This window comes from Sturnira hondurensis, unplaced genomic scaffold (assembly GCF_014824575.4).
Source record: "Sturnira hondurensis isolate 20B ecotype Veracruz unplaced genomic scaffold, ASM1482457v3 Scaffold0010128, whole genome shotgun sequence".
Taxonomy (NCBI): Eukaryota; Metazoa; Chordata; class Mammalia; order Chiroptera; family Phyllostomidae; genus Sturnira; species Sturnira hondurensis.
In genome coordinates, this window is record NW_028082759.1 from 28,642,959 (window position 1) to 28,715,047 (window position 72,089).

At 43.0% G+C, this 72,089-nt stretch overlaps 2 non-coding genes and 2 pseudogenes across 2 annotated transcripts; 3 read left to right on the plus strand and 1 right to left on the minus strand.

Moving 5' to 3' along the window:
• Positions 1–2,520: 2,520 nt before the first annotated feature.
• On the plus strand, positions 2,521–2,650 carry LOC118995650 (small nucleolar RNA SNORA31). The gene has a single exon (XR_005068344.1). It is a non-coding gene; the product is annotated as a small nucleolar RNA SNORA31 (small nucleolar RNA).
• Positions 2,651–22,382: 19,732 nt separating this feature from the next.
• On the plus strand, positions 22,383–28,721 carry LOC118995578 (nucleolar protein 10-like; annotated as a pseudogene).
• An 879-nt stretch (positions 28,722–29,600) lies between these two features.
• Positions 29,601–30,077, plus strand: LOC118995282 (ADP-ribosylation factor-like protein 6-interacting protein 1; annotated as a pseudogene).
• A 6,652-nt stretch (positions 30,078–36,729) lies between these two features.
• On the minus strand, positions 36,730–36,892 carry LOC118995613 (U1 spliceosomal RNA). The gene has a single exon (XR_005068323.1). It is a non-coding gene; the product is annotated as a U1 spliceosomal RNA (small nuclear RNA).
• Between the last annotated feature and the right edge of the window lie 35,197 nt (positions 36,893–72,089).

Here is a 72,089-nt window from a genome sequence, read left to right on the forward strand (position 1 = left end):
GCACTTCATTGTCTGTTAGAACCCATCATTTCAATAATGGTATAAATAAATAAACGCAGCTCCCTGGACTGGCTGGCAGGGCCTCATCATTTGCGGCAAACTTGATGCAAGGTCTCCACCTAGTGGATGTTTTGAAAAACATGCAATGAAATAAAAATGGCACATGCAGGTGTGTGGTACAGAGACGCAGAGAGAAAAGACGCAATATTTTGTATGTTAATCAGTGACATATCGGATGTTCATTTTTCTCATTTTCTATTTTTCCTCTCGCTTTTGCATCTCTTCCTGTCCTGGGCCAGATATGTATTTGCATGTAGGACGTTAAATGGGGAGTGTTCTCAGTAAAGACCCTCGGAGGGAGTGAAGGAGGCAGCATTGGGCACGGGGCCCTGGGATGGGGAGATGGGCGGGCAGTTGAACTGTGACACAAGTGCCCCCCCCCCCCCCGTGTACTGTGCTTCACCTGCCCCCGGCGGGGGGGGGGGCGGTGGGAGAGGCGGTGCCATACAGGGCTCAGCACTGGTCTCGGTTGGACACTTGCAGTACAGCAGCCTTGGTGAGTGGGAGCCCTGCTGACGGGCTCACACACTGCCACCATTCCTGCCACGGGGGCTACTCCATCCACAGACCATGTGGCCAGGACTGGGTGGTCACCAATGAGCTTGGTTGGCTTCCGGTGAGTGAGCCCTTCCATACTTGTCTCTAGAGTGCCTCATGCATGGTGGATGCTACCTGGGAGGCTCTCACAGAAGAAACAGGCCCTTTGCACTTGGTGCCCATCCACCTGCTTCTTCCGAATACCTGCGTCTCCCACCTTTCTCCTTGCAGTCCTCTGACTGCACCTGCCACGGCTCATGAACCCATGTGCCTCAGGCCATTCTCCTTACTCCCGAATTAGGTGATTAGATGCACCCAACTCATTAACCCTTAGATTTCCCCTCACCTCTGTCTTTCAGCAGTCCAGACTTAGCTTGTACCCTGTTCCAAGCTGACTGGTCCACAAATTACACTTGGACTTTCTTCCCCACCTCAGGCGGTCATAAGGGACCCTGATCCCACCATTCAGCCCTGGGTCTGAGCAAGGGGAGGGACTAGTACATCTGTGATGGATGAAGTGGGGGTCTGAAACCACAAACTGCTTCTAGCACAATCACCCCAGTGTAAGCCGATGAAATGAGGAAGACAGTGAGAACAGGAAGACCAGGAGAGTAACAAGGAATGATTAAAAGGGAGAAACAGCTACATCAAAGGATGCATCTGAGGAGATGGAAGAACAAGCAGAGAATAAAACACTTTCTTTACTTGCCTTCCACACCTCACACTGTCTGACTCTCCACCTGCCTCTTCTCCTCAGACGCTGTTGGTTCCTCATTTCCTGGACCTCTAAGCATTGGAGCCCAGGCCCTGGACCAACTCTTTCCGCCCTACATTTGGCCTTCCACTCAGACTCATGGCTGAAGATCTTCTCTATGCTCCACGTCCAAACTTAAATCCCCAGCCCCAGCCTCCCCTGTCTGCCAGTCTGGTGTATCCCGCTGCCGGCCTGCCTGACTCTGGGTGGCTAGAAGCCACCTCCACACCTGGGGCTCCATAGCGCAGCTGTCCACATCTAAGCTCCTGACACTCCATCTTCCTCATGTCAGCAAACGTCAACTTCACTTTTCCCGGTGGCTCAGGCCAAAAACTTGGAGTCATCCTGGAGTCCTTTTCCCCCTCTAACCCTCATCTGATTCCGGAGCAAATCCCATCTGTGATATCAAACCATATTCAGAATCCAACCCCTTTTGCAGCAACCACTGTGGGTCAAGCAACCATCGTTCCCACCTCACTGTCATGCTCGAACAGAACTTGTCTCTGCCTACACCCCTTCCATCTGTTCTCCCTGGCCTGTCCATTCCTTGAGCCGCATGGGCAAGGCCTTCACGCTTACCCTGCCCACTGGAATGTGCTGCCCTAGAAATCTGCGCACTTCCCTCCTTTGCCTCGGTTAGGTGTTTGTTCAAATGTTGCCATTTCAGACAGGTCTTCTGTATAAGAAAAATACAATTGAATAGCAGCTAAAAAAAAAAAAGACAGACATGCTTCCATCTCTGGAATCTGTAATTATGCCCTTGTTTGGAAGAGGGTCCTTGCAGATGTAACTAAATCATGGATCTTGCGATGAGGTCGTTTGGGTTAGCTGGTGGGCCCTCAACCCAATAACGAGCGTCCATGTAAGAGACAAAAGAGAAGACCTGGGGAAGGCCATGTGGAGATATATCACTACTCAGTATCAAATTTACTTATCATAGTTATTGACTCTACCCAACTGATCTATAATCTACAAGAAGGCAGAGATTTTTTAATTTCAGTTGTGTTCACTGTTGTATTCCCAGAACGGTGCCTAGTTTCAGTGCCTAGTTTGTGTTCAATGAATACCTGTTGATTAGAAAAACAAACAGACGAATGAATGAATGAGCGATGGGTCTCCTAATGTTCTACTTGTGCGACTAGCAGGATGATGAGGAAAAACAGGGAATGTTACATCCACTGATAGATCTTGAACCATCTAATGCTGTTCTTTGGCTTTGCATTAGGATGTGAAAGAAAAACATCCCTGTGCTTTCTGTCTGTCTTTGTGGCAGTCCACATTGAACAGGGGACTACGTCTGCAGCCTGGAGAAAGAAAAAGAAAAAAGAAAAACAGGGAGGAAAGGAAAGAAATCATTAGAATTGAGATGGGGTAGCTGGAGAAGTTTGATTCAGGGCTTGGTTCAGTCTGACGTGACACAACTGTAAGCAGAAGTGTGCACCTTCTCACTCATTCAGGGTTTACTCATCCAGCCAGCTCTAAAAGGACTTCAGCAAATGTACGCTATTACTTTAACAAGATAATCACTAAGACATAATAGGACAAAAACATTGTGACATTGAAGATGCAGAACAGATGTTTGGGTGAAGTGTGTGTTGAAAACGCATGGATTGGTGACTAAATTTCAAATATAACACCTTCAGAATCCTATCGTAGAGGCAGCCTCTCTTGCACCAGATGTGTTATTATATGAAACCGAGACGGATGTATTGGTTGACTGAGGAGTTGACTTCTCCTCCAGCATTTTTCCCCTTCTATGCACTGAGGCAATAGCAGGGATCAGGAAAGCAGCCTAGACTCACATGGCATAAAGAATAAGGGGAAAGCAATAGCTGTAGACGACTTTGGAGATCCAGGGCAGAAGCTGGAATCACTGAGCTCCTACCTGCACTGGCCTCAGAGCACATGTCCTCCCGAAAGGGCTGGCCACTGCCTGAGCCTCGCTGAGGAGGCCGCTGAGGAGGCCCACTGATGGGCAGGGCACCCCTCGAAGACACGGGCTGGTGTGGGGAAGGGGTGTGCACCCAGCTGGGCTGCCCTGCTTCCCTCATTTGGTCCCTTCCCCATTTAATGGGGAGCACTTTCCACTGGTGATATTTTCCAAAATAATTCTTTGCTGTGCTCTTCTTGTTTGTTGGAAGGAAGGAAGGGGGGAGGGAGGGATGGAAGGAGGGAGGGAGAGGAAGGAAGGAGGGAGGGAGAGGAAGGAAGGAAGGAATACTTCATAGATATTAAAAGTGGAATAGCTCTCACCTCACTTCCCAACATACCCAGTTGAAATTTTTATAGCACCTTTCAAATGATAAAACATAGGTGAGAAAGGTCTAGATCAAAGTCAGCTTTCTTCATTTTGCCAGACTGGCAGGGCCTCGGTGACATCCTTGCAGAGGCTGTAGGGCCCGAGCGGTTAAGCATTTTGTCAGGCCCTGGCCAGTGTGGCTCAGTTGGTTGGCATGTCTTCCAGCAAACCGATCCACATTCCTCTCTCACGATGATGTTTCTTTCCCTCTCTCTCCCCGACCCCTTCCCGTCTCTCTAAAATTAAAATTAAAATTAAAAAAGAAGAACACTTTGCCAGCATCCTGCCCGCTGTGTGGCCCCACGGGGTGCTCAGACCAACCTCATCCCAGACGGGCCAGGCACTTTCCTCACTAGGCGTCATCAGTGTTTTTGGAAACATCAAATTTGAAAAGTCCTCATAAAATCTGGAAAAATATCAGCTTCATAGATGAAATCTGTACTGGGTATTGATTTTTAATGGGCACTGAGTGATGAGATGAAGCATATTTTCCTGTAATATCTGATATTTACTTTATCTCAGTACCCTGACACACGTAATAAAGCACTTTTTCTTTTTCTTTCTTTCTTTTTTGCTGCTGAGAGCATTTTAATTCCAAACTTAAAACAAACTGAAAAACTCGAGTTATTCTAAAATATCGCATTTTTCATCATGAGTATGAGATTGCACTTGCGTGTGTCACATGGCTTCAGGCTACCTCGTTGTTATTCACACCACCTTTATGACAAAGATGCCTTGATTATGGAAGGGCCGACTGTGGAAGAGAGGTGACTTTGACTTTCGACACCATGAAACATTTGTGTTAACAGTCGTTGCTGTAGACAGCTTCCATGCCTGTACCCCACTGAAAAGAGAGGAAGAGCTACTTGGTAATACAATTAGCCACAGACCAGATGAGAAATAAGGTCCCCTTAGGGTTGTATTGTAAGGATAAGTTTTCTACTAAAAGCGAATAGATAGATATACATGTAGATAGAGATATATAGATATAGAGCTATACAGAAATATATAACTGTTTACATGGAAAATAATACAATAATTAATAAATAATAATATACAATTAACTCTTTGTTTTGACTCATAATTATAAACCTACTTTTGTACCATCCTATATATGAGGTCTGTCCAGAAAAAGTCCAGCCATTGTTAATATAATGAGAATAGTTTGTGTGACATCATGTAACCTGGCAGCCAAGGAGAATGGACTGGAATGTGCATGTGTGAACAATGATGACTTCACTGTACTGGTCAATAGGGGTGGTAGATGCTAGTTGAGTGAGCACGTGTACTGTGTGGCCGTCATATCCAAATGACTGAGCAAGAATAGCAATGAATATGGATCAAAATTTGTGTTAAGCTTGAACATTCCTAAGTGGAAACTATTCAGATGATTCAGAAGGTTCTAGGGGACAACTCAATGAGTGCAGTACCAATAAAAGTGTGGCACAAACACTTCAAAGATGGTCAAGAATCTGTTGAAAGCCATCCACATTCTGGAAGGCCTGCAACAAGCAGAGCACCTGAGAATGTTGAATGTGTACAGGCTGCAATCGACAAAGATCAGAGACAGACGGTGCAGGAAGTAGTAACTGATCTGGGGATTCCAAAAACTACTGTGTCCGAGATTTTAATGCAGGAGATTCTGGAAAATACAATGAGGCAGCTGGTGGTGATTCCAACAGAGAATTTTGCAGTGATTTGAACAGTGGAAGAGATGTTAGGAGAACTATGTAAGGTCCCGACGTGTCTGCTTTGAAGGGGACTAAGGTATCATTGTCCTATGTACAATGTTTCTTGTATCTTCCTCAATAAATGTGTCTATTTTTCATATGACATGACTAGAGACTTTCCAGGCAGAGAGGGTCTATTAGTTATCTCCTTTTGTGAATATGTATATATAAGTATTTAATATATACTTACACACACACACACACACACACACACATATATATGTCTCTATATATAAATATACATGTCTGACTCCACAGACCATATTTAAAAAATAAATTGTAATTTTACAGTATATATCTCCTCCATATACACAGGTCTGAATTTTGAGAATTTTTTCTCATAGACATTGTGCTTCCAGCCCACTGGAAAGCGAGACGGTGTGTGGCCAAGCCAACACCTCTCTGCTGAGCAGGGGCTACACGCAAGCACTGAGACAGTCGTGCTCAAAGCTCCCCAGTGCTGCTCTCCGGGCGCCCACCTTGGGGTTGGTCTGGACTCGTGGACCTTGAGCTGCTTCCTTCAGGGCATTTGCTGGATTACACTGATCCACACAACAGCATTAATGGGCAACAATTAATGTATTCTCTCTGCAGGGAATTTGTACTGTTTACAATGAATGGATCTCTAATTGGTAGGAAAACAGGACTCTTGCAGCTATCTGGTCTACCTACAGGTGATCTCATGGGCCAGGACACCCCTCGTCTTAGCTGGAGGTTTTCCTCCCTGATTTCAACACTGAGTCTGACAAGAGGGTCAGTCCTGGCCGCCCTGAGAGCCATAGATCACGAGCTAATTGGAGAAGACATCAACCACACAGTGTCTACATTTCATTCTGGTTAAGTTGCAGATTTAGAGCGTGGAATTATTAGCCTGATCTGGAATCAATTTTTAGGTGACCACCACTTCCTAAATCTTCAATCTGTGCCACTATACAAGTGTTTAACTTCTCTAAGTCCTCATTTCTTCATTTGTAAATAGAGATCATATTGGCAAGGGTTTTGTTAAAATTCAGAATAATGATGTTAAGATCTCAGCACAGAGTCCAGAACACAGAAAGTGTTCAGTAAATGATAGTTATCATCATTTCATTTTATGAGTAGGAACTAATTAATTCCGGGGTCATAACCTCTCAGACTGGAGGGAACTTCCGGCTCCCCAAGTCCCACCACAACTCACCAGCACCCCGTCAAGCAGTTGTCTTTGCAGGGTGTCTTCCACGGTCTTCAACATCCGACGTGAAACCCTTTGTGAGGACTATGTCCAATAAAGGGGAGGAGACGGGAAGGTTGTATGAGGGCAACTTGCTAAACTGAGTTGTAAGAAAATAGAAACTGATTTTTCTTGAAAGCCTGGTTTTCTGAGCACAGAATCTTGCAAGACAGTCTATGGAACAGAGTGGAAACTCCAATCTCGGGTGGTGACACTTCCTGAAAGGCACTTTGAAAACAACCTCCCTCCCAGATCTCTTAGAAGCCACAGCTGTGAAAATCCAGAGGTACCCAGTCAGGTATCAGAGATTTCTTTCCAACACCACTAATGAATGAGAGGCTGCCATGCACACCTCGGCAGGCATCGCTTAAGCCTTGGAGTTGCACTGTGACATTCAGCTGGTTCCTGGCGCCGACGGAGATGATCACTGAAGCACTGAAGGTTACGCCAGGAAATCACAATCTTGCCACCTGCATTCTGGCTGGGAATGACAAGCCTGCCAGGAAAAGTCGGCACAGGCTTTTTGAGTCCTTCCCCAGTGCCAGAGGCTGGAAGACAGAATCAGAGATCAGCCCCACCTCCCACCTGCACTTGACCTTGGTCGTTAGTCATTGTTCCCCTGGAGCCTTGGTGTTTCCCCTGCCAAGTAGTGGCGATTGTGATCACCTGCCTGCCTCACCTGATTTTTCAGGGCTTTAATGAACTTCATTTTCATAAAGTGTGATCATAACCTTGGTAGGACATGGCTACCCAGCATAAGGGAAAAGCCATTATCATTATTGACCTCAGAGCTAAAAGATACTTTTTCAGGCTTGCTTGCTAATAAAGTGGAAGAATATGTATATAATGCTTTTCAGCACACACACTTAAAAGTTCACAATTTTGAAATGTGAATTTCTTGTTGCCGTTGCTTTCTCTGCAAGGCCGTGTGCTTCGGTGCAGCAGTCACAGGAAAGTGCTTCTGCAAAGATCCTCGGTGCAGGTGGCCAGGGCCAGCCTCTGGTTTCCACTTGGTCAAACAGTGTCCCTCTGACAAACAGGCCTCTCATTGTAAGCAGCCCGGGGTTGCAGCTGATGTCAAAAGCCCCATTTTATGCCGGGCGAATTGTTCTCCTAAAGCATGCCCACACGCATTCTGTAGCAGATAGGGATTAGCTTTGCAGATGCCACTACCACCGCCTCTGCCACTTTCCCCCGTCACACGATTTTGGGTATCTTTCCAGACTTGCACAAAGCTCAATTCAGAGTCTGCTCTGACCAGTGCACCCTTGGCCTGCAGATGGACGGAGAGGAGGAGAAGGCTCCGCAGTGTTTCTGCACACTGGCCTGGGAGAGCCTGGGAATTCCTGCCTTCGTTAGCAGCTTCCACTCAGGCTAGAGAACAATCAGCGTCGCCAATGGTTTCATTCACTCCGCCAAAGTGGGTTAATGAGAGTCTGTGAGCGAAACCATCAACGCACAAAAGTCAGGAAATCCAAGACCGCCATTCCCACAGCCCTCGGAGCCTTGTGCACACAGGTGACTCTGTGGCCCTGCCTCAGCCCTGACCCGTGTCCTCCCCGGGAAGCAGAGCCACGGTGGGAGCTGGGAGGCCGCCCACCCCCGGGGCTCCGGGCACAGGGAAGACAGTCTCCACATTCACTACATTACAGTTTCAACTCGAAACGTACTCATTTGTTTTTAAGTCAACTATTTAGGAAGATATCATGTATTGGCTAAAAAGTGTACATGGTAAATGAGCAGCACAATGGATTTTTACAACATAGACACACCTATGTAATCAGCATTTGGTCAAGAAATTGAGCGTTGCCAGCGTCCCAGAAGCTCTCGACGCACCTCCTCCCAGCCTCTAACTTGACGATAAATCTGATTATTAAAAAATCAGCAAAGGAATATGGTATAAACTCTCAGACTCTAAAGCAGATTAGAAAATCTTATTTGTCCTGAAATGGAGCCGGCCTCCTGGGAACACCGGCTGACCTTCCCCTCACCAGAGTTCACATACACAGCAGGCGTGGTCACTGCGAAACAGTCCCCAGGTCCTGTCATCAGAGAGGGTGTGCAGCACCCAGGGTCCTCTCCCCCTTTAGGCAGAGGCAGACTCCTCGTAGAGGAAACACACAGAACAGTCCTGACCAGTGTGGTTCAGCTGGTTGAGCATTGTCCTGTAAAGGGAAAGGCCACCAGTCCGATTCCCAGTCAGGGTGCATATCTGGGTTGTGGGTTTGGTCCCCAGTAGGGTCGTGTGTGGGAGGCAACTGATAAACGTTTCTCTCTCACATCAGTATTTGTCTTCCTCTCTTTCTCCTTCCCTGCCCCCCTCTAGAAATAAATAACTAAATAAATAATAAAAAGACTCTATCAATCTTTTATTGAAAACTTACTAATAAATACATTTTTAAAAAAGGAAAAAGAAAGAAATACACAAAACAGATGCTCTTAAACAAGGACACACCCGGGAAACCCTGTGGAGAGAGATGAGTCCTGGGCCCACCCCAGGTTGCTGAGCTCCCGGGGCTTCTGGTCATCAGCTCTGACCAGGTCAATCTCAGAAACATCCCGTGGAGATTGTGAGGGGCAGCCTGGGTGAGAACAACCCTCTCAAACTGTTATTTGTTTTCCTCTTAAATTACACAAATACCCTCTGAGCCCCTTCCCTCGGACGATACAAGGAAGAAGCCCAAGAAGACACAGGAAGGGACACCGAGGGGGCTTAGGGGGCTCCACTTTCTGATTTTACTGAGCTGGTTCTGCCCAGTCAGATGTGGGTGGCTGCAAATACCCACGGTGCCAGTCACACACCCAGGCTCTGCCTCCCTGGGCCTCACAAGGTCACTTCTCATATGTAGCTCTGGGCCTTGGCACGTATCTGAAATGCTCTCTTGCCTCTCATCCACAGCGTAGCAAACTCCTACACATTCTGCAACATCCAGGCTAAATGTTCCCAATCCTCATGCGTGTCCTGACTCGGTCCATCTTCTGTGCCCCCGACATCCTGTGCATGGCAGTCACACTGTGCGATGCCTGCCCCACTGAATGGGCTGAGAGTTTCCTCTTTCCACCCCTGCCCTCTGAGGGCTGGGAATGGAAGCTGCGCCTTGCTGAATAAATAAGTAATGGAGGGAAGGGCGGATGGATGGATGGATGGATGGATACTTGAAAATGCTTTGTACAGAGCAAACTGTTCTAGCTCCACTGGTCCCATAACTCTCAGGTGGAAGTGGCTTCCTGGAACTGAATCCTCCCCTTTTACCTAGGCCCCCATCCTCCTCACTCTCCAAGAGGATAGTCAACTCCTTGCCATTTCAACAGCAACTAGAAACTTTGCACGCTCACTGTGTAATTGTTGGCAAAATGTCATCCTTTTTTAGCATCATTATTCTCTCATACTTGCAAACTCAAACATTCTAATGGGCCTTCTGCCTCTCTGTCTTTTTAACCCCACAAAACAAACATGGAGCAAACAGAGCCCCTTGGAAATAACAACTAGAAAGTGTGCCTGGGGACTGCCACCCAGGGAACAATGGCATTGAGACCAACTCCTTGTCTACATGGCCATCCAGCAGGGGGTTCGGTTCCTGCCGGTGTATGTACACAGCAATGAGTTTCTTGGGAAGAATAAGCTACAACCACCCAGGGCAGCCACGGGAAGCAGTGTTCTGGCACAATGTCGTTCCCCAGGAGCTGAGTTGCCTCTACGGGGGAAATATTCTGGAATCACGGTCCTAGCATAGGAGGCATTTCCCAAGTTCCAACAGCAGCCACATGGCAGAAGCACAGTCAAAACAGGCAAGGGAGAATGTGAAGCAGGCGGAATAAAAATTGTAAAGGTCAGAGGAAGAGAGAATTGAACAGTTGTTGAGAGCAGGTGAGGAAGCCAGTCTGGGAACTCTTACACAAAGAAAGCATGGAAACGGTGTCACCAACAGCGCATCAGAATTCCATGCTAGCGCATCAGAATTCCATGCTACTGTCGAAGAGTCCAGAACTGGACAGAACGTGAAAGACCGTGCACAGCGAGCCCACAGTCTTACACAGGAGACAACTGACTCACCGAGACTGACAGTGAACAACTTTCCTGCGACATTCACCCGCACAGCTCAAGTTAAGTGTTTTCAGAAGACCCATCAGTCTCAAAATATTCCCACCTGGTGTTTGTTATGATGTCTCACCTATCTCCACCTTTTTTTTCATTCTTTTATGTAAAGTTACTGTGTCCCCAGACAAGGCGCAATAAGAACAAATCTGTTTTCAGACTGAGAGAAAATCTACAGCTAAAGCCTGTACTGGAGAAGTGTCGCAGTCAGGAGAGACAACAACAGCAACAACAACGAAAGGCTGAGGGGTGTTCCAGATGAAAGAGACTAAAGAGACCTGACAACTAAGCGAACCCTGGGTTGGACCCTGGACCAGGAAGAATTTTCTCTTCCTGTAAATCACGTTAGTGAAACAGCTGGCAGAATCTGAGTAAGGTCTACAGATCAGATGGTGGTATATTCATGTTGATTTCCTAATTTTGATCCTTGAACTCTGGTTCTGTAAGAGGCTGTCCTTGTTTGTAAAAAACACACACTGAGGTGTTTAGGGGTAAAGAAGCGTGTGTCACACATACAGAAATCATCCTCACGAGACTCAGCAGGAATAGGGTTACCAGTACCTGCAAAGGATAGTATGACCCAACAGGAGGCGCTGGGGAGCCTGGGGGATGCCGTGGCGGGGTGCGCCCGCCTGGATTCCCCTTTCACAGTGGTATCCGAGGTATTGAGAAAACTGCTTACCATCTCCACTGACCTTCGTTTCTTCATTTGAAGGTGCTAAGGAAAATACTAGCAGTCTGCTCTTACCGAAGCCTTGATCTGGGCCAGGCACTACTTCAAGCACTTTAGGTGTGTTGACGACCTATTGCAAATGGGAAGACTGAGTCACAGAGAGAAGTTTGCTCAAGATCTCACAGCCGCATGAGAACGCCGGCCAAATTTGAACTGCGGCCTTGTTGCCGTTGCCTTATCCGCTAGTGTTTCTGTGAAACCTAAGTAAAACGTGCCATGCACCAATTTAGCGTCTGTGCCGAGGGAGAGGCTCCGGAAAGGTTGGCTAATCACCCGCATCAGCCCCATCACCACCACTGAGGATTCCCTGCAATTCAGCACACCTTGCATTTGCTGGCTTCCAAGTCTTTCGTCTTTAGGTTCCTTTTTTACTAAATCTTTTGTACCGTTTCATCAAATATAAGAATGCCAAAGAACCTATAAGCCAAACACCAGATACTTCAGAAGAGCTAAGAAAAAAGTAAAGGTAACAAAAGCTAATATTTTTTTCTTGTAACAATTGATAATTTTGTGTCTTGGTTCCAAAAATATTGGATCTAAGATTTATTTAGACTCGAGGACATTTTTCGCACTACTTGGATTCCTTCCGTAGAATACCACAGAGCCAAAGAGAATAAAAGATTTATATTCAATAATAGCTGTGGTGTACATATTTTAGGCATGCATTTGGGGTTTTCTCCAGAAATTATGTCAATATATCTTTTCTAGCACGTGATACTGAATGTCATTCGAACCAGATGCTACTTCACAAGTTACTTTTCTGGTTGTATTTGCAAGATGTTTTAGTTTCTTACAGAATGGCTTCTCCTGGTGTTCACAGGTAGGTGTCAATACTGAGTGGAGGGGCCATCCGGTGATATTCTCTAAATTCAAAAGGAACTTTCTAAAATTGATACTAGAGAAAGGGAGAGGGACATCAATTTGTTGTCCCACTTACTGATGCACTCCTTGGTTGGTTCTTGTTTGTGCTCTGACTGGGGATCAAACCTGCAACCTTGTCCTGTTGGGATGACGCTCTAACCTACTGAGCTGCCTGGCCAGGGCACAAGGAGACTGTTTTAGACTGCTGCAGCTGCCATAACAAAGAACCACAGGCTGGGCGGCTTCAACAACATAAATTGACTTCCCCACAGGTGTGGACACGGGAAGTCTGAGATCAAGGCATCAGCAGGGTTGGTTTCTTCTGAGGTCTCTCTCCTGGGCTTGCCAAGGGCAGCTTCTTGCTCTGTTCACACAGGGTCTTCCCTCCCCGTCCTAATCTCCTCTTCTTACAAAAACACCAGTCGCACTGGACGAAGCACTGCCCTAGTGACCTCACTTTAACCTAATTACCTCTTTAAAGGCTTTATATCCAAATAATTTAAAATAAAAAATAAAGGCCCTATATCCAAAGAAAGTCATCTTTTCAGGTACAGGCAGGGTAGGACTTCACCATATGGATGGGAGGGGCGCAGAGAAATGCAGCCCTAACAGGGGCTTCGAGAGCAGGGGAGAGAGCCTCCATATGACGGCCCCTTCAGTTTAAGGCACAAGTACTGCTTGAAGCCCACTGTGGGCGAAACGCTGGGGGTCTAGCTTCAGATGCCGCCTGTCTCTGCAGCATTCGCCTCTCTGGGAACTGATCCAGTGGGGCTTCCATCCCGGCAAATGCCAGACCCTGCTCTGGCATCTCCATCAACTCCTTTTTGAGAGCCCACTCGGCAGACTCGGTGCCTTCTTCAGTGTGATTCTCCATGCCCGGGAATCTGAAACTCTGGTGTACGGCAGGCTGGCACCAGTGCTGAATTCAACACTCAGCCAATATGGCTGTGTGACTTGGAAATAATCCATTCTCTTAATAGCTGATTTAATTTTAGTACTTTATTTACTGCAAACATTGAATTTTGCCTTCAGGCCTGACAACTTCCAGAAACATATTTGAAATGCCTAACACAGAGCACACAGCTGAGCAGAAACACTCCTAGTGTGCTGTGACGGGAATGAGAAAAACGTAGAGGGTGCAAAGCCACTAATCCTAGATTAAAGCTCTCCAGGTCGCCCCCAGATCTCCCTGCCCCACACCTGACTTCTAATTTATGACCCAGTGTCCTGAGTTTGCTGCTGACTGTGCAGGGACTGTTGACCTCGCTCCTGGATTCCTTGTCAAGTAAAATGGAAATGAAAAATACATCGTCCTCTTCCCCTCGAACTATTGCAAAAGGTAAGAAAATGAGATGGAACTCCAAAAAAGCTTTGGAAAAGTTCAAAATGAATTCAACAAATATAATTTTAATTCCTAACTCTCAAAACGCATTTAAATCCATTAAATGTGTTATTTTTCTTTTGGCGTAGTTTATACTTATTACAAGATAAAGAATAAATGGCTCCCACAGTAAAACTTCTGTCCTCAATCCCATAAGAAAAGTTCTATCTACGCTTTTACTGCCCTAATCTACCTTTTTTTCCCCCCTACTCTACCTTTGATACTGCAAAGCTTGAGGCGTCCATATTGTACAACAGAAGAAACTAGAGTGTCATTTTACACTCTGGGAGCTGGCTGTAGTACAACAAAGGACCACGAGGGGGAAGCATACACCAGATGCTGCTTGGACTTCACTAGGCTTTTGCAGTGGTGGTTCCAGATAACAGGTGTGGGTAAAGATAGCAGGCACAGGGATCAATATACAATATAAAGGCCCCAGAACTGCCCAAATTTATGTTGGCACTGAATTCAGTTTCCCAGGCTCTGCTCTTTCTAAAGCATCAGGAAGCAGAAGCCGCAGGGACTGGCTTTGGGATGGGGAAAGGGAAGCAGAAACACCTGGAGCAGCTGCAGGGGAAAAAACAAAACAAAACCCGGTCAGGAGAGAACAGGAAGTCAAATAGGACTTAAGAAAGGTTATTGGTAAGGAGCCAACAAGGATTTCATATTTACATTACCTTGTATTTTCAAAGTGTTTTATCCTCATTCATTATAAGCTAATAATTCTGGAGTATTTGTCATATTATAGTTGAAAGGCTGAAACACGAAAAATCAGCACTTTACAGCACGCATAAAAGGTCCTCTCTGTACCCTATTTGTTGTTAAGTGTCCATAGCACATGACCTCCAGTGGTACAAACCCCCGACCTGGAACCGAAACACAGGTGGAACTACACAGGAAGGCAATGTAACAACAGAAACAGACTCTGCGTGCCTTCCCACTGGTGGGGCATTGGACCCCCTCTGAATTGGTGTGGTAACCAGCACAACCTGTTCTCCCAACCCAAGATGGGGCCAGGCCACGGGGAGCTCGGGGAACTAAGGAGGCGTCCCACAGACAGATATGTGGTGGCTAGGTCAGAGGGGCCACAGCGTGTTCCCACACACGGACTTTCTATTCATCCCTGCAACGGATGCTCCTGAGCCCGCCTGGAAATTCTGTCCGTGAGCTAATTATGGGCATGACCTGTGGCCGGCCGCTGGGTAGCAGTGGGTAAGCGGATCGGATCGGTAGGTGAGAGCTGGCTATTCACAGGGAGGCAGGCTTTGATGCGAGTGGAGCAGAAAGTTTGGCCGAAACTCAACACCTCTTAGAAGTACAGATTAGCTAAGAGGAAGAAAGGAGAAGGCATTGTGGAAGTTTTCAAGAAGGAAACAAAGATGCCTGTGTTTTGTGTTGCTCAGCTGCCTCAAGAAAATGTCCATTTGTTTTCTTTACACTCCTTTTACATTTTAAGTGGAATCTAGTGAATGTGTCTTTTTAGTGTTCCCAATTTCACCATTTCACCACACCTCATGTTGCCATTTTAATGAAGCATCATTTTTCCAGAGGGTGTGGGAACAAAACCTATTTAATGACCTCTCAGAGCAAACACTGAGGTCTTCAAATATTTTCCTGAATTAAACTCCTTGCCCCACAATTCACTTCCTTTTTAACGTGCCAGTTTGCCAACTACTGCAAAGCAATAAACAGGGCTTTCCTTTACTCTCAAGCCACAGGGTTCCCGTTGAGTCTCACAGGCCGGGGAGTCCATGAGAAAGCTGGGACTCCTAGCCCTCGTGGAACCCCGGGGGGGCTCATTCGCACAGCAGTGGTCCCCTTGGGGTCGTGACTCTATATGCCTGCTCTCCTGCAGCACACAGGTTTAGGAGACTCAGCAGAGACCTGGAATGACCTTGGAGATTATCTAGTTCAAACTCTTGCTTTACAAATAGGGAAACTGAGACCAGTGAGAGAGGCACAAGAGGACACACAGGTGTCACAGGTAGAAGGAGATAAGCACGGCTGGCCTCATGTGGCTCACCACCTCAGCATCACTTAGGACAGTTGTGCAAAGTGGGTATTCCTGGGCCCCTTCCAAAACCTACTGTAATGGTTTTACTGAGGGCGGGGCCTGGAAATGATATTTCACCCCACCACCAAGGCTGTGCTGCGCACTGACTTTTGGGAAGCATGAGGAATAGTAGAAGGAAAGGGCTTGGAGGCAGAGAGACCAGGGTTCGAATCCCCTCTCTGCTACTCAGTAGCTCTGCACATTTAGCACATTTCTGAACTCCATTTCCTCACCAGTAACTGAGAAGAGTGCTACATGGGATGGTGCACAGAGGCACAAACAGGCACCAAGGCCTGGCCCTGTCAGTGTCCCTTGTCACCTGGATGTTGTTGGATTTGAGTCCCAAAATCCCTGTACAGGGAACAGGGACGGTATCAGCTTGGGCACGTCACTTGCCTGCACTGAGCCTCAATATCCTTCTCTGTAAATGTTTACAAGCTCCTCCCAGGGACGTCGGGAAGGTTCAATATCGCAGTGGAGCGGCGTAGTCTGGTCGTGAAACAAAGCCACTCCAGGTCTTTCAGGGCAGGGATTTGATTCCACAGGAGATGGAAAAGCTGAGGAGCCAAACAGAATAAAGAGGCCGTGTGGATACTGGCTGCTGAAAGGACAGAGGAAGGAGGTGGCTGTAAAGAAGTCAGGGTGGCTAACGGCAGCCAGGACCCTCCACGGGCGGCAGGAGAGCTATCGCCACAGAGAAAGATTAGCTGCTGCTGGATTCAGAGACACCACAAAAGAGAGACGGGGAATGGGGAGAAGGCCTCCCCACCCCCTGCAGGCCCCCCTCCTGCCAGGGCCTCTCTGACCAGAAGAGGTAGGAGTGAGCAGACAGGATAACCTGGGAAGTATGTAGTCAGCCCCCTGTATCCACAGGTTTTGCATCTATGAATTCAACCAACGGCAGAGCAACAATATTTGGGGAAAAAATTCCAGGAAATGTCTAAAAGCAAAACTTGAATTTGCCACACGCCAAGCACTACACCAAATCCGTGTGAATGAAGTGATGTGTTGCCATGCCCTGCTGCAGTCTGCATGCAGAGGTAGGTCGCATGCAAATGCTATGCCATCCGATGTGAAGGACTTGAGCATCTGCAAATTTTGGTGTCCCGGGGGTGGGGTGGAGGGGTCTCTAGAATCAATGCCCTGCGAATATCAAGGGATGACTATAGTTCCTGGAGCCAAGAATAGCCAAGAAAATGGGTGGACGTGGGGCCTGAGAGTGAATCAGCAAATGTCTAGCATCAACACAACATGCTCTACCTCCTGGGAGCACACCCATGCCTGTCTTCCGCCACAGGGGTGCACCTCCTAAACCCTAAGGGTTCCCACAGGACTTGCAACCAGGGGAGCAGTGAGCAGTGGTTAACAGGTCCCGAGCTAACCCCCGGAACCTGCCTCCAAGACCCCCTTTCTCTGGCTTTCTGGTGAGCCGAAGCAGCCCCGCCTACGCTCTCCTGCCGCTGCTTCTGCTCTGAGCACTTCCTTGTTTCGCTGTCCCCAGCTGCAATAAATGTACTCTCAAAATTAATTAATTAATGAAAACACATGCACAGCCTCAGACTTAGAGGAGGCATTCTCTTAGTACCTGTTGTTGTCATTGTTAACAACAAAATATAGCAGCCCAACAATGCAAAGCTCTTGGCAGAGCGCTCTTGTATGTGAGCGTTCATGGGAAGCCTGCCTTTCATTAGTCACATACACACATCATTTCTGCAGGGCTGGTCACCATGTGGAGGAAGAGTCCTGAAACTGGAGTTTCAGATGTGCCACTTATAAAATAAGCCTCAATTTCTTTTTTTAAAATCCTCACCCTAGCATATGTTTTTATTATTTTTTTAGAGAGGAAGGGAGAGAAAGCAAAAGAGAGGAAGGGAGAGAGAGAAAGAGAAACATTGATGTGAGAGAGAAACGTCAATCAGGTGCGGCCCATATGCACCCCAACTGGGGACTGAACCCGTAGCCTTTCAGTGTACGGGACAGAGCTCCAACCAACAGACACCCGGCCACGGCAACCTCCATTTCCTGTGTATGAAAACGTGAATAAGCCCTGGCTGGTGTAGCTCAGTGGATTGAGCACGGGCCTGCAAACCACACGATCGCGGTTCGATTCCCAGTCAGGGCACGTGCCTGGGTTGCAGGCCAGTTCCCAGCAGGGGACTCATGAGAGGCAACCATACATTGATACTTCTGTCCTTCTCTCCTTCCCTTCCCCTCTAAAAATAAATAAATAAAATCCAAAAAAAAAGAAAATGTGAATAATGCACCATTTCATAGTGTATCATAGAATGTAATAAGCTCATGGACATGAAAATACTTTACACACTTAAAAGTCATACACGAATACAGGATATGTTTGCATTCTCAAAAGGAGGACATTTTCAAAAAACAGCTATCAGCTTCACTCTGACCTAAATTCAACACAATTACTTTTTTCCCACTAATTTTTCAAGTTTGTTGTCTTTTCAGGAGTTGAGATAGAACACTACTTGGGTGAATACTCTCAAATACATAGTTCAGGACTATCAAAGTGATGTTCCAGGCCAAAGCTCACAGCAGAACATCTTAGCAAGTGTGATGACGACCTTACAGAACGTTCTTACAGATCTTCACAGACCTTAACTATCCAGCTTTTGCTGTCTCTCTCCACTGATTAGGTTAATCAAACAGTGCTATATAATAATACAATAAAACATGCATGTAATAAAAGTTATTATTTGATCTCTTTGTGCACTTTACATGCATTGTTACCATTTAATTTATCCCATAATGATAATTGTTGTTGTTACTATTTCATTTTCACAGCTGGAAAATCATGGATACTTTGTGTGGTCAATTAACCTGCTCAAGGGCCTTCAGCTTGTCACCAGCAAAGCCCGGAATGATCTCAGGTCTGGCTGAGTTTCAAGCTGGTTGCTCCCCTCTGCCTTCCTACACAGTTTGCCTTTAGACACTGGTCGCTGGAGAACACGATGCGGTGCCATCAGCTGCAATGAAAAGCACCCGCACCAACACGAGGAAGACCTAAACTCTGGACAGCCCGGGTCTAGCCCTGCTGTGCTCTCACCCACGAAGTGAAAGGCTTGGTTGGAAGATGAACTTTGACAGTGTAACATTTTGTAGGTTCATAAATTCCCAATTACTGAACAGACCTCTGATAACTCAATTTTATTGTTTTGGTGTGGCATGCACGCACAGTTCACTACATTTGATATCTTTACAATGAAAATCTGTTCACTTCTGTTCTTTTGCTGTCTGGTTGGCTTATTTAATTAGTCCAAACTGTTGTGCTAGGCATTGTGAAATATTCTGAAATTTACTGTTCTTAATACACTTTTAAAAATCTTTAAAATGTTCCCCAAATACTGCATCACATATTTTATTTCGTTGGTTTCAACAAAGATCGTCTTGGGTTATAACCCAACTGCCGGCGTGCCTATGATCGCCATCCCTCACACAGCAGCTGGCAGAGCCTGCGGGGGGGAGGGGAGGGCAATAAGCCGGCACCAGGCCCTGAATCGGGGCCAGGCACGTGGTACAGTCGGGGTGGCCCGCGGGGAGAGGAGTGAAGCCCAGAGTGTGAGGACTGCCCCCCAGACGCTGCTGCGGTGGACCATGCGCAGACTCCAGTAGCTCCACGGATTGGTCCGGGGTCCCACGCAAGTTTTAAAGGAGCAAAACTACGCTCCAGATGTGGATGGCTTGGCATTTGCCAAAAAGGAAAGACGAAGACCACCTGTCTGGATGGGAAATTCCAAGAGACGGCAACGAGGACATGCCAGGGGTAGAAGGTATTTAGAGTTGGACGAAGTGACCAAACCCCTCACTGTCCCTGGACCACAGCGCGGAGAGCCAAAGCAGGTAGCAACGAGGGACCACTCCACAAGAACATGGGAAAAAGTTTGTCCCCAAAGAGCTAAACCTGGTTTGGGTTTTTTCTCATGTGGTTACTCCAAGAGACGGTTGAAATGTGTTCAGAAAAAAACTTAAAATGCCAGTCAAGGGGACCCAAGAGTCACCACATCCAGGCCGAGGTGGAGTGTGATTGTGATCAGGAAAACAGGAGCTCAGCCAATCACATCGAACCCTGGCAGGAGAAAGACCGAACGTCAGTCCCGTCCACACAGAACAGCTGCACTTGAAGGTGCAGACGGAGGTCACGTTCACACAAGCTCTGGTGAAGGGGGCAGAGTGCCCACAGACCCCAGCGACACAGTCAGAAAACTTGAACATATATGGCTGCTGAATCCCAATGTGACAAATTATCTGATTCTATAGACTACATTATCATTACAAAGTAGCCCACAACATTTATATGATATTATTATCTGATTCTGATTCTATATTAACCAGGAAAGTTCCTAATTATACTTTTACTCCCCAGGGACAGCTGCCAAGAGAAATATAATATACTCATCATACTGGCCTTAATATCTCAGTCAAAAGGATGCTCAGAGTTCTCCCTGCAAAAAAATACTGGCGCTTTGATTTATACATCAGTCTCTTATTGTCTAAGTTAATGGGAGTCTGCCCCCTGGAAGCTGGATCCATAACAAGTGGACGTAAAACTTGAAGTATCTGAAGCTTCAAAGCTGACAACTTGACTTTGTATTGAGAGTGCGGAATCTACAGAAAGTAAATGCCAGTTTAGAAGACACGTGAGCATTGACAAACCAACCTTCCTTCATAATGTCCCGACATTGCCAAACGCCATCATTCAACTTTAAACAAATAACAGTATTGGGCGTGCATGTGCCAGTGTCCCTCCAATGCTTCACAACACAGAACCGATGGAATCCTGCACAACCAGAGAATCACTGTTCTGGGTCAGATCTGAGTTTATTCACGGTTTGCGTCAAACCGTGAATACATTCAGAAAGATTGGGCATTACACGGCAGACGGCTGGAGTTCCCACACAGGGAGTCGCAGCAACCAGCACGGTTTACTCTCTGACCCTCCAACTGCGCTTCCTGCAGATACTCCCTTACACACTTCTGAGGCATCTACCACTTCCTAGCACTTTAAACTGTGTGCAGCAAAAACCAAATGACAGTCTAGCCATAGACAAATAACCCACAATACTCGTATTAGAATGGCGACATCCTGAAAGTCAAAATATAGGAGACATTATAACTAAAGAGACAAACAAATTTGACCAATATAAAAGTTCCAAATCTCTGTGATTGTAGCTAACAGTATTTAAATTGTAAAGACAAACAACAGATCAGAAAACTATTTGCTGTGATACAGGGTTTGGCAGAAGTCATGCCTACTTGATTGTGGTTGGTAGAGTAATAATAGGGGTGTGATCATTCATAGTTTTCATTTGAACATTTCACTTAAAATGTCACATCAGGTGCTTGAGCGTGATACTGTTGTTACAGAACTACATGCTTACAATTTTGTAATAAAATATTTTGTAATAAAAAGGGGACGTTATCTGTGCCAGATCCTACATGTCAATAAAGGAGGGAAATGTTGTATTTTGAAGTATCCAAGCTTTCTAATAAATAAATGAAAATGAAAAGAGAAAATTCTATTACATACCCATTTAAAAGTGAGCAAGAATACCTAACAAAAATTAAGCACAGTTGGGAAGAAAATAAGATTTTTACATGCTGCTGATAACAGCATATATTTATACAACTCTTCTTGATTTCATTATACATGAAGGGTAATTAAATCATTTACATTCTTTTACAGTTAGTTTGACTTTAAGGATTTATCCTAAGGAAAAAAATTAAAAATGGAAAAGCTACATGCATTAACATAGCATAATCACACATAATAGAAAAAAATTGGAAACAACCTAAATTGCCAGCAAGGAAGAAACAGTCAGGCTGATTATGATACACAACTCAGTAGAATGTGATGCAGTCAATTAACGTTCTAATGTTTAGGCCTGATATTTGGGGGAAGTGTTTCAAATATGCTAGACAAAATCTGAGCTTCTGATGTCAAGTGTCACAACTGCAGCTACGGCAACATGGGAGCCTGTGAGCAGAGTCTGGGAGAGCACGGGACCCAGGAAAGCTCTTGCAATACAGCTGAACCTCAGCTCTGTCACCTGCTGGCTGCAAGGCGCTGGCACGTTACTTACTTTCTCTGTGCCTCAGGCTTCCAGTCTTTAAAATGGGGATGATATTAATAGTTACCAAGGTGAATATACAGATTAAATGAGTTATTACATGTAAAAATGTTTATAAAACTGTGTATTTTGTGCAGAGCACAACAGTTGTGCTATTCAAAAGTTCACTGCTAGTCATTAGATTATTCTCCCATCACATTTTACCATAGCCTTGATAATAAATAAACTTCAGAAAGGACACTTATTTATTTATACTTTTAAAAAGATTTTATTTATTTATTTTTAGACAGAGGGGAAGGGAAGGGGGAATAGAGAGAAGGAAATATCAATGTGTGGTTTGCCTCTCACATACTTCCTCCTGGGGACCCAGCCTGCAGCCCTGACATGTGCCCTGACTGGGAATCGAACCAGCAACACTTCAGTTCACAGGCCAGCATACAATCCACTGAGCCACACCAGCCAGGGAGAGAAAAGACATTTTTTTAAGAATTCCCTCCCCAATGTTTATACGCTGTTGTTAAAACTTTTTTCATTTCTATTAAGAATATTTCATAGTATCTTCAAGAACATTTTTCAGTGAACATGGATTATGCGCCTGCTATGTGCCCAGCTACACGTAAGCTCCCCATGGTGCGCACAGTCAATTAAAACATAGGGAATCACACGGGCCTAACAGTGCCAATGTCATCAGCTTTGCACACTGCCCTCCCACCTCAAATCACAAAGACCATTCCATTATTTTATTTTTTCCACCGTTAATGCACCCAAAATATTTATTTTATTCTGTATATTATATTTACATAAATAGTCTTCAGCTTTATAAAGTGTGCCTCTATGTTGAATAGGCTTCCCTTCTTACTAGATTTGAATAAGTGTAGTAGCTTAATACTCTCCAGTATTTAACAACTGCCATTTTACCCAGGTGCCATGTAGATGTTAACACATTTTTTAAAAAATGGGGTACCTCAAAACATGTTTAGATCCCAATATTATTAGGAACTTGTCCTTGGAGAGCAAAGTAGACCATTCTGTTTTTAATGATATAAGTGCTTTATTTCTTTTTTATTGTATTTATTGGAGTGACATCAGTTAATAAAATTATACTGGTTTCAGATATACATCGCTATAAGACATCATCTGTATATTGTATCACATTCACCACCCCAAGTTCGACTCTTCATTCTATAACAATACAGTGTATTCCCATTTCTGTTTCCATATTTTCAACCATTCAGCAAATATGTATCAAGTATGTGTTATGTGCCAGATGTGTAGAGCACTAGGCACTGGGGATAAAAAGACAGTTCAGTCCTGAGACTTGTTCAGTCTGCTGGGAGAAACCCTGGTCACAATGCGGAGAATGAGAGTTCTAATAAGATTGTGTCCAAGGACTATGGAGCAAGGAGTAGGAATCCAAAGGAAATTTTTCTCATTCTGAAAAAGAGATGGAACTGATATGAAAGAGTTCCAAAGAAGATGGCACTTAAAGTCAGCCTTGAAGGGCACTGGGTGATAACCAGACAGATAAAGCTGGAGGAGCCTTCCAGGAAGAGAACACAGCCTACGCAAAGGTTAAGAAAGTGTAACAAAGCATTGCAAGCCCTCAAACACTTAGGTTCAGTGAAACAAAGCAAGGGTGGTGGGCATTTGGTGAGCAATGAAGTCAAAGATTCCTTATAAGCCCTATTAGAGACCAAGAGGTTTATCTTTATGAGGGAGAGAAAGCCATAAAAAATGACCAGGTTATGGAATTTTCAAATTTGCATTACAAAAGGTTCACTGAGCCCTGGCTGGTGTAGCGCAGTGCATTGAGCGTGGGTTGCAGACCAAAGGGTCTCCAGTTTGATTCCCAGTCAGGGCACATGCCTGAATTATAGGCTCGGTCCCCAGCCAGGGCTTGCAAGAAGCAACCACACATGGATGTTTCTCTCCCTCTCTTTCTCCTACCCTTTCCCTCTCTCTAAAAATAAAATAAATAAAATCTTTTTTAAAACTGAAAAAAAAACCCAAAACCCAGGGCTTAAAAAAAAGATCCATCTGAGGATAATTGCAAGAGGAGAGAGGCAGCAAAAAGATACCAGCTCAGAGGCTTGTGAAGTTGTAAAGGAACAAATTAAGGGGACCTGAACTAAGACAGTGGCAGTGGAGAGTATTAGTGGATATATTTAAGGCAATATGGAAGACTAAACTCAAAAAAAAACCCCACAACCCAAATACTGCATAAAACAAAGCAATTGCTTAAATGTGTGGAAGAGCTCATAAGAAAGTGACGCACCAGTCCTCAGTAAGGACTAGAAAACTCTGCCTACTAAGCAGATGACAAAGAAGCTAGTCTATCCTGGTCAAAAGTCCGGGGTCAGCAGGGGGGGCCTTCCCTGAGAACTTGAAATCAGGGGTCTGCCCTCACCTGAGTTCATACCTAAAATTTACACTATTCAAGGGTTCTAGAATATCAAACTGAAAAAATAACAGACAATATGGAACAAGCCCCACAATGAGTTAAAAGGGGGAAGATACAAAACAAGGCTGACAAGACGACTGTTGGCATAAGGAACAGTGCAACGTCATGTAATGCACTCGTCTGTGCACGCAGCCTCCCTGGACCGTGTAGCTGTGTCCCAGGCCCAGCCCTCAATCCTCACCTTCCCTCTAGTGATACTCACTCTGTTAGTGACATCACTGAGTCTCAAGGCTGGAAGAGCCATCTATTAGTCGATCGCTCCCAAATGTATATCTCTAGCCCACTTCTCTCCCAAATACAAGATGTGAGTTTCAATGGCCAACTCAAAATCCCTACATAGATGACTGAGAAACAAATAAAACCCAATACTTTCTTTACGCCCCCTCAATCCTCCTTCTCCACCTCCTTCCCCATTCTCACTGACGGTAAATCTATCCGTCCAGTTGCTCAGTCCCAAACCTTGGAGGCATTCCTGACTCCACTCTTGCTCTCCCATTCGTTCACCAGGAAAGCCTGTCAGATCATCTCTAAGATGCAGGCAGAATCCACCTGCTTTACACCTTCTCAGCAGCCACCAGGCAGTCAAAGCGTTCATCGTAAGTGCGCCTAGATCACTACCCCACCATCTAGCAGGTTTCCCTGCTTCCACCTTTGCTCTCCTGACTCCATACACACACAGCCTAACTTAAATTCAGAATCTAGAATGACCCTTTACAAATGTCTGATCTAGTTGTTACTGGACCTTTCCAGCACCGTCTGGGAGCTTTCAACCATCAGGGACCTCCAGGTTTGTGACTCGTGCAGGAAAAATGTCAAAACCCAAGTCCAGGTGGAAGTGAGAGTGACCTTATTAAAGCTTAGGTTGGTGAGGCAAAAGGAGGGCCCTTAGAGGCAGGATCAGGGGGTGAGCCCAGAGGGAGCTGCCACTGCCCCCTGCTCCCCCCGGTGCAAGCCTCATTGGGACCCTTAGGGCTTAGAATGGAAGAAGCAAAGTACGCGCCTGAAGAAGTCGGGGCGGGTGGGGGGTGGCGGCGGGGAGCAGGAGGCAGTGCTGCGGGTGTGCTCAAAGAAGATGCAAAGCTGTTGTCCTTTGTCCTGAGGGTTTCACCGATTCTCGACAGGTGAACATGTTAGTGGGGGTCCCAGGGGAGGAGCTCCATAGAACAGTCATTAGATTTATTGGTGGGTGGTTTAGCAGGCTGATACATGAAAACAAGTGCATAGTGGGGTCAAGGGTCATTCTCCGGTTAGTTTCACCTCTATCTCAGACTAGTCCGGCTCTAATTGATTTTTTGTTATCTGTCTCCATAATTTGGGTGTTTTAAATCACCTGCTCTTAGGGATCTTTGGTTAGGGAGGATAGAGTCTTGTACTCTATCACCTAGCTGTTAATTGCTCATCAGTTTTCCTCATTCCACTTGCTAGGGAATTTTCCCAGTTTCTTGCTAACCTGCCTCAAAGTCACCTCTGTGCCCCAAATCCTGCAACGGTTCCCAGTTATCCAAAGTAAAAGCCAGAGTGCCGGCGCCACAGGCCGCGGAGGTGCACCGAGGAGACCGACCCAGAGAGCTCCTCATACTGGGCACACTGCCGGTAGTGACCCGAACCGCGACCCCGGTGGCGCTCCTCCTCACCACCACGCAGGCCCCTAGCCACCACAGGGGAAAGATTTACAGTGTCAGCTGCAGCAAGTTCTTTCCTGAGCGGTTTTCTGACAGGAAGAAGAGAGCCCTACAGAAGAAAGATGTGGGTGTCTGTAGGAGAACTGAATTCATTCAGGATTTTGAAGCGCCTGTTTGTACCAATATTAAGGTTTCAGAAGATGGACAATATACTTTAGCAGCTGGAACATATAGACCTTGGGTTCAAGGCCATGGCACGGATCAATGACGCTTGAAGTTTGAAAGGGGTTTCAATTCAGAAGTTGTCACCTTGGAAACACTGATGACTAGTCAAGAATTGTCTTCTTACATAATGACAGAAACAGTGAGTTCCATTCACAGTCAGGTTTTTACTACCGGGCCAGAATACCACAGTTGGGGAGAGGTTTTCTTACTGTTACCCACCCCACCATTCACACTTCATTGGCACAAGCCCTGAGGTTTATTGATTAAACTTAGAACAAGGAANTAATTTGGGTGTTTTAAATCACCTGCTCTTAGGGATCTTTGGTTAGGGAGGATAGAGTCTTGTACTCTATCACCTAGCTGTTAATTGCTCATCAGTTTTCCTCATTCCACTTGCTAGGGAATTTTCCCAGTTTCTTGCTAACCTGCCTCAAAGTCACCTCTGTGCCCCAAATCCTGCAATGGTTCCCAGTTATCCTAAGTAAAAGCCAGAGTGCCGGCAGCCACAGGGCGCGGAGGTGCACCGAGGAGACCGACCCAGAACGGTGGCCCCAGTGGCACTCCTCCTCACCACCACGCAGGCCCCTAGCCACCACAGGGGAAAGATTTACAGTGTCGGCTGCAGCAAGTTCTTTCCTGAGTGGTTTTCTGACAGGAAGAAGAGAGCCCTACAGAAGAAAGATGTGGGTGTCTGTAGGAGAACTGAATTCATTCAGGATTTTGAAGCGCCTGTTTGTACCAATATTAAGGTTTCAGAAGATGGACAATATACTTTAGCAGCTGGAACATATAGACCTTGGGTTCAAGGCCATGGCACGGATCAATGACGCTTGAAGTTTGAAAGGGGTTTCAATTCAGAAGTTGTCACCTTGGAAACACTGATGACTAGTCAAGAATTGTCTTCTTACATAATGACAGAAACAGTGAGTTCCATTCACAGTCAGGTTTTTACTACCGGGCCAGAATACCACAGTTGGGGAGAGGTTTTCTTACTGTTACCCACCCCACCATTCACACTTCATTGGCACAAGCCCTGAGGTTTATTGATTAAACTTAGAACAAGGAAGGTACCTAAATCTTCTACGAAGTAATGCTGTGGACTGTAACATTTGTCACACACATTCCATGCGGGGCTTGTTTGCTACAGGAACAGTACAGGGTCGAGTTGGGTGCAGGAATCCAAGAACAAGAAGCATGCACTATTAGACTGTGCTTTAGGTAGGGTCACGGCGGGTTCCAAGACAAACAGTTCGCCAGCAGCCCCTGCTCCGAAATTCAGCTGCGCCTTGACCAGGGCAGTGGGAACATCCACAGGGCGAGTTTCTTTACATGGCCTTCCATCTGAAAAGCCATTGCTAGTTAAGTACCGCCAACAGGGGCTGCCCATTAAGTCAGTTCGTTTCTGAGATTCTTTAGATTTGATTTTGTCTGCAGACTTTCGAATTATCAAAACGTGGAATGAGAACTCAGGGAAAGTACTTACTTCCTTAGAGCCAGAAGCTCACAGCAAAGACACCCACCTCTGCCCCAACTTGGGCATGCGTCTTGCGGGCGGTGATGCCCCCAAGAGGAGCATCTGTTACATTACGGTCTGGGGCCTGCCCCAGGTGGTGCTCCTTCTTAGACCTCCTGACAGAAGAGTTGGAAGAGGATCCAGAAAGTGTGGTTTATGACAGTTACAAACTTGTCACCAAGAAAGATCTTAAAAATTTAGGGCTCACGTATCTCATTGGGTCACCCTTTCTCTGGACATACATGCATGGGTGTTTTGTGGATAGAAGACTCTATCACAGGGTGAAATTGGGGGTAAGTCCACTTGCTTATGGAGAATATAAAAGATCTGACAGAAGATAGAAGAACAGCTGGACAGAGAGTCCACTTGGAGAAATTGCCAAAAGTGCACGAAGAGCTGGTCTTAAGTTAATTGAAGAGGAGGAGAAGCAAAAACCTACCTGGAAAAACAAGGTTAAAAGCCTTCTGGATATTCTCACTGATGATCAATTTAAAGTTCTGTTTGAGAACCCTGACTTCCAAGTAGATGAAGAGAGCGAAGATTTCAGGCTTTTGAATCCACTTACTTCAAAGATTACTGAAAAAAGAAGACACTAAGACTCTTAGAGCAACAAGAACATCATGAAAAAGAAGAGAAGAAAGAACCAGAAGGAAAACCAAGTGATACAGAAAGTTCTGAAAGGTCAGGTGATGAAAAGACAGTGGGAGAGGTCAGGGACCAGTGCCGACTTCTCCAGCAGAGCAAAGAGTGAAGTGGCAGGCACCGTTCAGGGAGGACTAGTCCAAACGACCTTGAGCCCCAATGTTATGAGATCAAAGAAGGCAAAGAATTTAGAAGCTTCAAAGATTCTGCCACCAAGCAGAAGCTGATGAATAAAAACCCTGGAAGCCTGGTTGAAACCTGAAGCAAAAAATGGGACACCAAGTGTATCAGACACCACTGTTGGCAGTGAACAACTGACATTCACGTTAAAGGGTTCTGAATGGGAGAAGAAGCAACAGGAGGCAGAGAAATTGCACCGACAGGACATGAAAGCACTCCATCCATCCTCAGCTGGTCCCCTGAAGTCCAGATACAGGAGAGGACAGCCATTTGACTGAGTCTAGAGGGGATCCCAACAGGCAATTCAATTCGGTAGGGGCTCATCTCCCTCAAGTTGATCACCAGGGGAGTACACCATACACAGATGCCCCAAGCACATTTTAAAGTTCAAAAGAGACCTTACAGGCAAGAAGGGGCTGGGCAGAAATATTTCAAGTCATGAAATCCAAAGACCTACAGCCAAGATTGCTCTATCCAGCAAAGCTTTCATTTAGAATGGAAGGGCAGAGAAAGTGCTTCTCAGATAAGGTCAAATTCAAGTTCATCATCCCCAAGCCCTTATTATATGAAATGTTAAAGGGACTTATCTAAGAAAAAGAAGATAAAAAATATGAAAAGTGAAAGGACAGCAAACTCATAGTTATTAACAGCCACACCTAAAACAAAAGCAAACTAAGAGGACAGCTAGATCAGGAGTGGAACCATAGAAATGAAGAACACATGGAGGGTTAGAAACAGGGGAGTGGGAGAAGGAGAAGAGGGGAGAAGGTACAGAGAAAAAGTAGCATAGACAGTAGGTAGAAAATAGGGGAGAGGGCAAGAATACTATGGGAAATACAGAATCTAAAGAACTTGTGACACATGAACATGAACAAAAGGGGGGAATGGAGGGGGAGGAGTGTGCATGGTGGAAGGGAGTGAAGGGGGAATGGTACAACTATAATGACATAATCAATAAAATATATTTTAAAATGAAAATTAAAAAATAAAAGTTCCATGTGGGTGCTGGGGCCGCTGTGCTGATAGCAGAGGAAGGGCTGGTCAGGAGGCCAGCTTGGGCTCACTGAGGCGAGGGCAGAGGGCAGAGGGAGGTTATCGCGGCACCGACTTGCTGGCTGCAGAGATTGCAAGACTGGAAGAGCAGCTGTGTGGATGGGGAGAGGTGAGAGGTGATGCTGATGGCCGATAAAGTCCTCGCCTGGAAGAGCCTGGCTTCCACCTGCCATCGCGTGTGTGGTTTCCTTGGTGTTTCTGACCCTCTACTATCTAGATCCATCTGTTCTGTCTGGTGTTTCTTGTTTTCCCATGTTTTTGTGCTTGGCTGGCTGCCTTGTTCCCATTCTAGCGCCTAGAATTTTTGGCTCTAAGACATAAGCCCCTGAGCGGCAGCAAAGATTCCGTGAAATGTGCAGCGGTCTAGTAAACACTCGACACCAAGCTGTGGGCTGGTCGAAATGCCTCTTCATACTAAAGGAAGAAAGAAAAGCCAAAAGCATACTTCACGGCCACAATCCTTTCTCTTGCTGCGATGGCTTCTTGAACTAAACCAACGTGGAAACATGTCAAAGTACATTGGAATGACCAAAAAGAAGATGAACAAGCTTCTTAAGCAAAAAGAAAAGGAAAATGAATAATGCACCTACCTTATTCAGTGTGATTAACAGTGTGTGCATTGATTGTCCTTGGGAAGAGTTTCTATCATATCATGGATATAAAGTGTTGCAGAACTAGCTCTGTGATGACACTCCTTCTGTCCTTAGACACCAGAAATCCAGACTTGCCTAAGGCTTTATACATAATGTCCTCACCTCAAGTGTATGTGGGTGCATTCTCAACAGCTGGCCTGATATGGACAACTCATTCGGGAATACAACTTGTTTTGACTTTTCTTACCCTGGGTTAGTTGAATTCATCCTGGTAGGTAACTTCCTTTAAAATAATATAGTGGTGAGTTTCACCCTGAAGGGCAGTTAACAGTGACTTTGGATAATTGTTTGAGTTGATCTTTGCTATTTTTAGCTATATACAAGGTGTAGTGGTCTACGGAGACAGAAAACTGGTTCTACTGTCTACTTCCACAGTCTGCTTTAAAAAAAACTGCCTGGCTTCGTGAATATAGGGACCACATTTAACACTTCCAATGAAGAGACCAATGAAGGTCCATTCCTCATTCTGTTTCTGTGCCATGGGAGAAGAATCCTCATGGGAGAAAATGAAACTAATTACATGCCCTCATTTGTGTTGGTTTCTCTTGTGTGCAAAACTTAGCACTTTGTAGAAAATATTTATCCTTCCTCTGAAACTGGGACTCCGACGGGCTTAGAGCTCCTCTCCCCCTACACTTGGCCTTCAAGCCAGTAGGTCCTTAAAGGCTTTTTAACAGCGAGCTTCTAAAAGCTTGGATTGAGGAATTCAGCAAACTTTTCATTTCAGATTTCCAGCAGTCTAAAACTAAAGCATGTAAGAGATGAAGACTCAAGCCTTTGACTTTGACTCCACGACCAGCTAATCAAGGACAAAAGTCTTCCTGCATTTCATCAAGATTAAGTAGAAAGAAATTTTATCCTACTAGTTTTTCAGTTCTCCATTTATGGTAATGTGGTTGCTTTGGTTCCCATAGATTTTGCCTAGGAGGAGGTGACTACACGGGCACCTGACTTTTGTACGAGGTATTTTTCTGAAGAATACAAGGGCTGTTTGTTGGTGAGAGCAAGTTTGGGGAGATGATAGATGGCCTTGGGTCTGTAGAGATTTTGTAACTCTTGGAAAGAGTCTCAGAGTCACTCTCCCTCTCAGTAGTTAGAAGTTTAGAGTATCTGAAGTCTGTGGAATGAACCTCTAAGGGCCAGAAATGTGACATATTTGGAACAAGTCTTAACCTCTAATTAATTAGCCGTAAGAAAGTTCTGTGAATATATTGCACTGATGCTGTAAAACCTTGACCTTGTCATATATCTGTCCCTAAATAAGTGTTGTTCTTCCCCTTCTACATTGCTATAGTGACACCCGTACCACATGTGTTTGTATTCATAATGTTTCATGTAGAAACCACGAGCTACCCTCATTTGCATCTGTTTCCTCATTGTAAATAAGCCTGTCCTCATAGCTGGATTCTTTTTGGATACCTGTTCTACCAATGTAACTATTTTTGTGGTTTTAATCTTGTATTATTATTTCTTCTACTTTGCTTTGTGGAAAGGGAAAAATAAAAGCTGGACTCCCTAAAATAAATAAATAAATAAATAAATAAATAAATAAATAAATGAATGAATGAAAGTTCCATGTGAATTCTTGACACATTTACAGAGGTTAAGATTTGGCAATCTGTCCCTGTGCCTTCTGGGTCAGAGTGCCGTCCGTGGAGCACTTTTTGTCAATGGTTGCTCTCCATAAACATCGTCCTGTGCCCCAGTTTTAATCAAGCAGACCAGGTGGTTGTTTCTGAATACTGTGAAAAGTGTCCCGTGAAACGGGAGGTTCTCTTGTGCTGAAGACGAAGGTTGATAGTCTCCCAGGAACTTGCCCTTGCAGCACCGCCATTCACAAGGACACTGCCCAGAACCCCTCCGTCTCAGCTGCGGGGCGGCCTTGGTCCTGTTTGGGTTTCTAAGTGTGCTGGTAGGTTTGTTGGGGATATTTCAGAAAATATCTTTATACCAGCAGAATAGAAATTAATGGTAATAACCTAAATTAAGAAATGGAAGCTACTGGGTATTCTTTTATACTTGACACAAAATTAAATATAGCTTTCTTTTTTCTGTTAAGTGCAATGAGATAAACTGGCTGGAGAAAACATAAAAATAAAACACCTTCATTTGAACAGCAAGCAAACACACACACACACTCTCACAAAGTAAAAGCCAGTGACCTTCCAGTGACCTATCGGAGCCTGTCTCATGTGTGCCCCTCTACGTTTTGCTCTCCTTCTGCTCCCATTCCCTCACTTCACTCCCCCACATGCGGCTCCCTGCTGTTCCTGGAACAGGCCGGGCATGTTTCTACCTTACACTGCTTGTTCTCACTGTTCCCTTGATTTGGAACCTGCATCTCTGTTATTCACTTGCTAACTCCCTTTTCTTCTTAAATCTTTGATAAAATCTCAGCAAGGAAGCTTGCCCGAGCACATCATTTAATACTGTATGCATCCTGCCCCGGTACCAGCAGTCTTGGTCCTTCTAACACTGTTTTATAGTTTCATTTCCCACATCGCTCTCATCTTCAAACACACTATACAATTCACTTATTTGTTGTGTTTGTTTCTTGTCTGTCTTCCTCTACCACTGACACCCACGCACATGTACACACTCGTAGGAGCTCTCTGGAGGCAGGGATTTTCAAGTGTTTTGTCACTGACGTATCCATGCTTCTAACACAATGTCTGGCCCATATTAGACCCTCCATATTTGCTAATATCTCCATGAATGAAGGGAAGATGCAACAAGAATCCATCCATAGTTACAGCTGGAAAAGTGAACTGGATGAATGGGGTAGAGATGGGAAAAAGGTGTTATTATATTCCCTTTTCTTCCTTTTCAATGTTGTAATTTATGTTAACTATTTAAAAATATAAGTAAAAGAATAAAAGAAATAAAATATAAAATATAGTCCTAAGCTGATAAGAACCCCCCCTCCTTGGGATTCTAGTATACACAGTACACAGAAAATCCTAGTAAACAGAAAATCACTCGCACGAAGCACTCAGTCCGGGTCTCACAGCATTCCCAACACAAAGGCCTGCTGAAGAGACGCTCACAGTGCAGAATTGCAGGACCCAGGAGCAAAGTCTACTACAGTCTCTGAGATAATAGTCCACACAGCAACTGCTAGGACTAAACAGCCCCCTTGAACTTCAGATAATAAATAATCAGCTAGAAACCATTCAAAATGCATATGTGTATATATATCTATATGCTGAATAGATATATAGATGTGCACATGTAGACACATCTCTACCTGTGAGACTATAAATACAAAATAAAGAATTCAAAACATAATAATAAAATCAAATATTCTGAAGGAATATTTTAAAGATTCAAAATTAAGACTTCTAGAAATGAAAAATACTGAAATTTTAAACACTTAATGGATATATTAAACAGCAGATTTTCACTTTTTTCAGATGCTCTGGAAAATTCTGAGGAAATAATTCACAATGCATCATAGAATAACAAGGGAATAGAAAACCAAACTGGTTTGGTATAGCTCAGTGGATTGAGTGCAGGCCTGTGAACCAGAGGATCGCAGTTCGATTCCCAGTCAGGGCACATGCCTGGGTTGCAGGCAGGTTCCCAGCAGGGGACACATAAGAGGCAACCATACATTGATATTTTTCTCCCTCTCTCCTTCCCTTCCCCTCTAAAGATAAATAAATAAATAATTTAACATTTTTTTTTCAAAAGGAGAGAACAGAAAACGTTGGGGGGAAATAGTCAAATAATAATGGCTGATAATTATCCAAATTAATGAAAAAAAAACTATTTTTAAAAATGCAACAGCACTGGCTGGTGTGGCCCAGTGGATTGAGTGCTGGTCTGTGAACCGAAAGGTCACAGATTCAATCGCAGTCCAGGGTACATGCCTGAGTTGTGGGCTGGATTCCCAGTTGAGGATGTACAAGAGGCAATAAATTGGTATTTCCCCCTCACATCAATATTTCTCTCTCTCTTTCTCCCTCCCTCCTACTCTCTAAAAATAAATAAATAAAATCTCTTTTAAAAATGCAAGAATTCCTGGGCAAGATAAGTAAAACTAAATCCATCTCTAGACTGTGCATCACCAATTTAAAAAAATTCTTAAAACAAACACTAAGTAAATATAGATTACCAACAAAGAATTAACAATTAACCAACAGCAGATTTCTCTTTAAAAGTAACAGAAAACAGAAGACTGTCAAATACTTATTTCGCAAAGGCTAAAGAAAAAAAATACTATACCCAATTGTCATCCAAGAATTAGGATGAAATTAAAGACACTTGGAAAAGGAAAGTGTCTTAGTTCATTCAAGCTGTTATAACACAATACCACAGACTGGGTGCTTAAACAAAAGGCATTATTTCTCCTAGTTCCAGAGTCAGTCAAGTCCAAGGTTAAGCTGCCAACTTATTAGGCTCCCGGCGAGAGCCCACTTCCTGGCTTGTAGATGGCTGCTTTTTCACTTCGTCCACACTTGGAGGGGTAAGGGTGGGGGAGAGGGGAAGAGTGCTCTGTTCTCCGTTCCTTTTTCTAAAAAGTTATTTTATTGTATTTTTCCCACTGCAATTTACCCCCCTTATACTCTCCTTCCCCCTCTCCACCGCAATCACCACACTGTTGTCCATATCCAGGAGTGCTTTCTCTTTTTCACTGGATCCCTCCATCCCCTGTCTCTTCCTTTGTTAAATAAAGATACTAATCACATCATGGGGCCCACCCTCACTACTCCATTTAAACCTAATTACCTCCCCAAAGCCCCACCTTCAAATACCATCACACTGGGGCATTAGGGCTTCAAGATATAAATTTTAGGAGGACACAAACATTCAGTCCATAGCACAAAGACAAAATATTTACCATTAATAAATCATTAAAGAAAATATTCATGACAGATATATTCAGAAAACTGAAAGCAAAATAAAAGTAAAACTGAAATAATGAATCAAGACATCTGTAGACATGTAAGTACATCTGAAACACACACTGGCTGTCTCATACACCAACAGAAAATAGAAGACACAAAAACAAGGCAGAACTCACCATGTGGACGACAACTGTGAGGGTGCAGTGACTGGAGTTAAAGCACCCCCACGACCTGGTGCTGTTTAGCAGAAGCTATGTAGAGCTATTGATTAACATTAGACTTTATTAAGTACGCATGTTTAAATATAAACTAGTAAAAGAATGAAAACAGGATTCTTTAAAACCAATTGACAGAGAGAAATGGAATAAAGACACTGCTATTAGAAAAAAAGAAAACAGGAAAAGGACAAAATTAAGTACAAAAAGGAGCAACGTATTTTTGAATTTTTTTCTGTTGCAGTTTACACACTGTACAAAACAAAACTGAGTGTCATCAGCCCTGGCATGTGTAGCTCAGTAGATTGAGCACGGGCCTGCGAACCACCCGATTGCAGTTCGATTCCCAGTTCGATTCCCAGTCAGGGCACATGCCTGGGTTGCAGGCCAGTTCCCAGCAGGGGAACACGAGGGGCAACCATACATTGATATTTCTCTCCTTCTCTCCTTCCCTTCCTCTCTAAAGATAAATAAATAAAATCTTAAAAAAAAAGTCTTCTTAAAAAAAACACTGAGTGTCATCAGTCCCAACAGGCTTATTTTTAGAGAGAAGGATATAGCGACTCCTGTGTGGTATTTCCCAGCTCCAACAAGGGCCCCATTTCACCATTTTTTTTCATCTAATTCCCCCACTATTTTTAAGAATTTGCCATATTGTTTTAAAGCAAACACAGGCATCACATTACTTTATCTGTCAATATTCCACAATAGAATACTAATAACACTAACAGACAAGGACTTTTTAAAACATAAAAACAACATCATTAGTTAAAATAACAATAGTATTCAATTTTCCCTAAATGCCTCAAACTCTTTTGTTTTTTTGGCTTGGTTTGTTCAAATCAGGACCCAAAAAGGCACTGCATGTTATTGATGTCCTTTATATCTCTTTCTGCCCCTTACTCTTTTTGTTGTTATTTTATCGCCATTTATTTGTTGGAGAAACCTACAGAATTATTTTCCAAATTTAGTGGATTGCATTCATGTGGTATCAGTTAACAGGTGTTTTCTCTAAAGTCTAGTTAGATCTAAAGATGTAGTCAGATTTAGAGTAAATGATTTTTATTCATCTTTTTTCCCCAAGAAATACTTCATAGGTGATACTGTGTACTTTCTACTTCATCTCATCAAAATTCTCACAATGTCTCCCGGACAGGTGTGGCCTATTTGGTGGGCAGCACCCCTCAAAACGAAAGGTCCCCAGATGATTCATATCCTGGGCACACACCTGGGTTGCGGATTCGTCCCCAGCCAGGGCGCCTACAAAACGCAGCCAGCCGAAGTTTTCTTTGTCCCTCTGACCCTGCCTTCCCTGCTGATGGCCGTGAGAAGAAAACATCACGGGTTGCCTGCCTCTCGTGTGCTCCCCACAAACTTCAACCCAGGCATGGGGCTTGACCAGGAATCTAACCAGCGACCCTTAGTTTTGTGGGACGACACAACAGTCAAGGCATAAAATCTTTTTTACAAAAATTTTAAAAGGTACATGATGTCTGTTTGTACCATTTTTTTAAGCCAGGGAGATCACAAACACTGTCCCCCCCTACCAACAAAGTAAACAGTCCAGTTTCCCACATTTGGGGGAACGAAAGGAGTCAGCGCACCTGGAGTGTGGTGTGAGCCTCACCCTGGGAAAACCACCTTGGTGACCGCGGTAGCTCCCCTTCCAGGTAGGCATCTGATTGTCCCCATTTCAAAGAAGTAAAAATGGATCATTTGGTTTGGATGATGATGTGATTCAGCCTTTGTAAAGTCTCCGATCAACTGTGCACATAACTGTGTCAGTAGCCACTGATGATCAGTGCCCAGATCCATTATTTTATTACTAAAACAATTTGAGGAGAGGGGAATTATATCATTTTCCCCAGGTGGGTTAGCTGGAGTTCTTCCATGAAGAACTCTTCCTCAACAATTTGCTGTCTCTGAAATATGTGTAACACAGGAAAGACAATATAGAAAGCTTAAAATGCTATTATTTATCCATTTTCATAATAAATTGGTGCCCTATATGTTCCAAAAATGAAAAAATATATTTTTTACTTTCAATTTTATTTGAACCCATGGATGTATATATTTTGGTCTAAAATATATACATCTATGCCTCAGACTTCTGGTCAAGTTAGAGGCATAGGTAAACACAGCTTGCCTCCTCACACAACCACATCAAAAGTACATATAAATTATAAAACAGCCATCACTCAGAACCATCAGAAACCGTGTTGAATGGAACTCTGACAACTACGGAATTAAAGAAACCACATCCATCCAGACTAGAAGGAGGTGCAGAGACAAGGAATGAGCTGGTCCCACATCAACATGTGGAAAATAAAAGTTCAGGAGGATATCTAAGGAATAAGGAGTCCCACCCCCACACCAGCCCCCTTAGTCTAGGATTCCAACACCGGGAAGACAAGTCCTCAAAACTTCTGGCTGAAAAACCCAGTGGGAACTGAGTCAGTGGAAAAAACTTCCGTAGTCCCAAGGAGTTCCTCTTAAAGAACTGAAACCGGAAAAGACATTGGTGTTCGGGCTGCCTGTCACTACCACACCCAATAAGCAATGACAGTGATTGAATCTTTTATGGGCGCTTTATTCAGATGGCTGGCTATCTGAGAAGATGGCAGGTTCATACCCTTAACAAACCATCTTGTCTTTTCTTTCCAGGCCAAGATTTTAATAGCAGGGAATAAACAAGGTGAGGAGTTTTGAAGTTCAGGGAGGATTAGGTGAAAGAAACTGCAACATTCCTGTCCTGGGCAGTTAGCTGTTCCCAGGGGCGGTTGGTCATCTGTCTCATCTGTCTCTCCCTGGAACACAAAGGCCCAGATGCCTCCACTTGTGCCCAGATAGTAATCCTTAGCAGTGCCCCAGGAAGTCAGCTATTTTCCCAGGAGCCAGAATGGGTAGTTTCTAAACAAAAGCTTTAACATATGCATTACTTACTAGGCGTATAACTTTTTACCTTAAACTAAAATTTTCCAACTCTTGATTCCCTATCAGAACCACATAAGGACTTATTCAGACTCAATCCCTCTTAGCTCCAGCACTGAGAGCAGCTTGAAAGGCACCAGTGGCATAAAGGGAGGAACTGAAGTGTCTGGCATCAAGATGAGAGCTGGGGACAGCTTTCTTCCAGAAAGAAAGTCAGACACAGGGCATTGTCCCTTTCCTGTGCCCTTCCCACACACGGCCACAGAGCCAGCAGGCAGAGGCCATATCTGAGACTCCATCAAACTGGTTAACACTGTTTGCCTTGCCCAAGAGGTCCCCTGAGATTCTGTCCCACCCAACTTACAGGCCCACTGAGCTGTCAACAGTGGCTTTTCCATGTGAAATGTTGGTCTTGCCTTACACTTCACAACTTCATAAATCCTCTCAAACAAGTAACAGCTGGCCTCAGTGAGCTCCCAGACCCCCTACCCCTTGCTAAGTGGCCCCAGGCGGGGCATTAGCAGCATCCAGCCTGGGTTTACAGCTTGGCTTCTGGGAATTTCCAAGCCCAGCACAAAAGTAGCAGCCAACTCGGATGGCTCTATAGCTCATGCAGGGTGGCCCCCAGCAGAACACAGGTGGGGGTTGACCTTGGCCAGCAGCACCCAGGAAATCCCAGAACCTGCGCACCCCGTGGACAGCTTCAGACCAGGTCACAGCACTGCTGCCCTGCCCCTGCACAGCTGATCTTCCACGGAGGGAGGAGGTTGGTGATCAGTGGACAGTCAGTCCTCGCAGCTGAATGACGTAGATAATCTTTCCCATTGACCTGCCAACAGCAATCAAGGCTCAACTACAACAGGAGAGTGTATTAAGCCCACGGGGAGGACACACCTCAATACCCTTGAGTGATAGGGGAGGCTGTGCAATTGGACCCTACAGGACACCTACCAAGACAGAGATCCACAGAGACTCTACCTAATACACAGAAACAAATACAGGGAAGCTGCCAAAACAAGGAAATAAAGAAACATGGCCCGAATGAAAGAACAGATTGAACTCCCAGAAAAAAACTAAGCAAAATGGAGATAAGCAATCTATCAGATGCAGAGTTGAAAACACTGGCTATACGGATGCTCAAGGAACTCAGCAGCATAAAAAAGATTCTGTCAGAAATGAAGGACACACTAATCGAAATAAAGAACAATTTACAGGGAAACAACAGTAATGCCGGGGGAGGGGGGCGGGGGGCCGGGTGAAGCCAAGAATCAAATCCATTTTGATTTTCCTTCCCCTTCTCACTCTCTAAAAACAAATAAATAAATTTTAAAAAGAAAAAGAAAAACCCAAGAATATCTACAGATAAACTCCCAAAAATAATAAAAACATTCAGCAAGTTTTCTGCTTTTAAGGTTAGTATAGGAAAAATAATTCTTGCTCATCACCTGCAGCAATTAGTTTAAAATGTTATTTTTTAAAGCATATACTATTGATTAAAATAACCAAAGGAAAAAAGCCTTATAAGGTACTGAGGAATGAATCCAACAAAAGACATAAAAAGTCTTTATGGGGAAATCATAACATATTATTTAAGAACCCCAAAAAAACCCTGGTTAGTGAGGTTTAGTTGGTTATAGCACTGTCCCCTAGACCAAAATTCGTGGGTTCAAGTCTTAGTCAAGGTGTGTACCCAGGTTACGGGTTTGATCCCAGGTAGGGGTGAGTACAAGAAGGCGACCATTCAGGGTTTCTCTCTCTCTCTCACTCTCACTCTCCTTTCCTTCCCCTCTCACTAAAATCAATGGAAAAAAAATGTCCTCGGGTGAGGATTAAAAAAAAAGAAGTTTCCTCTTCCAAAAGATCAACAAAAATTAAGTATATCTGGGGGATGAAAATTAAATTATTAAAAACAATAATTTTAAAAACTCCAAGACAATAAAACAAATAGGAAAATGTCATATGGTCATGAGTGAAAAGATTAACTATAAAGATTTCATTTGTCCCCAACATAATATATATATTTAGTTTATTCCAATAAAAATTTCAAAATATAGGAAGTTATGATTCAATATCTAAATCTCAAATTCATATGCAAGGGTAAAGGAAAAAAAGTAGCTAAAAGAAGTTAAAGAAAATAAAGACAGGGGAATTACTATATCAGCTATCATAACTTACTTGAAAGCTATAATAATCAATTGTAATTATCAATAGTTAATGTGTGCTTACCGTGTGCCAGGTGCTGCCTTGAGAACTTGAGATGTAGTAACTCATTTAATCCCCACAATCCCTCTATGAATTAGCAATATTAGTGTCCTCTTTTCACAGAGGACAAAGCCAAAGCAGAGAATGTAAGGAAATACTCAAGATCACATGTTGTATCAGTTGTACAAGGCAAGTTAATCCATGGAACAAAATAGATTTCTCAGAAATATCTATATATTTATATAAATACACATACACAGTGGGTACATATGCGTATTTGTGTGTATATTCAATACATTACATTGTATTAGAGATGGATATAAATAGACACAGACAGATATAGTCTATGTAGCAGAGAAAGACTTACCAACCAGTATGGATAATATTGTAGACAATTCAACAAGTTGATGAGGAAATTGTCATCCAACTGGAAAACATGTGATTAAATCACTACACCATTCAAAAGGACGAGTTCAAGGTGAGGAGCAAAAATGTTAAATGTTTAGAAGAAAATATATTTCTTTCTGGCATCAAAATAATAAGGAATTTCTTTAAAAGGAATATAAAATCAAAATTACCCAAAAAATGAGATAAAGTTAGCTAAAAATTAAAAATAATAAAGTTCTCTACTCACAGATTACACCAGTAAAATAAAAGACACAAAATGATGAAGAATTAGTATCCAGAATATAAAGACAAAACCTACCAATCACTTTAAAAAGATAAATAATTCTTGCATTATAGGATGAAATACAAATGGCTAATAAACACATTAAAATATATATAATTAACCTTACTAGTAATTAGAAAATTTCAAAGTAAAACTAGATATTTCATACTCACAAATTGGCAAAAATTAATGTTTAAAAATACCAGATTTTGATGAAAATTTGGAGCAGTAGGAACTCTCATGGGTTACCGGAAGAAGGGTAAATCAGTGCATTGATTTCGGAGAACGATTTGGCAATATCTAGTCTTGTTGAAGATGTGCATTCCCCAGGACCTAGCATTTTACACTTAAAAATAACTGCATATGAGACAGCTAAAGCATGTGCAGAATGTGTAGAAGAATGTTTATTTTTTAAAAAATTGGCCCTGGCTAGTGTGGCTTGGTTGGAGCATCGTCCTATAACCAAAAAGTTGTGGGTCTGATGCCCCATCCAGGCGAGTAGGATGCCCAGCCTGGGGACGTTCTGGAGGCAATCAGTGCTTCTCTCTGACATCAGTGTTTGTCTCTCTGAAAGCAATGAAAAAATGTCTTTGAGTTAGGATAAAAAAAACTTTAATTGGAAGCAATCTAAAATCCCATCAACGAGAGAATGGACAAATGCTATGAGGCAGTGATTACCAAAATTCTGGAACCAAATCTATCAAATGATACATCACAAAACATAATGTTGACATACAAGGCATGATGCATGATGTCATTATGTGAATTTAGAAACCACGTGGAGTTAACACTATGAAGGCATGCATGGAAATGATAAAAACAGGTAGTCACAAATCATATGATTCCATTTAAACAAAATGTCCAGAATAGGGAAATCTAGAAACAGGAAGTAAACGTGTAGTGGCCAAGGGCTGGAGGGCATCAGGGAGTCAGAGTGTGATAGCCAAATGCTACTAACTTTCTACATGGGATGATGAAAATGTTCTAAAAATGATTGTGATTACACAGCTCTTTGGATATACTAAATAAACACCATGGAACTGTGTATTTAAAGTTAATGAATTACACGGTGTATGAGTTGTATCTCAATAAATCTAGTGTAAAACAAAAAAAAGGACAACGGTCACCTCTGGAGAGGATATTGGGGAATCGGATTGGGGAGAGAACCCGGGGGCTCTGATTTTGTCATGTGTTATATATTTTGTAGAAATCTGAAGAAAATATGGGTTTTAGAATTAATAGGTGAAATGTGCAAGGGTATTCATTACATATGCTTTATGTTTTATATATGTTTAAAATACATGTAATTTGAAAGGGTTTTAGAAACTACTATAAATAGGACGTTGTATACATGGACAATGGTGGGAGACAAAAGGCATTAAGGATGTTCCACATGTTTCTGGCTTGGGTCATGAGGTAGAACCAGAGGAAGCAAAGTGACAGGACAGGGGACAAGGAAGGAGGAGGTTACAGGGTGAGGGGTGCATTCAGAGGCCAGGACGTGAATAATTAATTCAATTTTCCAATGGTCCAATTTGAAATACTTATAAGCTATCCAGAGAGAAAAGCCCCCCCGAAAGTTGGAAATATAAATGTACATATTGAGGGTTAAACAGAAAAGTCATAATTTTCTGTTTACAAAAAGAAAGGAAGAGTATTTTCATAGTATATGTGTGCTTTTTAGACAATGCTTTAAGGAAATAGTGACCCTGAACAGGTTACCTCAGGGGAAAAAGGAAGAAGCCCTCCACGTGAAGGCTGTGTGAGGACGACTCAGGAGGGCAGGAATGGAAACACACAAGCCCAAATGAGAACTGAAAGAGAGACAGAAATGCAGAATAATAGAACCTAAAGAGGATTAGAGAAAAGGGCCTGCCTTTATCTGCAAGCCCAGAGGGAAAGGACCTGGTCAGCGACCACAAGGACGTCTCTGCTGGACACCATCCAAAGACACCATCCTTGGCTGTGTGCTGCAGAAAAACTTGGTCAACAAAGTATGAAATAGAAGGTTTCAAACGAAACTCCTCAACTATGGGCTTTCTCCTCCTACTAAGAAGTCACCTGTCTGCTCTTTGCTACTGGTAGTGACATCTAAGGGGTCCTGAACATGACTTGACTTTCTTGAGCCTTTGCCTCGTTCTCTGTTAAATAAAAGACAATGCTATTTACCATAGAGGATTGTTGTAAAGATTGAATAGGACTATAGATGTGAAGAATTTAGTACAGGGTGTCTCTGATATCAGTTATTCAGTAAATGCTTGCTCTTTCCCCAGACCTCCATATATTCTTTGTTATTTTTAATACAAATACACCAGATTTTTATGAGGATTTCTGTAGTTATAAAACTCTATCCAGATGTCTAACCCACTACACATTGATTTCATAAAAAGCTTTTTATATGTATATATTTTTAAATGTTGCAATGCAAATATTTATTGAGATATACTTGACACAGAACATTGTATCAGTTTCAAGTATAAAAGACAATGATTCAATCAATATTTGTATATACTTCAAAATGATCACCACGATGAATCTAGTTAACATCCATCACCACGAGTAGTTACACATTATTTTTCCTTGTGATGGAGACATTTAAGATCTATTCCCTCTTGGCAACTTTCAAATACACAATCCAGTCTTGTTAACTATACTTACCATGCTGTACATTATTTTTTTTTAAAGGATGTTTTTTTTTTTAAGATTTTATTTATTTATCTTTAGAGGGGAAGGAGAGAGGGAGAGAAACATCAATGTATGGTTGCCTTTTGTGCGTCCCCTGCTGGGAGTTGGCCGGCAGGGAACTGGACTACAACCCAGGCATGTGCCCTGACTGGGAATCGAACCACAATCCTCTGGTTCGCAGGCCCGCACTCAATCCACTGAGCTACACCAGCCAGGGCCATGCTGTACATTATTTACATCACTCAGATTTACCTGTTTCATAACTGGAAGTTTGTACCTTTTGACCATCTTCATCCATTTCACCCACTCCCTACCCTCCACCTCAAGCACCTTCCACATTTCCCCTGAGCTCCAAATTTTCTTGACAACACCATCTGACGGGAAAGGAGGAACCTGATGCTGGGAAGTCACAGAGCTGGGAAATGTTGGAACCAACCTGAAAATACTGGTTTTCTGATTATAAATTTCACCTCTTCCTCACTAGCCCATGAAAATCCTGCATTTCAATTCCATATTTTTAGAGGCTTAAAACCGGAGGGCTATGGGAGTATGTGAAGCATTTTGAATCATAGTTCACAGAACACATTTTGGAAAAGTTTAATTGGAGTGATTCTGAGTTAACAGTTTAGAGACAGAAGTAAGAGGACAAATGCAGGAATTTGTACGCGTCGTCCCAGAATATATTAGATATTTGCCAAGATTGTAATTGTTTTACTATGAGGCAAGGAATACGTAAAAACAGTTTATTTTTTGTTGTCACAGATGAACACTGAAGCAGTATACAATGAATCACAAGCCATTTCTTATGCAAACATGACTTCAATGGGAAATCACTTCCACAAGTGCAACTGCAAAACCCTTCAGGAAATTGAAACCGGACACAGTTTGACTCTTACAAGGGTGCCTTACTCTCTAGATACGTCCCATAAATGGGAGTGGACTTTTCAAATATAGCTTCTCATTGAATTTTCTTACAAAAAAAATACTCTTCCATTTTTTTAAGTAACATAGATATTTTTAGTTGCAGACTCTGTTACAGTACAAGTGGCACTATGTATTACTGTGTGCAAAGGAACACAGCCTGACCCATTTTACAATTAAAGCCAAGAAACACAGCAAGATGCTTCATACTAGTGTGTATTCTATTACGGTGATTAAATGTAAAAGTCACACTGGCTGAGTGACTTTAAGTTACTTAAACTCTTTAAACCTTCATTTCCTTCACTGTAAAATTAGGATAATACCTACTTAATGGCATGAATGCAATTATAACATGAAAGGACAGATGCAAGATTCTTCATCCAGTGAAGTGCTGAACAAACAACAGGAGAAAGAGGAGGGACAGCGGCAGTGGGAGTGATGGGAGCAGTGGTACAGCAGTAACAGTAGCAGTAACGGAAATCATTTATTTAAATGGTTACCTAATACTATAGTCATCCGTACACTTGGGAAAATCTATGGAATCAACCTGGGAGAACAAGAATACTTAAAATTCCTCCTCCACAGCCAGTCTGTGTGCTTGAATATCCCACCACTGTCCTTGACAAATAAAAAAAATAAAGACATGGCGGGGGAGGGGTGCAGGGAGAATCTAGGACACCAGTAGTGAAAGGTGAGACTCTGAATTCATGAGCAATGAGAGGAGTTTGGAGGATTCTCCTGGGAGGAAGTGGAGAGAAGGAATGAAAGGGGAGGGATGAGGGAATAAGGTGAAGATCTGGGCCATTCAAGGGGTAAAGGCAAAGTAAGAACCCTCCTGCCACGGGGCAAACAAAGGACTTTCGAAAACAAAATTTCCCATTTGTTCTTCTGCTGAATTTGGCCAAGCAGTGTGCACAGTGGGATCCCTTGCGGTGACCCCTAAATGCTGAAGAAGTTCGTGACTCAATTCTTTGTGTGAGTTTTTGTAGCAATTAAGGAAAGGTCAAAGTTTTTACAGGGATGGCAGGCACAAAACGAAGAACCTGCCTCAGAAATCTTGAAGTAGACTTTGAACTTCTGCAGGATGCAGAATTCAGAGTTCATCCCAACTAGATTTTAGCAGAAGGGAGACATAGCTGACATCTGTTAGGCATTTGCTACCTAAATTCTTTTTACTTCCCATTCATCACCATCACCAGGAAATCGAAATTCCCCTGGTTAACTCCTGTGCACTGTCCCAGTTGTTATGGTCCAAAGTCCATGTGTCCAACACTTTGAAGGACCAAAACTCAAAATGTCAGAACTCGGAGTAAGGAAAAGTTTATTGATTGTGGAGATGACAGCCGCCAACAGAGAATATAGCCGACATAATGGTGCCGCGAGTCCAGCTTCAGAAAGTAGAGGTCAGGCTTCTTTCATGTCAAGGGGTGGGGAAATGGGAGGAGCAAGAGGTGATCAACGGCCACAGACATCTGGGCATCAGCAGGGGTCTGAGGAAAAAATCCCTAAATCTCTTCGCTCCCCATAGGCTGACTCCAGCTGATCTGCGTCTGGTCTTGTGGCTCCTGCATATCTTTGATAAACAATCATTATTTTTTTGCATATTTCCCCCTCTCCCCTGGAGAGGCACCTTCCAGCAAGGGGCTGGCTTTGTAAAAAACTCATGTCTCAACAGAATTCCTCTAACAATTAGCATCTCTGTAGGCAAGAACACAGCAGGCTTGAACAAGATGGAGTCAGAGAGGCTGGGCAATTCACTCTGTTACAAGATCTCAATTTTCAAGTTACTGAAGGTCTTCCCCAACCCTCCTTTGTCCAGATTAGGTGTCGCTGCTTAGCTCTATCATGGCACCCTATACACTTCCCCTGTCACATAGCACTTTTCACCATTATAATAAGTGATTCATTGACTCCCTGCTCCAATGGACTTTAAACTCTATGAAGGCAAGAACAATGTCTTTTGTGTACACCATTCTGTTCCTAGTACAGAGCACTGCACTCAAGGAACTCAGAAAATCTTCTTTAAAACAGAAAGCAAGTTGAAGAGGAAAGGAGGGAGGCAAGGATGAAGCAAAGGAGACAGTGACCAAGCATTACACAAAGGAGAGACAGCCCAGTTTGGCTGGCCATGGCAGTGGAGAACCGGAAATCCAAATACTGACCCAACGCAAAATGATGCTCTCATTCCTTGTCCAGGACTAATCTTTCAGAGACGTGACCATAGGGAAGAAAAGTTGTAGGGGCTGTCCCTGGTTTCTGAGGAATGTACAGTCACACCTCAGTTCTTGAACATCTCCCATCTCATACAATTCAGTTCTCAACCAAGTTGTTCACGGACAACATGTCTCAGCTGTTGAGTGAAACTTCAGTTCTCAACCTGACAACCCTTTCATGCTGAAACCTGTATAATCAGTCACGCATCTCCCAGGCGACAAAGGAGAGAATGCACAAATATGAGTATGATTCAGTTTTCACACAAATCATTTCCCAAACAGCCTTCCAGAATGAATTCAGTTCAAGAACCAAGGTTCCATTGTAATTTTTCCAACTTCACTCTCTGGATTAATCAGTTGCTCCAGGAACAAAACCACTGGAAAATTTAGTCTAGAGACAAAGAAGGCAAAGAAATGTTTCCCCCACTGTGATTTCCCCCCCTTGTAGCTGGCCTAGCCTGGCAGTGATCAGGATCTCTTGTGTTACAGGGCTAGAGTGAGATGGTTTGTGTGCGTGCGTCCTCAAGGCTAGATCAGCAGACAAATATGTAAACCACAGTAGTACTGCAGTTCACACTGCCAAGAATGGAGCTCAAGAGTATTCATTCTGAGTATATGGCTATATAGCTAAGAGTTCGACCCAGAATGCAATGGGGTGCGGGGCGTCCCTGAAAATATTCCTGACAGCTCCTGGTTGGGGGAAGGGGATGACACAGCAATTAAGATACTTTGCATTACAAAAGGCAAGTTGATAGTTGTGTTGCTGCCCCAGGCAAAAGGCCTACATGACTTTGGGAACGTGTAGTGACTTTCCACGGAGCAGGAGGGGAACTTAGATGGCGCCTACGCAAAAGGAGGCAGAGGCTCCTGCGTCACAGAGTACTTCGCTCTGACTAAGTAGGGCAGCTGAAAGGTAAAAAATACGGGGGAACTGGCAAAATTAGCTCATTGTAGGAGGGTCCAGATATAAGGGCACAAGTCAGCATTTAAAATAAGGGCACAAATAAGGGCACGTAGAGAAAGAAGGGGAGTCAGCCATGTGGGGTGGTGATAAGAAAGAGAGGCTACCCCTGAGGAAGGAGCCATGAGAAAGTGGCCACGGGAAAGTAGCCATGCGGGAAGTGAGTGCCAGAGAAGGATGGTCTGCCATGAGGCCAAGAGAGTAGCGATTCAGCTGCTTGTAGTGAGGGAGGAGCTGTAGGAGCCACGAAGTAAAGAGATTCGTCCATGTGGCCTGGGGTAGTAAGTAAGGCAACCCTGTGGGCCGAGGAAAGGGTGTAAGGAGAGAGCCGATGGAACCGTGTGGGTACCTGCCGAACCAAGCATGGATTCGTGAGAGATGCCTGCAGTGCCCAACAGCAACAGGAGAATGCTGTCTTCTGCTTCTCTAAAGGACATTCGGAGAGGCCACTCTCTTGAGATGTGTGCCTCCCTGGACTCCACCATGATCCAGTGTAACACAGCACATGTTTTCCTGGACTACTACATGGAGGCTGAGGACAACGTACCCCAGATCCTGAAGGGGAGAACTACTGCAAGAGGATGGTGACTCTGAAATCCACGAGTGTGCCTTCCAGAGGGGATAGAAAACTGCACAGCAGCTTAAGAACAGATAAGGATATGAGAGACTTTGGGGCGTGTTTTTGGCTTATAGCCTGATGGGGAGTAAGGGAAGTGCTGGGTATCATGGGAGAACAGGGCTCTGAGCTGGAGTGCTCTCAGCACCCGTCCCCCGGCCCCCCACCCAAGGATGGAATCCTATAAATAAAAACCTGTTTCCCACAACACTAATTGTGGGTGGTGCATTAAGACAACATGTGGATAGGCCCTGGTTTGCTTGGTTACAAGAGGACTAGAGAATGTAAGCAGACTTTTATGCGGAGGAAAGGAGCACATTATTTAAATGTTTTTAAATAGTGGATATTGTTTAAAAGATGCAGCTACTTCAATCAATAGCATGTGCAGCTTGCTTCTGTGAGCCATCACAAGTGTGGTGTGTGAGCGAATATGTGCAGTGTCAAGCATTGGGGAAAGGAGTGAATAATCACTGCTCTGTGCTCAGCTCTTCATTCCCAAGAGCTGGAGAGGCTCCTCTGAAGACAGCCTTTGAGTGGAAGGGATTCTAACTAAACTCTCTCCTGGCAGAAAATGTTGATGATGCTTGCAGTGAGGGCTGGGGCAACATTCCAGGGCAGATTAAGAAAACACCTCTCTAGTTGAAAGCCAGGAGTAGGGAGAGGGTGCCATGCCCAGCTGAGCCCCAGGGCTAAGGAGCAGATGCACAGGATTTCTGGTAGTGGTTAGTAGCAAATGGAGTCCTGGAAATTAAACTGATCATCTAATGGCAGTTCACTGCAAGAAAAGGAAAAGGAAAAAACAAAACCAAAAAAACTCAGGCCTAGTGATGAATGGCCCACAATTCTCAGTTTCTGAAGCGATCCCAAAGCCTAAGTATTTGCACCAACAGAACGTGGACTGCTTTGAAGATGCCTCCTCATTCCAAGTGCCCCTCCTGAAAGGCACTGGACGAGGGCAAGCCAGCAGTCAGAACAGGAGACAGCCAGATCAACTCACTCCTCCACCAGCAGTGAGGTGACCGATTAATGTCCATGAGAATCTGGGATCCTGTAATTTATCAACAATGGAAGTCATGAGCTCTGAACTTATTACCAATGGTGGCTCTTCTCCTTTCTGTATTTTCTAAGTGGGAGGCTTTTTATTGAGGTTATTTCAATTTTTCCTCCACCATTTTGGACCGGATATGTAAGAAGTGTCTATCTTTAAATAGTCTATGGGTTGCGAGATAGGGAGATATCACATTTAGTCAATAAGACTGGAATTCTCTCAGAAATCTTGTGCTCTAATTCTAAGTAATGTCTTCATCAAAACTCTTAAATGCAAGCCCTGGCTGGTATACCTCAGTGATTGATCTTGGGCCTGCAAACCAGAGTATCGTGGTTCGATTCCCAGTCAGGGCACATGCCTGAGTTGCAGGCCAGTTCCCAGCAGGGGACATACGAGAACCAACCATACATTGATGTTTCTCTCCCTCTTTCCTTCCCCTATAAAGACAAAATAAATAAAATCTTTATTAAAAAGTGACAAAAGCAATGAATAAAAAAATTTTAAAAAAAACTCTTGAATGCAGTGGCAGAACATGACTTTGGGGTATCCTGCAGTAGGAAGGGGTATATACTGTATAGAAATGATATTTATATGACACAGTTTGATCATCTTTGGTGGAGACTCTTTAAATGCTGAGAAAAAAAGGTGTCTGTTTCTATGTGGCAGGGAAGGGTCCTGCAGTTTACCCAGCTCAAATCCACCTACCCAGTTCTAGGGAAGCCTTACTTGCACCCTAATCCCACTGCAATCCTCATGGCCAAGCCGCAAGAGTCCTGACAGCCATTTAATACAATGGGGCTACTTTTCCAAACTTTACTTGCTGTACCAAGAATGGACACCTGTTCTAAGCTGAGCCAATTCACCCCTTCTCAGAGGAAACTAGATATGTAACCTAAAGATTCCCGCTTTAACATGGGTCCCTCCTAAATACAAGAAACAAATGTCGCCCTGGCTGGTATAGCTCAGTGGATTGAGCACGGTCCTGTGAAGCAAAGGATTGCTGGTTCGATTCCCAGTCAGGGCACATGCCTGGGTTGCAGGCCAGGTCCCCAGCAGGGAACACATGAGAGGCAACCACACATTGATGTTTCTCTCCCACTCTCCTTCCCTTCCCCTCTCTCTAAATAAATAAAAAAATATATTTAAAAAAAAAGAAACAAATGTCCAGGACTTGACGGTGGCCATGCTTTCCAATATGGGGATTGAGAAGCACTGGAAATCAGTCTACGGAAAGAGGAGTGAGCAAGAACGCAAAGGCCAACACAGTGACCTGCCATGGACTTTCATTCCTTGGTTCCACTTCAAGCCAAAGACTGTATCCCTGATGTTAGGTTTTATGAGAGAGTCCCTTACCTTTAAAACAAAATCCCCACCTTTTGCTTAAGTTACCTCAAATCAGTTTCTGTTATTTATAACCAGTGGAGTCCCAAGTAATAAAGTGATTCATCCCAGGACATTCCTTTTAGGCATAGATGACCCCCCATTTCAAGACTTTTCTATATACAGGAATGATCTAGTCATTGGAAACACGGACTGACTGAAGAGACTGAATGAGCATATAGATCATTGATTAGATCCTGCTCTCTCTCTCATTGTCTTTATCCCAGTGTTTTTCTGTCAGGGAATTGTAATTTCCTCACATAATCACCCTGTAAAACTGGGTCTCAGTTTTCCCCCAAACCACCTTTGTTAGTGCTGACATAAGAAATAGGCCCTGGCTGGTGTAGCTCAGTGGATTGAGCGTGGGCCTGCGAACCAGAGAATCGAGGTTCGATTCCCAGTCAGGGCACATGCCTGGGTTGCAGGCCAGTTTCCTACAGGCCAACTCCCAGCAGGGGATGCACGAAAGGCAACCATACATTGATGTTTCTCTCCCTCTCTCCTTCCCCTCTAAAAGATAAATAAATAAATAAAATCTTAAAAAAAAAGAAATAGGTGAGGCCTGGCCAGATAGCTCAACTGGTTAGAGCATAGTCTCCATATGACAAAGTTGTGTGTTCAATCCCCAGTCAGGCCATATGTAAGAATCAACCAATGAATGCCTAAATAAGTGGAACAATAACAAATCAATCTCTCTCTCTCTCTCTCTCCCTGGCCTCCTTCCTCTCTCTCTAAAATCAATTTTAAAAATGAGTGAGATTTTGATGGCCAGGAATAGACAGTTTGGACTCCATGAGCAAGTCTGCCTGCTTCAGAACTGGAATTTAGCAGCTACACACGTACACAGGAGAAGGCCGTCCAGGACGTTCACCCTGGGATGCCTGAAGATGTAATGTGTGAAGCAGCACATGAAACCCAGAAACCCAGAGCGGTTCTGAGAATATGGGTGAAGAAGGACAGATCAGACGTCTCCAAAAGCATGAAAGGCAGAGAGATGCTCTTATTTCCTGACTTGATAGGTGTCCCATTTTACCAGGCTCTGAAGCAAAATAAAACAATTAAGGGGACAATTACTACAACTGCCTGGGGCTCTGGGAAGATTTGTGCCCACAGGAAGGATTCAGCCTCTCGGTAAGTAGTGTAACCTGAGAAGTACTCCCAGAGGAATTCTGCCACGTGTGCAAGGTGTCTTCTCTTCTTTTCTTCCATTCTGAGCGAGAAGACACCAATTCAAACAAGAAAAATGTGGAGAATTCCATGCCTGGTCTGCTGAGGTCAGCATCTGTCTGCTGCTCAAAGTGGCAGAAAACCTGCTTGCTCTTTATCAAGTGACGACATAAATATTTGTGCTGAATCTGTATGTTTCCTTTTTCATATCACTTAAATTTAGTGATTGTGTATTAAAGAAACTAGTCAAGTTTAATTATTGAAGTACATAGTATTTTAAAAATAATTTGTATTAAGTTATCATGAATTCATGGAATTGATGGAATATAAATGCTGAAGTGTTAAATAATAACCATTTTTGGTTCAAGGTAAAAACAAAAATAAATATGCATCAAAACTAATGTACACAATTAAAATTCGATTTGTTTTTAAATATTACTTATATATTATAATACTGAAATTGAAAGACAAATGTGCAAGGTTGTTCAAAATTTACCTGATAAATACTGATAAGAAATTGCTATGTTAAATTCAATCAATTATTTTTAGATCACCTAGTGACAGTTTAATTGTCCTTGTGTAGCTTGGGTTTTTGAGCGCAAACACTATATTGTTTCCCATACATAGTACACTTCTAACATATGGTACAGTGTGTGATTTACTAGAAACCTGCTTGCAGGGGAGGTCTGCAGAATGAAGAATTCTCAGATGTCTGTGAGGATTCTTCTGCTCTGGCTGTTAAAACATATTTTATAGATTTAAAATATATTTGTGGAATCAGGTCTTCAGGCTTTTCATCATCCATGACTGGATTTCTCAGTGTGCCAAGTATGTTTTTATGTTGCTCATTTTAGTAAACCTTTTTGGATTCCCCTGAGTTCTCAATACAATGACACCCTGACCATCTGTTCTTCTGTCTCTCTTCTCTGTAGTCCCCTGCTATGTTACCAAGGCAACACTACCTGCTACGACATCATAACAAATCGTTATCCCTTCACTAGACTTCTGATATCAAATGCAACTCTTGGCTTTCAAAACCATAGCCTTTTATCTTTAGGGTTAGGATTTCTCCTGTAGGAGATACCTGCCTAGTGAGGCTGGAGATGTTCTCAGAGGTCATCTTCCCACTTTTCCTTAGCCAAGAGCTTCCTTTCACAATTGGAAAGCCAATACCATCCTATCTTTAGCCCTGGCAGACTCAGTCACCCACAAAAGCATCTAGAATTGCTGGAGACAGAAACCCACTGGCAGGAATAGCACATTTCACAGAACTAGAACAAATACTCCAAAAATTTATATGGAACCACAAAAGACCCCAAATAGCAACAGCAATCTTAAGAAAGGAGAACGAAGTGGAGGAAGCATGCTACCTGATACCAAACTATACTATAAGGCCACAGTAACCAAAACAGACATAGAGATCAGGGGCATAGAATAAAGAGTCCAGAAAAAACCCCACAACTTTGTGGCCAATTAATACTTGACAAAGGAGCCAATAACATACAACAGGGTAAAGATAGTCTATTCAATAAATGATGTTAAGAAAATGGGACAGATATGTTTAAACAAGGAAAATACACCACCTTATTACACCATACCCAAGAAAAACTCAAAATAAATTAAAGACTTAAATGTTAGACTCAAAACCATAAAAATCCTAGAGGAAAACATAAGCAGTAAAATCTCAGTCATTTCTGATAGGAATAGTTTTTCTGACACATCTCCTCAGGCAAGGGAAACAAAAGAAAAAATAAACAAATGGGACTACATCAAACTAAAAAATCTTTGCACAGCAAAGGAAACCACCAACAAAATGAAAAGACAACCCACTGAATGAGAGAACATATTTTCCAATGATCAATCTGATAAAGGGGTTAATATGCAAAATTTATAAAGAATTTATTTAACTCAACACCCCCAAAATAAACAATCCAATTTAAAAATGGGCAAAGGACCTGAATAGACACTTCTTCAAAGAGGACATACAGATGGCCGATAGACATATGAAAAAAAAAAGATGCTCAACATTACTAATCATCAGAGAAATGCAAATTAAAACCACAATGAGATATCACCTTGCACCTGTCAGAAGGGTATCATCAATAAATCAGCAAACAAATGTCGGCGAGGATGTGGAGAAAAGGGAAGCCTTGAGCACTGTTGGCAGGACTGCACACTGGTGCAGCTACTATGAAAAACAACACGCAGTTACTTCAAAACATAAAAAATGGAAATGCCTTATTATCTAGTGATTTCACTTCTGGGAATATATTTGAAGAAACCCAAAATGCTGATTCAAAAGAATAGATACATATGCACCCCTATGTTAATCGCAGCATAATTTACAATGGAAGCAGCCCAAATGTCCATCAACAGATAAGTGGCTAAAAAAACTGTAGTGCACTTGCACGATGGAGTGCTATTTGGCCATAATAAAGAAGGAAATCTTACCCTTTGCAACTGCATGGATGGAGCTGGAGAACATTATGCCAAGTGAAATTAGCAAGTCAGAAAAGACAAATACCATATGATTTCACTCATATGCAGAATCTAATAATGAAAAAAATAAACTAACAAACAAAATAGAATCAGACTCATAGAGACAGAGAACAGACTGACAGCTGTCAGAGGGGAGGGGAACAGACTGGGTAAAAAGGTGAAGGGATTGAGGAAAAAAAACCCCTCATAGACACAGACAACGGTATGGTGATTACCAGAGGGAAACGGAGGTGGGGGGACATAGTTGAGGTAAAGTGAGGTTAAGTGGCGGTGGAAGGAGTCTTGATGTGGGGTGGTAAACACACAGTATAATACACAGATAATGTATCGTAGAACTGTACACCTTAAATCTATATAATTTTATTAACCAATGTCACCCCAATAAACTCAGTAAAGGAAGAAAACAACTGGCAGGAAGGTTCACACCAGTGGTTGTCAAACCTCAGTGTGACCCGGAGTGGTACCCCAGGCTGCACGTTAGCAGTACCTCTGGAATCCACACTTCCCTGATTCCGACTCAGTAGCTGTGGAGTGGAATCTAGGTTTCTCTTCCACAAGCTCCCGGGTAAGTACACAACAGAGCTTAGGGATGATGACCTAGATTTTCTAATTCAGGGGGTACAGAACCAGATAGTTAGACAGTGTGTTTTTGTGTGTGTGCATAGGATTTGGGTTACCTGCATCAGCATTGCTGGGCTATTTGATTGAAAATGCAGATTCCTGGGCCCCACTTACTAAATCAGAATCTGAGCATGGGGACCAGAGAGCTACATTTTAACAAGCATGTTGAAGCAATTGTGATGACACTGGAGAGACCAACCAGACCTGGGTCCAAATCCCAGCCGCCTAAGTAACAATCACAAATTTAAAAAAAAAAAACTTCTCTGTATCTGTTTTATCTATAAAAATGAGGGTGAATCTACCTACCTTACAAAGGGGTTGTGCACATGAAATAAACAGAAGCTGTGCCTTTTGGGCTGTTTCTGAATTAGGCTACAGGAGATATTTAATACAGTTAAGCCAAAACATCTAGTCTGGCCATTACTTCTGCGTGCCAATGAAGTCTTTTTTAAAAACAACCTGGGAGTTCCTTCTTCCAACCAAAACTCATGATGTGACGCTCCCTCACAGTTTCAAACGACAGAGCAGAGGGCCAGAGAAGTGAGGATATAATGTCAATCATTTCAAGACTCTGTGGATCCACAGAATATTTTTGCATTTCATAAAAACCTGGATACATCTATAATCCCAGAAGAAAGAAAGTTAAAGAACCACCTTGTGGAATGATGCTTGGACATGTTTTCTTCCTCTCGGCATCACTCTACCAGCAGGATATTTCCTGGAAGGAAGAACACTTCTCTCCACCTGACTCTTATTTCCTGAGTCAACATAAAGATTTTTCTCCACCAGTCGTTGACCTTCCTGGGTTCCAAGACACTTTCATAATGACCATAACCAAGGATGTCCACGACTGCCTGTGGGCTTGCACTGGCCACCCCACAGGTTTGGGGGTGCAAACTCCAGGTTATCCGGAGTTAGGGTAGAAGCAATGCGTAACTTTCTGATTCCTCTGTTTCCAATTTCATTGTGTCACGGCCCTGCTCAGTGGAAGGTTGCTGTTCATGTCTAAATGGCCTTCTGAAAATAAACAACTCATAGAAAAAAAATTCCTCAAAAGTAGCCGTGGTAACCTTAAACACCCATGACCCTCCCCACTGATCGACCTCCTCAACTTGAGGCGGATGGAAAACAGAGAGCCTGATGCTGAGAGTAACACTAGGAAGACAATTAAATAATTGGAAAACAAAACCTTTGGGGAAGGGCTAAAGGAAATAAGATATTTAGCCTGGAGAAGAGAAGGCTGAGGAATGACCTAATTATAGGCTTCAAGTACATGAAGAATTAATCTACAGCAGATGGTGACCAGCTGTTTTCAATTCTCATTGACTACAGTACAACAGAAAATTGGCTTAGAGGGTAATATAAAGGATTTAGGATAGATAAAAGAAGGAATTTACTGGTTTTTGAGGGTCACAGAGGTTAAGAGGAGATAGGCTCTGTTACTTAGGGAGATGACAGACACTCCTTTGAGTTTCCTGGTGTGGACTGGTTTGCTGAAGTGCACTGAACAGGGAAGGGAGCTTTATTCTGTTTGGGGAAAGCCAGCCCCATTCGGTGCTTGTTCATCACACTTGTGTGTGTTATTCATCTACCTTCTTGTGGTTGTGTACTTTAGTTTTGCCTAAGTCCTTATGATCACTCCCAGTGGCATTTATCAAGTGCCAAGTGTATACTAGGCATTGTTAAAAAAAAAAATTACATAGATTCCTAAAACTTGCCACTTGGCCATTCTATGCATTTATTGAGCACCCTGAGTGTCAGGTGCTGCTTCAGGAATGGAGAGCTATCTGGATGAATAAAATATGGCTTTATCAACAGCACTGGAAACTGTGTGTGTTAGTAGCAAGGGAGGCATGTCATAATCAGGCATTTAAAAACCACACAAACCTATCCCCTCCCTCCAGAGGCCCTCATGCCTTTAGTGGCATGTCATTCTGATACATTGAACAAAATCATAATCATTACCTACAATTTGAGAACCCCTTTTTTCAACACTACAAAATGAATAAGAAGTGCAGTTGAAACTGTGATACAGTGTACTCTCACAAACTCATATACATATATGCATTCATACACATACGGCTGAAAAAGGATTTCACAGACTAATTTCTTACCACTTTTGTGTTTTCTATTCATTCTACTTTATTTACTTTTTTATGCTGGTCAACTCCGAAATAGTGATTTGACAACTCTCTAATGAGTTATGACCCAGAATTTGGAAAGCACTAATGTGGGGAAGTTTTGCTGAGGCCTAAGGGACAAGAATTCATATTTTCATGTCTCAGTCATGGAGCAAAATGTAGGGTGTGGGTCTAGACTAAGAGAAATAAGCCTCTCTAAACCTTAGACTGAAAGGGAATACATGTTTCAGTCCAAGTTGTCAAGGTGAAAGAGTATGGGGACAAAAGTCCCAGGGGAAAATAAAGCCCATCATGTTAAGGCTTGCTGGGGTTATCCTCTGCGCTCAATATCCATCAGGATGCTTGGGGCAAGGGGAGTTGACTAAGATGAAGGAGATTCCAGGTCCTAACAGATAAGGCATATTTGAAGTCAAGAAGACACCAAGCCTAGAGGGAGCCTAGTTAGATGGAGAAGGGAAAACCGAATTCCAGTCCCAGCTAAGTCACTAAAAATTGGTTCAGTGGATCCAAGCTGGTCACTTCATGTCTCATGAGACAAAGCAGCAGAATCAGCTACAAAGGACCAAAGGTGCTGCCAGTCCCGTGGCTGCCACGACTCAAAGGTCATTCTCCCTCAGCACGGAGGGAGCAGGTAACTAAGAGCCACTAGTCACACTGACCTGAAATAATGGCACTGCCATTCAGCATTGTCTCCTACTATGTGGGTAGCCTTTCCTTTAAAATTATGACTTAAGGCTGAGTGTAGAGCCTTTAGGAATGGAGGCAAGAGCAAAGGTTAGGTTATAAGACCCAAGCGGTTATCTATCAATGAGCTGCAGATACAGAATATGAGCCTCAATTTCCTCTCTACTTGCAAAACGGAAATAATCAGACCTGTAGAAAGAAGAGCAGATGCTGGCTCACAGCTGGGCCAGTGTGTCTAATGTCAACAACACGCTTTGTTTTATTGCACCTGCTAAGTGACACCTGGTGGGGCAGAGGGTTGGGGGAAACATGGCTGGGTGGTACAATAGGGGAAAATACAAATATAAATACATACAACGATACATATATATACACTTACATGTATATTCATATATGAAAATGAGGTAATACACTCAGAACAATCATGATTGCTACAATCAGAGGACTTACAGGTTATTAGGAGGAGACAGGTGGAAATGATAGACAGCAGCCTGCAGGCCATACAACTCTGAGTAATAAAAATGGAAGCATCTCATCCCCTAATCACAACATTCTCCATTTGCAGTTCACTTCCTTCAACACTGGTACACAGTCAGGGATTATGCTGAGCCTTTCCTCCAAAGGGACATTTAGAAATGTGTTGCATAACTCTGCGGTTCAGATGTTTTAGTCCATTAAGGCCGCCATGCTCCATAACAGACTGTGTAACTTACAGACAACAGAAATTTACTTCTCACAGTCCTAAAAGCTGGAAGTTCGAGATCAGAGTGACAGCACGGCTGGATGCCGGCCCTCTCTTGGTTGCAGACTTCTCACTATGTCTCAGGTGGCAAAAGGGACTAGGGTCCCTGTGAGGCCTCTACTAAACATTTAAGGAAACAATAATACCAATTCTACAGAAACTCAGAATTTTAAAAAAGAGTTTATTTATTTATCTTTAGAGAGAGACAAAGGGGAGGAGAAAGAGAAGGAAAGAAACATCAGTCAATTGCCTCTTGTACGCACCCTGACTGGGGACAGAACCTGCAACCAGGGCACGTGCTGTGACCAGGAATCAGACCAGTGACCTTTCACTTTGTAGGAGGATGGCCAATGAATGGAGCCACACTGGTCAGGGATCTTTCAGAAGTTTTTCAGTGAAGGAAATCCTTGCTCTCTGAGGCCAGTATTACCTTGATAACAAAATCAGACACAGGTATTATGAAATAAGAAAGCTACAGACCAGTGTTCTTCACGACTATATGCACAAACATTTTTAACGAAATTTTAGTAAGTTGAATCTAACAATGTAAAAAAAGTTCAACTGTCTCTTTTCACAAATTACATCAGTTTAGGTAGAAAATTCAATAAAATCTACTAGAAAAAGTTACTAGAACTATTAAGTGAATGGAGCAAGGTTGCAAGATATAAGATCAATATACAACATAATGGTAATTTAATTTTAGCAATAATCCAAAATTGAAATTTTAAAACTTTGATTACAAACCATCAAAAAATATGAAATATTCAGGGATAAAAAATATGACTCACAAAAGATATGGAAGACCTACATAGTGAAAACTACAAATCATTACAGTGAGAAATTAGAGAAAAACCAAATAAATGGAGAGAGACAACTTGTTCATGAATGGAAAAATTAATGTTAAGCCCTGGCTGGTGTAGCTCAGTGAATTGAGCTCAGGCCTGTGAACCAAAGGATCAAGGTTCGATTCCCAGTCAGGGCACGTACCTGGACTGCAGGCCAGTTCCCAGCCAGGGACTCATTAGAGGCAACCATACATTGATACTTCTCTCCTTCTCTCCTTCCTTTCCCTTCTAAAGATAAATAAATAAAATATTTTTTAAAAAATAAATATTAAAAAAAAGAAAAATTAATGTTAAGATGGCAATTCTCCCCAAGACTGATCTATAGATTCAAACAATCCCAATCAAACCCAGCAGGCTTTTTTTTTTTTAAAGTACAAACTGACAAGCTGATTCTAAAATACATACAGACATGCAAACAACCTAGAATAGCAAAAGCAACTTTAAAAAAGAAAAACAAATTTTGAGGGCTAATCCCGTGTGATTTCAAGGTTTATTATAAAGCTAGATTAGTCAAGACGGTGCACCAGCAACAAAAAGACAGACAGGTCAATAAGACAGAATACAGGTTCAAGAACTAGACCGCACATATAGAAACAGCTGACTTTTTATCACGCTACAAAGGCACTTGTTTTACAGTAAATCTTCAATAAATAATTGCAGTAGCAGTAGCAGCATCTTGCACTTCTATATATATCTAAGGAAAAAAGGGAGGGAGAAAAGAAGGAACATACAGCTACAAAGAATAAGTAAAACTATTTATCCGTAGACAACATGATTGTGTCCATATGAAACTGGAAAGACACTGGACTTCCGGGCTGCCCGTCAATGCCAAACCCAGTAGGCAGAGACGGGGATTGAGTCTTTGTGAGCACTTTTTTCAGATGGCTGGCGATCTGAGGAGATGGTGGGTTCATACCCTAACAGACCATCTTCTCTTTTCTTTCCAGCCCAAGGTTTTTGTGGCTGGGAATAAACAAGGTGTGGTGAGGGGCTTTGAAATTCAGGGAAAAAGTTCATTGGATTAAAAAAAAATGACTTCAGCATTCTTGATCTGGGCGGTGGTCTTAAGCTTTGCCCGAGGCGATGGTCTTTAGCTGCGTCCTGGGTGGTCACGGTCATCTCTCCCTGGAGTACAATGGCTCAGATATCATCCTGAGTGGCTTGCAGTCCTTCTGAGAAACAAAGGTGGAACTGCTTATGGTCTCCTGGAGTCAGGGTGGGTCACACCTTCAGTTCCTGGAACAAAAGCTTTTACATGCATTGACTACTAAGTTTATTGGCTATTACTTAAACTAAAATTTTCCAGCTCTAAGTCCCCTATCACAGAGAGGTCCATTAGTCACTTTGTGATGGAGACAGGGTAGGCAAGGCAGCTCTCCCCGCAGTGGGGATGCAAGTCCCCTCTTCCTCAGTCAGGCTGGGGCGGCACATCACAGACCGCTACAGGGCACAGGAGCAACTGTGGAGTGGCAAAAAGCTTTGTTTCAGGTCCCCCCAAATGTAGAGCGTACACCACATTAATGATTTTATAAATATTAGTACCTAATCGGTAAGAATGACTAGTTAAAAGTACAAGTTGACTTGGGAGTTTTGTCCTTTCAGCCCAAGTGCCAAAACTGCTAGCTAGTGCCCTGCTGGAGGGCAATTTTTGTGGTTGAATCTTGTGGGAATCTTGTGAGTCATGGATGACTCTAGTGCGTCATACATGGCAGCAGTCTTGGCTACCAATTTCAAGGGGATGAAGAGGAGCCAACCTGGAGGTATTTATGATTGCCAAGACTAGGGAGTAACTGCCAGCCCTTAGGGCAGGGGCGTCAAACTCATTTTCACTTGGGGCCACATCAGCCTCTCAGTTGCCTTCAAAGAGCCGAATGTAATTTTGACTCCTTAGCAGTTAAAAGTAGTCACATTTATACACTCCTAAAATTATTTCGGAGGCTAAATAATCAACCTGGAGGGTGATGTGGCTCCAGGTGAAAATGAGTTTGACACCCCTGCCTTAAGGGCATGTGGGTCCTTCCAGCTGAATTGTCTTTATCTTGATGGACGCAATGTTTAGGCAAATGAGGAGCTTAAGCTTTCTCGGAAATTTACAGCTCTTGGTATTTCAACAGAAGACAATCAGGTATCCTCACAGCATAGGCCTGTAGGTGGGAGGGATGATACCTTAAATTAGTGCTGGAACTACCACACCAAAGTAAAATAAAAATGTCTGCCCTTCACCTTCCAGGCTTGTTATTACCCATGAATCACAGCAGTTGGCAATGAAAGATTATTAATCACAAGAACAATTTTTAGAAGAAGCACTTGGTAGGAGGGCTCAGAAGTAACAAACTTGTGTGAGTTAAGAACAGCATTATCACTGGAAATAGTAACATGTGAAGCCATGATTGGTCAGAACCAGAGGTGGGAGAAATATTCACCCGATGAGCAAGTAAGACATACAGTGAATAATTCTTAAGACTTTCAGTGTCCACGCACTAACCTTTAACTGAAAAGATCTTTGGAAATGGTTGCACATCAGAAGTGAAAAATGATTCATCAGATGACTCCTCAACCCGTGAACCTGTGCTTCAAAACTTAGAATGCATTTTGTTTAGGACAAAGTTTCTAATGTAAGAGGTTTTGTGGGTGTATTGGTTGGTAGGTTTTTTGTTTTGTTTTATTCAGTCAGAAAACCCAAGGACCTATATTTTCAAGTTGTCCTAAGTTTTCTTATAATTGTATATGGCTGCGCATATACGTCTGCTCAGTCAAGTCAACGATCTGAATTCAAGAACTATAGACTCACCACTACCAATTTTGGGGTGTATGCTATAGAATGAGGGTAATTCAGGAAAAGTAGGCAAGAGTTATTGCAGTCAGGTATGCCTGAGTTCATTTCTCAGCCCTGCCACTTACTAGCTGTGCGGCGTTAGGGAAGTTCCTTAATCTATCTGAGCCTATGGACTCACCTGTACATGGAGCCAACAGAACACCTATCATTTGGGTTGTCACAGGTAGTAAATGCAACAACACAGGCCAAATGGTCCGTCCGCACAGAGCCCAGGAAACAGTATCTGCCCACCAATTGGTAGCTGCTGCCACAAATTACTGCTGCTGCTGTTACTTTGTTGTCATTGTTGCTGTGAAGCCCTTGTTGTTATGGTAACATCTAAGCCTGAATGTAAGACCCTAGAAGAAAAGGGGACATTCTGACCTGTGCTTCAAGAGGAAAGTGAAGTAGTACGATCAAGGAAACGGAATTAAAACAAAGGTTAGTTGGGAATCCCACTTTTTCTTGCTTCTTCCCCAGTGGTTGAATGAAAGGAAGCTCGAGCATGGGGTTCTTCTCAAACAACAGATCTACCACAACCAAAGCCTAGGATAGATTCAGAAAATCCACCTGCCACCCAGGGTTCCTGATTAAACATCAGGGGTTGGGGATCCTCATTTTCAGGTACTGTTGGAGGGAATGCAGATTGCACAATTGTGTGGTATAGAGGCTCACAGTAGCTGCATAGATAGCTGACTTCCGTTTACCCAGGGCTTCCCCTTCCAGACACTTCAGGTGGCAGGAAGGAGATCTGTATTACTTTTGCAGTACAAGTTACTCTTCGCCTCAATTATCTTAGGACTCCAAACCTTTTGACATCAGTGCAACATGAATTACTGGTATTTTAAAATAAATATTGATAATAGATACTTTTTGGAGGGTCTCATTGACAGTCACAATATAATCTGCATGCCAATTTGGTCATCATTGGCTGATTTTATTGCTTACCTTCCAGCAAATTCCAAAGCTACCTGAATTCCAAGAGGGTTAATTCCAAGGAGGTCAATTAACTCCAGGTTGAACTAGGCATAGACTCAAATAATTGAACTCCTAGGACAATGTTTTTTTTCTTTTTCTCTAGTTTTACTGAAGTATAATTGACAAAGAAAATTTTAACATTTCTTTAAAATTTTAACATACATAGAGATAACTGGATATATGCATGCATTGCGAAAGTGTTCCTTTCATCTAATTAACACACCTGTCACCTCACATATTTATATATGTTGGTGTGTGTGTGTGTGTGCACACAGGGGAACATTTAAGTACTACTCTCAGCAAACTTCAATTATACAAGACAGTGTTATCAACTGCAGTCACCATGTTATATATTAGATCCTCAGACCTTATACAGAACAATGTTCTTTCCACCATAACTAATTCATTTATTTAATCAACAGGCACAAGCGCACATCTGTACTGTATGCCAGGCTCTGCTCTATACTCAGGATATAAAAGTGAAAAATTAATTCCCAATCTAGTAGGAAATTATTTACTATTTATTTACTGCCACACATGTAAATAAGTAAGTGCCATGAAGTATTTCAGTGTGATTGAAGAAAGACTGAGAACAGCAAATAAGGCTTGGCAACAGAGATGATTCTTGAGTCTTGAAGGATGGATAAGCTGTCACTGGATGGCAGGGAACACATTCTAGGAAGACAAGTCAGTGTAACAGGATCATGAATATGCCAAAAATTGCCCCACGTGTCTAAGTGGCTACAAACAGCTGGGGACAGCGGCAGCCAATACGGGAAAGGGGGCACTGCATCACAGCAGCACAGGACCAGACATGGAGGGCTTTATTTCATCCTAGGAATTCACACTTATCCTTTGGGCAGGAAAAGAGTAATTGAAGAGTTTAAGCATGGCCGGATTTGCATTTTAGAAAATTGTTCCGACCCGCGGAACAGTCAACGGGGGTCCCGAGTCTACCTGAAACGGATGTATAGGGATGGGAACAAGAGGCGCGGAGAAAGGCAGCAAGACAAAGGATTCTGATCAAGCTGCAAATTTTATTTTAGGCGGGGCTGTTATATAGAGGGCAGGGGAAAAGGGGAAGTGGTCCTGATAGGTTGTCCTGTGCAAGCTCACTGCATGCTCCTGGCAACGATTGGTAGGTGGGCGCGTGATCAGCATCTTGATTGGTAGTTAGTATTCGTGATCCAGGGATGCCCCCAAGGGTGGGGCCACCGGGCTTGGCTGCAATATCCTGTTTGGGTTGCCTCAGCCAAGCCCTCCTGGTGCGATCTTCTTGATAGATTGCATCCGCTATCTTTAGGCCCCGACAGAAAATGGATCTGGCAAAGAGGAGGAGGATGGATTGGGAGTACAAGAGGACAAGTGACAGGAAGTGGAGTTCATTACAACCGCCAACTCCAGACGGCACTGTAGTTCCGACCCTGGCAACGGCAGTGGGGTGAAAAGGTAGAGAAGATATGAAAGATACTAAGGAAGTGGAGAAGTGAGAGGAAGGGGTTCAGTAGGGCTCCCAGCTTTCTCCTTTGAGTGAATGGGCATTGTATCATTCATTGAAATGGGGCTTTAAAATGATGTGATCAGGAAATGGTGAGATCGGTTGCATACAGAACAAGTAGAAGAAATGTTTAGCAGATAAAAAGATCTGGAATTCAGGACAGTTCTGGCCTAGAGCTATAGATTTGGAAATAATCATCTGGTTTATAATAAAGATAAGAGAATTGATGAGCTAATCCAGAAAAAAAATATTCAGACCAGTGTTTCTCAAAGTGTGATTCTCTCACCACGTACATGAGAATCATCTGTGGAGCCTATGAAAGTGCAAATTCCCAAGTCCAATTCCAGACTTGCTGAAGCCAGATTGTAAGACAGGGACTCAATGGGTCTTCTGTATTAGGAACAAAACACCTTCAGTGATTCTGATGCAACTGGAGTTTGAGATCCATTAATATATGACAGTGTATTATTCAAGTTTGTCCAGAGAATGTGTGTGTATGGAGAGAGAGAGAGAGAGAGATTTTTAAGGAATTGGCATTGATTGCAAAGGCTGGAGATTTCAAATTCTACAGGGTAGGCTGGCAGTCTGGAGATCCTGGAAAGAGTTGAGGATACAGCTTGAGTCCAAAGGAAGTCTGCTGGCAGAATCCCGTCTTTATTTGAGGAGATCAATCTTTTTTCTATTAAGCCCTTCAACTGATTAGATGAGGTCCATCTACACTATGAAGGTAATCTGTTTTACCCAAAATCTACTGATGTAAATATCAATCTCATGTACAAAATAACTTCACAGAAACATCTAGAATTATTGTGTTTGACAACATATCTGGGTCCTGTGGCCTAGCNGAGAGAGAGAGAGATTTTTAAGGAATTGGCATTGATTGCAAAGGCTGGAGATTTCAAATTCTACAGGGTAGGCTGGCAGTCTGGAGATCCTGGAAATAGTTGAGGATACAGCTTGAGTCCAAAGGAAGTCTGCTGGCAGAATCCCTTCTTTATTTGAGGAGATCAATCTTTTTTCTATTAAGCCCTTCAACTGATTAGATGAGGTCCATCTACACTATGAAGGTCATCTGTTTTACCCAAAATCTACTGATGTAAATATCAATCTCATGTACAAAATAACTTCACAGAAACATCTAGAATTATTGTGTTTGACAACATATCTGGGTCCTGCAGCCTAGCTGAGTTGACATGCGAAATTAACCATCACAGGTGGGAGGGGAATGGATGGAAAAGGAAGAAAGTCAAAGAAAGAACCCTAGTGGACACAATGCTGAAGAGCCAGGCAAAACAAGAGAGGGCCAACGCAGAGAAGAGCAAGGACAGCAGCCGCGGAAATGTCAGGAGGATTTCAGAAATGAGGCCACGAAAGCCAAAGAAACAAAAAGACTAAAATGGTCAACAGTGTTCAATGACACCCTATTGAAAAGGAAAAGAATTCACTGGATTTGAGAAACAGGCACTTGGTGATATGCCAAGCAGTTTCAGTGACACAGTGGAGGTAGAAATTTGATGAAGTTAAGTGGAGAAGAAATCATTTAAAAACAAACGCAAGCCCTGGCCAGATAACTCAGTTGGTTAGAGCATTGTCCTTGATACAGCAAGTTTGTGGGTTCCATCCTCGGTCAGGGCACATACAAGAATCAACCAATGAACGCATACATAACCGGAACAGCACATCGATGTCTCTCTCTTCTTTCCTCTCTCTCTCTCTCTCTAAAATCAATCAATAAAAATTTTTTAAATGCAAAAATTACAACCAGAATAGGTGAGACTGGAAGGGATGCTCGTGTACTGTCAGAGGAAGTACAAATAGTATGAGCTTTTATATCAAAAGTCTTTAATATGATCATACTATTTGGCAGAACTCTTCACCCCTAGTAACTGAATACACATCTATACCAAGATTTAGCTATAAACTATTTATCTGAATATGGTGTCTAATAGCATTACCAAAAAAAAAAAAAAGACTGAAAGAAATGTGCAATAATAGGATATTGAGTAAACTAATTATGTTTTCTCCTGAGTAGATTTACTATGAAGGTAATGACAGTTAAGCCTTGGAATCTTCACTTGCATAGTCCTCTTCGGCACAGTAAGATAGGTTCTCATCATTTTGTATAAGTAATTTTATATTATTTTCCTCAAACAGGGCTCTCCAAATTGTATAATCTTTAGTTCCCTCCAAAACTGGATCTCTTCTGCGTGTATTCACATAGTTATAGAGATAAAGCCATGTTTAATAAAACAAACAACCCCCAAGTGACTGGAACAGGGATTTCTTTGCAGAAGAGATACTGATAGCACAAGGAAATGCAAAACATTCTCACCTACAGGAATGGCTAAGTTTTTTAATTGCCATTAAAAAATTAATGGCATTAAATCTACTGCATTAGCATGCAAAGTAGATAGAGCTTTTCATTCCTGTTGAGAGAGCAAACTTGTAGTGTTCGACTTCGGGGAAATAGTTTGGCAGCTTCTTATAAAGTTACACACAGACTCACCACAGGACTCGACAACCTCACTCCTAGGAATTTACCCAAGAGAAGTGAAGCTGCGGGTCCATGAGCCCCACTTGGGATGTGCTCAGGAGGCAGTGCATCAATGCTTCTCTCTCACGATGATGAACCTTCCTCTCTCTATATATAAAAATTAATAAGCATATCCTCACATGAGGATTAATTTTTAAAAATGTCCATCAGTTGGTATGTGGACAAAAAATCTGTGGTACATCTAGATTTTTAAAGATAAATTGGACTTTAAAATTAAAATCTGCAGCTATTTGAAGGACATCATTAAGGAAATGAAAAGACAAGTTACAGATTGGGAGAAAATATTCACAATAGGTATATTTTACAAATGACTTGTATCCTGACAAGCACACGAAAAGGTGCTCAACATCATTAGTTCTTAGGAAAATGCACATTTAAACCACTGAAATCATTGAGAAATTAATGAACACCCAGAATGACTAACATAAACAAATAAATAGAATAAATTCAGCAATAGATAGAAACAAACTACTGATACATTTCCAAAATGTGAATAAATCTTACAAACCTATCTGAAGTGAAAGAATCCAGATGTACACACAAAGAGGACTACATATTGCATGGTTCCATTTATATGACATTCTGGAAAAGATTACAGTACAGGAATAAAATCAGATCCTGCCCTGGCTGGTATGGCTCAGTGGATTGAGCTCGGGCCTGCAAACCACACGATCATGGTTCGATTCCCAGTCAGGGCACATGCCTGGGTTGCAGGCCAGTTCCCAGCAGGGGACTCACGAGAAGCAACCATACATTGATATTTCTCTCCTTCTCTCCTTTCCTTTCTCTCTAAAGATAAATAAATAAAATAAAATAGTTAAAAAAAAGAAATCAGATCCTTAGTTGCTAAGAACTGGGAGTGGGGAAGGACATTCGGGGATGACAGAAAAGTTCCATATCTTGGTTTCTGTAGGGTTTATATGACTATATATGTTTCAAAAGCATCAAACTGAGCATTTAAAAAAGAGTGTTACTGCATGTAAATTATATCTCAATAAATCTGACCTGAAAAAATGAAATTGTAGAAAAACATTTAATAACATGGAATGGGGACTCTTTAACATTGCTAAAAGAAGAAAGCAGATCATAAAATAATTTATATTCATTTTTATAGATCATATTATGTAAAAGTAGATAATACATAAGTACATGTAAAGAGAAAAGAACACAAGAACATACACCAATATTTCAACTGTAGTTGATTTGACGGCACTGAATCATGGGTGGCTTTTAATTTTTTATATTTTTGGAAATACACATTTCGAATTTTCATTAATAAGTACACGTATCACATAATTTTTTATGTGGATTTTTATTGATGGTGGTGGGCGTCAGAGTTTCTAAAGATCATATGAGAAATGGGGGACACGGGGATTCTAGCCTGCTCCTGTTACAGAGAGATCTGATCAGGTCCCCTGGGAGCAGTAGGGAGGGGCTGTATGAGGCAGTTGCTGAGGCGATGGGAAACAGTCTTGGACAGGATTGGCTGAGAAGCTCACTGCCTCCAGAGTGCATGGAATTATGGGCCAGAAGATCTAAAATAGAAAGAGGGTATGGACTCTCTCTCTCTCTCTTTCTCTTCCTCTTCCTCAAGAATGCCTGATGATCTTGCTGCGGCTGCCTGCATTTACCAAAAGACAGTATTTTGGATGAAAGAAGAAACCCCAGGTGCAGCGTAGGACTGGGCTAGCCTGGCAGAGAGTGACAGGGTTATTCTTCTTTGTGTTCTAGAAGGGATGACCATCTGAAGCAGAAGCCTGCCATTCTTCCAAAATTGTGTAGCTTTTGCATCTTATGATGTTTTAGTTTGTAAACTAAGTCTATAAAAATAAGCTAATTAGAGAGTAACAGGAGGAATGGTAGAACTCAGTTGTTAAAGGTGTTAGCCTTAGTTGATATGCTTAATTGATTCAAGTGGTAACTGAAGAGTTAATTTAGATTCCAAAATTGTGAAGGTTTTGAATGAAGACTCCTCTCCTTTATCACCAAACTTTGGCCTCTGGAATTTAGCCTCGAGGGTGGTGGAGGGCGGCAGGACCCCACTTGCTTTTTGCGAACACTCTCACAGGCTTGGCTATTGAGGGAGTTATTAGAAAGAGACTCAGCTCAAGGAAAGGGTGTTTTGTTTTGTTTTGATTTTAAAATAAGACTTTTCTGTTGGAGAAAAGCAAAATAAGACTCCCATGCAATCGAGCACTGACATGATACCCCCCAGGAGACATAGTCATAAAACAGTGTTGGGCCCAAGACTCAGTGATGCTCAAAAGCCTTGATGACTCACTCCTCCCTGAATAATGCTTTCATTCCCCCAGGTACTTACGCACATATTCTCTGTGTTCGAACCAAGAGTTTACTCATCATTCCCAACCACAGCCTGAACTCCTGCTCCATGCTTCTACTCTGTTCTTCTGTCTGGAACGCTCTCTCATCCCTTTCTCCTTAAATCAGAAGTAACATTTAGTCCCATGCATTCTTCAACATGCCTGTACTCTCTGACACTGTCACCTAACTCTACTGTCTCACAGTTGTCTGTGACTCCTCTCTCTCTCACTAACCTTAACTTTTTAGTCTCTTTATATCCTCTGCAATATGGAACACAGTGCCTTGTGAATGTCTGTTGACTTTCACTGAAGATGGCATAAGATTGAGGATGCCAAGCTATGGTGTATCCATAAACTGAAATGCTTATATGATGAACTGATTACTAAGATCAGTCCCAGTATGGAAAAGAAACCACAGCGATGGGCCATTCCCAAACATAAGTCCACTTTTCTAGTCTCCACTTTGGAGTTAATAAGTGGTATGGCACAGAAATGGTCTGCCAACACAGGACTCAGGTATAAATACAACAAAATTAACAACTGTCACATAACAAAATTAGGATTTATTTAAACAATGCTCATAGTTTATTTCCTTTGTTTTTTAAAGCAAGCTCTTATTTCAAATCTTGACCTGTTTTTTGAGTATATGTTTTCAGGGACCAGTGCCAGCTTATTTTTACTATTGAATATTGTGTCCATATGCTCAGTGAGAAAGGGTCTGGTAGGATATTGTTTTTATAGGAAGGAGTACTGTGGATTATGAGTTGGCTAATTGAGTTGTTCATTTACTAACCATGAAAGTGTGATTGTGACAAATTAATAAAAACATACAAACTGTGAATACAGCTGAGTGACCTGGAAATCACTAAATGCAGGCCCTATAGTGAAAGATTTTAAATGTTCATGTAAGTCATTTCTATCACGCAGCTAGTCAGCCTTCCCACATCTTTTGGGACACTTTTGGGTCCTGTGTCCTAGGCCATCCTAGGTTGTCATTCACAGAGGTCATTCTGGAGGTTGCACTGAATTTGGTGCAGTTGTGTAGAGGGAGGAAGCTCCCAGGAAAGCCCTACAGTGAAGACCCAGCCACCTTTAGGGAAAACGAGTGGCCCTGCCCACGGGTGGGGGAGCACAAAGCCCATTCAGACACTTTCCACAAGTGTCAAAGGATTCCTGGCCTTGGGAGTCAGAAAGAAGATTAGGGGAGTAATCTTTAGAGATTTGGTCCATCAGCCTAAAGGCAGTGACTGAAGTCACAAGAGCAGATATGATCGTCAGGGCAAAGGAGTGGTAAGAGAGAAAACAGGAGAGGACATTTAAGTAATGGAGCAAAGAAGATACCACTGAAGGAGACTAGAAAAGATGTCAGAGGTCCAAGAAAAACCAGGGAACATGATATCTTATCACTTGCGGTGAACAGTGTCAAATGCCAAAGCAAAGATGAAACATTAAAAATGGCCAATTATTTGATACTCCTTCCATCAAGAAGTGGGGTTCGATGCCCACTCCCCTTAAGTCTGGGTGGGTTTCATGACTGTTTTGCCCAACAAAGTGCAGTGGCAGTGATGCTGTGCCCATATTAAGGCACAGATGTTAAGAGACTGGCCGCTAATACTTTCTGTCCCTTGGAATGCTCCCTAAGGAGAAGCCACCATGTAAGAGGTCCAACTACCCCTGAGACTACCACATAGTGAGAAAGACCAGGCTAGCCATAAGAGATAGCTGTCCAGCCAGCTGTGACTGACCCATCACCCCAGCCCAGGGGCCATCTTCCCAGGCCTCAGCTGCCCTATTACTGCACTCCCATAGGAGACCTCAGATGAGGACCAATTAACTGAGCCAAATCAACCTGTAGAACTGTGAGAACAGTGGAAGAGAGAGAGAGCAATAGCATAGGGTGGGGAGTGGAAGGGAAGGGAAGGGAAGGGAAGGGAAGGGAAGGGAAGGGAAAGGAAGGATAGAAAAGAGAAGGGAGGAAAGGGGAGGAGGGAAGGATTCACTGACTATGAAGAATTGGCTCACATGATTACCGGGGTTCAGAAGTCCCATGATCTGCCATGGGCAAGCTGGGGACCCAGGAAAACCAGTGGTATAAGTTTCAGCCCACATCTGAAGACCTGAGAACCAGGGAAGCTGAGGATGTAAGTCCCAGTCCAAGTGCAAAACACCAATGTCCCAGCTCATATATGCAGGCAGAGAGAGTGAATTCTCCCTCCACCTTTTTGACGTATTCAGTCCCTCAACTGATGGGATGATGACCACCCACGTGATGGGGTGGGGGCAAGGGGCAAAGAATCTATCTCACTCACTCTACCAATTCAAAAGCTAATCTCATCCGGAAACACCCCCACAGACACAACCAGAATGGACTATCTGGGCACTC